Source organism: Pholis gunnellus, assembly GCF_910591455.1.
Source record: "Pholis gunnellus genome assembly, chromosome: 14".
Classification (NCBI taxonomy): Eukaryota; Metazoa; Chordata; class Actinopteri; order Perciformes; family Pholidae; genus Pholis; species Pholis gunnellus.
Window position 1 is genome coordinate 13,677,314 of NC_136541.1, and position 71,478 is coordinate 13,748,791.

Consider the following 71,478-nt stretch of genomic DNA (forward strand, 5'->3'; position numbering starts at 1 on the left):
CTTCTGCTGTTGCCTGGTTGCTTGTTTTCTCTGCAATCATTATTTATTCTGTTTTAATTTATCAACAACATTGAAAATGGGGGCACGCCATCAATGATTCCTGGAGATTTAATTAAACGTTGAAAGACATATCAGCAGTAAGTCTTGATTCATCTATAAATATAAATACACAAAAACAAACACAAGCTGTGTGATTGGAGCCAGTGCCCAAAGTGTTAATACTTTTTAAAAACATACCAACCAACAGAACTTTAAATGTTGATATGTATTCTGGAACTCAATCATCCTTTCACATCCCAAAATCTATTAAAGACTGTGAGGACATCAGTGGTTTTGAATGGATTGTGCTACAGGTCTTGGCAATGTTGTATTGCCTCCAGCTTGTGAAAACACTTCAAAAACATCATGATTGATATAATTCATATGCAATAATGTCAAGAATATCTGCTTCATGGGGTAACTAATCAATACAGATATATATATATATATATATATATCAAATTAACTGCAACAAACATTATTTCAAATTAGTACTGTTGCACTCTTTGCAAAAGAAAGTATAAGCCCATTCCACACTTACAGCACAAAGCAGCAACACAATAGAAAAAACGTGGCCACCACCGCCCTGTTAATCGACCCATTTTAGCAAATCTAAAGAGAGGAGTTGACAATTTGCTGTCTATAATAGCACTAGCCAAAAGAGACAAGTTACTGAGGCGGTGAAAACCCACTCTGTCTGGAATGATCGTGCTGGATCAGCTGTGGCATTGCGCGTCTCCCAACCGTGAAGAGCTGCAGGCCGAGCGCCGCTATAATTAAAGCGTTTATTGATTAGACTTTACGTGCTCCTGCGTCCTCTGGACCGTGAGCCGGAGGCGCCGGGCGGGTCAGTCAGTCTTACTATGCTAATGTCTATGGTAATATAGCCACCGGTTTGAGTCGATTATTGACGGGTTCCCTAAATGGACGGTTGATCCACAATTGAAGCTTGGGGTCAATGGCAACGAGATTGATACCAGGCAGGAGGTCAACTTCATTTCAACTCCACCGGTTTCAGGAAATGGATTGGGAATGACTTTTGTTAATTGAAATATTAATTGGAAAGTAAATGACACTTCTAAACTCCGAGAGGGATTTCTTTTCATCCCCTGGTATTGAGCAGAAATATACAAGGTCCATCTATGGAGACCCTGGGGAATGGGTCAGAGACCCTCAATCATTGAGGATCAATGTCTCACTGGTTTCATTGACACATTCATATTTCTTAGTGTGTGTGTGTGTGTGTGTGTGTGTGTGTTAAGAGAAGACAGAGACCGATATAAAAATGGAAAGAGCATAACACTATGAAAGTCCTGAGGTAAAATAAAAGAGCAAAGCACCAGATGAGAAGTGGCCATACCTCGCCTGCTGAAACAGAGAATAACAATGCTTGATGGTTGATGGACCTCTGGTGGGCGCTGGTGCTAGGGGCAAAGCAGACCATCATGCAATCAGTCGGAGAAAGGTCGGTGTATTGATCGGCGTGTATATCTCCACTGTTACATATCAAAAACATCTCTGCTCTTCTCAACACTTCTCTCTAAAGATGACCTGAAGTACACTGCTCTTTACAGCAGTCCATCCCCAGACAGCCGTTCGGCCTGTCACGCTGAGGCACCAGACTCAAACCCAGACACATAGTTCTTTGTTACAGCGTACCTGGCCTTTATAGAAGTTTTCGGGCGTTTTTCTTTTTCTTTTCTCAAGATGAACTTATCAGTGTGTGTACACAGACAGGAAGGAGAGGGCGGGAGGGATTTAATCTGATCGTTTGATTATTACAATACTGCCAAAAAATCACATATCTTAATCTTCGAAATGAATGAATCAATAAGACTCGTCAGTGTTAGATAAAAGATATTATGAAACCTTGATCTGTCTGAAGCTGATTCTTTATTAAACAGAGAAAGCAGACAGCCAAATATATGCCACTCTCGTGTCTTTGCTTTCATGTGCGAATGTGTTTGCTTTCTGTCAAGCACTTCGTGTGTTTCATACCAGGAAACAACAAAAAGAGAACACAGAGGAAACAACCATGGTTTAGGGTGTGTGAATCATGCATGAGTGGATGTGAATGCACACAGGGTGATCAGAGATCCAAAAGTTGTGGTTTGAGGCAGAGGAGTTTGGTTTCCTCATCCCTTTTCTCACATTTGCTCTCTGTATGGTTAAAAGATGCAATAACCACAGTGAATGCAGCCTTTAAATGTGTGTGTGTGTGTGTGTGTGTGTGTGTGTGTAGGTGTGTGTGTCTGTGTGTGTGTGTGTGTTAACATGCATGCAAAGCCTATGCAAATGTGTTTTTAAGCGTGCCCTTGTGTCCATGCTTAGGGGGTCGACAATGTGCTTCTCATTCCCATTTGCGGTCGATATCGGATGAGGATATGAGAGTCAGTATTGATTGTAATTTCCTGTGACGCCACCTTCCGCTCTCCTGCTTTATCAGGAGACTAATACCTATCAGCTACGCTGTTGGCCAACCAACAGCCCTGGCTGCTGCCCAGGACAACAGTTAATGAATAAGAGAGGAACGAATAATCCAGCGAGGCATTTCTCCTCTGACAAACAGGTTGCCACAGGGATGATAATGATGAGGCTGGGATATTGGGTGCAGAGAAATATGTGTGTGTGTGTGTGTGTGTGTGTGTGTGTGTGTGTGTGTGTGTGTGTGTGTGTGTGTGTGTGTGTGTGTGTAGTGGCAAGTACATCAGTTCATGCAGGTCGTTATGTGTGTGCTTGCTTGCATGTGCGTTTGTGTGTGTACTAGTATGTTCTCAAGTGTATTTGTGTGTATTCTGCATCGCACCAGCCAATTTTTCATTGATTATAATGACAGGACATTTGGGACAACAGCCGTTGGTGTGCCTTGGGATTTGTGTTGTTGACTGAATAAGTCAAGGGGCGTGAAGCTACCTTTAGCTTTCCATCCTGACTGCAGGTGGTCGGCCAACCAGGTGTCATTGTTGAAACGGTTTTATGATTCAATGGCTGAGATGTGCCAGATACATCCTGCAGTATGTACTCGGTTCTTCTCCATTTCATTTCGTTCTCAGTTTTCCTCTAATTCACACCTGTTGTGTCTCAGCTTCCCTTCAACTCTTTCTTTAATGGATTTCAAAGGATACCCTTTGTGTATCTTTTTACATCTTTGTTGTCACCTCACCGTCTCTATATTTCTCTTTCACTTTCATCCTTTTCAGTCTCTCGCTCGATCCATCCTCTCTTTCGTTCTCATTTTAAGCTTTAAATTGAGTCCATTATATTGTCAGTTTGCCTGGCTTTACGGTTGGTTAAATGCTGTGTTAGAAGTTGAAGATTGACGCATGCCTCCTTCTGTATACACAATTCATGCCCCCGCTTTCTTCTATGTGTGCCCTTGAACTATATAAATGTGCTTTTCAATACTATTCCCTCCCTACTCCTCCATATAGGCTGTTTTCTATTAAATTCCTCCTGGTAGTTCAAATGGGCTGTAAAAATAAAACTGACTTGTCGCCATTCAAAACTACCATCTCTTTCATCAAAGGCTGCCAAGGTTAACGTTAGACGGAGCTATGCTGATAATTATGTTATTTCATGTCCGATACCAATATTGACATTTCAAAAGAAAAGCTGATGTGACAGATGTAAAGCCCAACAGTCAGGGTCAAAAATAATTCCAACCAACTGTGTGGGCGTACCATACGTGGGCAGGTCCGTTAAGCAAAGCTGTTTGTTTGTGGCGTTGACAACCAGTTTGTAAATGAGTTAAACGTGGTACAAGCATTTCTGGTGACAATATATAATGTGGCACAATAAGTCATGTGTAGTTCAGTAAGTAGAATCATTTCTTGGGTGTAATGTAAATTAAGAGAGTTTGTTATGTTTCCTTATATGTTTATGAGGAGGAAGTGTTCATTGTGGTAAAGATTTGCGGTACAGCGTTATTTATCACCAGCTACATTTTCAGGCAGTAGATCCAGTGGATCGCCAGTAAGTGTCGGTGTTGCTACATGAGCAATGTCTGTTACGTGGAGCCACAGCGAAGTCTTGCGTGAATACGTGACAGTATGACAATCTCTGTGTACAAGATGGAAGCAGAAAACACTGTCTTGCGACTGTATACCTAAAGCAGTGGTCGCCAAACAACGGCCCGCGGGCCGGATGCGGCCCGCCTCCACATTTGGTCCGGCCCCCTGAACAATACCAGAGACGCATTAAGATTTTTTTTCAGTCTGCACAATTAATCGAATTTTAATTGCGATCACGATTTTGGCTGCCACGATTAAATGAGCATGATCGTCTGCGATATTAACGTTTAAAATACGTGCTCTGCTACATATCAAATCAAACGCTTCCTGAATCAGCCAACCACCAGGGGGCGAACGAGATGAGAGCTGTCATGCGCGCACCCTGTAGAAGTAGAAGAGTAGAAGAAGCAGAAGAGGCGAGAGACGGGAGACGGGAGCTTGAAGGACGAGTACTTGTGCTTAATTTATTTACACGCCGGCATGTCATGTCTGTCACTACATGGTCGCGCGTTTTCAATTCCCCTGCTCTCTGTATCGCGCACGGCGGTGTTCCGCCCCGATCCGCGCGCACGATGCAACAGTCGCTCACCTGCGCGTAGCACCCCCCCCCCCCATAATCGGGCCCTAGGTCAAACGATATGTTCAGTGATGTGGCCCTCACAGGAAAAAGTTTGGGGACCCCTGACCTAAAGGCATATTTTTGTATTTTGCAGGTAAGCTGGTGATGTTAGTCAGGTACCCCGGGCTAGTACAATGTTATACTGTATGTTGGTGGCACCGTGTTAGGTCTTGTAAATGTTTATTTGTGACAGTATTAACTGTGTAAGTTTAGCTAGCTAGCAGCTAATGCAAGATTCCCGACAGCCGTGGTAATGAGCCCTCGTGTGAGGGAGCCTCCGAAGCTCATATTATCGTTTCGTTACGACTGTTAGTATTAAATATGGTGTTATGCTGAGCAACATTTAGGTGTATGGAAATGTATAAGACAAATATAACGGCATATTACCCTCAAAGGAGTTTTCGAGGAGGTGTAACTGTTAATTGTGTGTATTTGTGGTATTTTGAAACCGTTAATGGTGAACAAGAAAGGAAATGAGAATCTGTGTGTACAAAATGAAAGCAGAAAAAACTGTGTAGCGACTGTATACCTAAAGGCATATTTTTGTATTTTGCAGAACATTTTCATTAAATGTGTAGCACCAGATTGAGCCTGTGTGACATCATTCTGTGCACCGCTATATAACATAGCATTTGACTGTGGTGTTGTACAGGACAAGGCCCTTTGTGTGTGATTCACAACAGGTATGCCTTCTGAGCCAACGGTCTTGCAATATCTGCCTCTCTTCTCGGGAGGGAAAAGGTAAAGCAGACGTACGCCGAACTGAAAGCTCCCGAGTCAACCAAGAATGGAACATTTCTACCTTTTTAATAGTTAATTTGACTTGTTAACTTTTTAAAACCTAAATTTTCATTTGAATACATCTGGTATGTGGGTGTGAGGGATGTTTGTCTGGTTTCTAATGTGTGTATTGAATGTATAAGTTCGTCACAGTCGGAATCTAAATTGAACTCACCCTCTGTGTTGTGATGTGAGTGTGTTGGTCAGTCCCTCTCTGGCCTCCGCCCCTCCATGGAGATTGTGGACATTCTCATCACCAATGTTCGGGTTGGCACACAAAGCCTTCGGGTGGGGTGCGTGCCGAAGTCTCTTTCTCTATGTCTGTCTTTTCCTCCACGCCCTCTGCCTCGGTCTCCTGCTCTGCCTGTCATGGCCTCGTTGAACCTGGACGAGTGGAACGTCGTCAGGTTCATTGACTCCTTCAAGCTGAGGAACAGAAGAACTGCTCTTGTCTTTGAGTTGCTGGATATGACTCTATTGGACTACCTGATTAAGATGAAAACTGTGAATTTACATGATATCAGGAGTGTAATCCAACAGGTATGGATACAGTAGCATCGGACACAACACTAAAGTCAAAAAGCTTCCGGGCCGATTTCTTTACTTAGAGACAGCATAGCGGAGAAATCCGACTGGATAAAAGCTCTGCTTAAAACAAGCTGCAATTGAGGAAGACAGTAGCTATGCAATGAGATAATAAGCTAATGGGAAAGATATTTAGAATACATGTAGTGTATTTATGAAAAATTTGGAAATTATAAAATAGCTATAACTTTGGGATTCTGTCAGTGTCTAGGCCAGCAGAGAAGGCCTTGCTGGTCCTGAGGGCCCACCACTTAGCATATAACTTAACATTTATTAATAATAATAATTCAATGCTCCTTTTAGACACCAACCGTTTTATCGTCAGTGACTTTTAAAGTAGAAGGAGTTTGTGGCTTTCAGAGTGAGTGTAAAGGAAAGTGATGAGGCTCTGTGTGTGTGTGTGTGTGTGTACACATATATATTAATACTTGTACTTTTGACTGACGCTACAGTTGTGTACGTGTTGCATTGTGGGCAGGGCTGTGGTGAATGGTCGGTTTCTCATCTTTGGCTTGTGAAAGGTGAACTCATCTTTTCCTCCCCCCACTCTGCGGCCACACCGAGTATAGTGACGGGTTGGGGGTGTGATGATGGGGGAGAGGCGGAAAGGGCTTGTGTTTTATAAGAGCCAGAAACTTGAATGATCAGAAGGACAAATAGATGTTTGCTTATTGCAACAGCAAGACTGTCTTATTGCTTTGATAACAACTCAAGCAAGCAGCAAGATTATTTTCTGTGGGTGATTCAGATTGTCTTAAGTTTGTGCTGAGAGATACTATACTCAACAGTCGAAGGACAAAGCCAGAAGATGACATTCAGCCTGGCGTTAACCGCTCTTCTTTGCTTCACCACATGGATGAGCGTTGTCCATGCAAGTGAGTACCGCAAAAACGTTCAAGATTTTTGGTTGAGTGTTTCTTGGGTAAAATGAAGGGTACTTAATCTTTGTTTCTTGATGTCTGTCTTGTTTAGCCCATGCACCGGAGTCCAGCTGTTGTGACGCGCTGTCAACCACAAAAGTCCGCCGTGAACGTATTCGGGATTACACCATTCAGACTGATGGCGACTGTCCGGTCAAAGCCGTACGGTAAGTAGTCCTGCCAACTCACAATGCAATTAAGCCATAACTCAATTTAGGGTTCACCCAAATCCCACCCAAAAATAACACACAATTGAGGAACATATTTCCTCACTTACCTCCAGTGGTATACGTAGCCATGTGTTTTATTTGCCCAGGTTTCAGATACAGTATCTGTCTGTGAGATTTCTGCCTCATCAACAATACAATAGGAGTGCATGGAATTTCATTTTGAGAGCATTGGAAAATTAGATTAAAAAAAAACAGCAAACATCTCTTTTCAGAAAGTGTCCCTGCCATTCTGGATAATCTAACTGTCAACAGTTTTCATCGGAACAACTTACTACAAGAAAACAGTCCCTTTAAAAACAGTTCACAGTGAGAAATGAATTTGGAGTAACAGGGATCCTTTCTGCAAAGAGATGCTGCTGTTATTTCTTTAGTACCAATTTTCAATGCATTTGTGCTTGAATATTTCAAAACCTAAACAAACTATCCACTAAAGCTAATTGAGAAAACCAGATTTTGTACTGACATGAAAATGATTTGATAGAAGTGCATTCATAACAATATTAAAACGATTCCATTAATAAATCACAATCAATTACAGGTTTCACGGAGAGAATGGAAGGACGATCTGCTCCGACCCTGACAGTGACTGGGCGAAAAGAGTCATTCGGATGGTGGACGAGGAGAAAAAAAAACAAAAGGCATTGCAAGAGAAGGGACATAATGAAGAAGAATCAACAAGCAGCATCACACCAGCGGTGTCCCTTCCATTAGAAACCACTCCACAGAAGAAAGGCAGACATGGAAGCACACTCCAGAAGAAGAAGTCCAAGGGACGGAGAAGGGGAGGGAGAAGGGGCCAGAAAAAATGTGTGTGAGGAATCACTAGACAATTTGAAATTACCACAGTCAGCAAACATGACTCCTTCCAATTGTACATGTCCTGCCATATTCTGTGAATAGTAAACAACCATGAAACAAAAAAAATACCTTTATATATTATTGTATCTATGACTACATATGTATTGTATATTTAAATATATTTTGATAAATAAATGTGTATGTCAAAAGAGCATAAAGTTTGACCTTTTCCAGGCATCTGCCAATAAATTCTTCTTGAGCAAATTTGGTGTTTTTGTTTCACACGGGGCACTGACATCGGTCTCCTGGGTCAAAGGTCGGTTTAAGTTTGAACCGTGTGGATTTTTGTGGTCTTTATACCTCCTGGTTCATGATTAGGTGGATAAATATAAATTGATTTTGTGGATTATCTACAAATGTCAGTGCTTTAATTTTCTTAGGTATAGCTATGAATTCATGTGAAAAGCCTGAACATAATATGTGGCAAACACTATGTTGTTTTGACATTGGTCAATGCAGTGTTTTTTAAATGCCATTGCAGTCTCACTGTGACTGCAATGGCATCAAAAACTGTTCTGGAGTCAGGGGTCTGCAATCATTTCCCTGGCTGTTTCCTTACTTTGGACGTGTCATATGATCGTTTAAGTCCTGACTGTCTCTGTCTGGTTCGGTGGCCAGACTCTGACGGAGCAGTATAGGCCAGAGAGCAGATTGCTGTGATAATGCTGGTCATTTATCCTTCATGTATAGAGGTAAATGCTGCATACTCTTATAGTTACATATTTGTATTGAGCATTATCATATTGAGCATCTCTATGTTATACTCACATATCAAAATATCTTTTTAACCCACTGTGACGCACACAAAATACCACAGAAACTCCACAGATCTGTCTGTCACCGTCAAGAACATTAAAAAAAACGGTGGTTGGTTGGAACAAGTTGTCCACATAGAGATATAGTACTGCAATAATTATTAATACGCAGTAAGTAATTATGCATACATGTTTGAGTTTTTTTTTGCTTTATAATAAATGTATTACTTTCTACCCTTACTCGAATGGAATCTAAACCTAAAAATAATCGACAATCACTTTCGTCATCATTCATCTAACTGTTAAAGCAGAATCTCTGTCTGTCTGTGTTCTTCGCATATCTCAAAAACAGCTCATCTGGTCTACTTTACACATGTTAGGTGTATTGCTGGGGACCAAAGGGAGCGCTGTGTCGAATTTGTTGCAATTTGGACACCAGACACGTTCATTATTTGTATTAAAAGAAAGTCCAGCATGTCCTTCTCAGCGGGCAGACGCTCATTGACCACAGTCCACTTTGGCTGCTGGATAACTTTACAACCAAACTTTTCTTCACACAACGAGCTCAACCGAAAAGCCTACACAGGAACAGCACCACTCTGCCTGTGCAACTCAAATTGTGTACGTTTTTGCCTTTTATACAGTCTATGGTTTTTGCCATACGTACACATAACACTAATAAGGTTGCCGCCACCCACACAACTCCTAAGCCGGCCCGGACGCCTTTGTGTGTCCCACTGGCTCGCTAATGGCCGCTGCTCTGCACTGTGCTCATATACTGCGGTGGAGATAGCGCTGATAACGCAGTGCTGACCCATTTTTTAAGTGCTTTGGGGACTTTTTGTAAGTTATTTTGGGCTACAGTTAGTTAGAATAGTATTCCATGGTTTTCATATCTAAAGATCAAAATGCATCTATAGCCGTTTGGGGCCCTTTTATTTTGGCCCCCAGGCCTAGGTTGCCTACCTTGCCTAATACTAAAGTCTGCCCCTGTTGTTTGTTCCTGTGAACCAGAGTGTATTTCACTGGTGTTTGTTACTGTGAGTAGCCGCAACATGGGTGTGTGACGCAACTGTCATGGAAGCTGTAATGCTGAGGGCCCATGAAGCGCAGCGTTGAGTGTGAAATTGCGTTCACATTGTTTTGTTTGTTTTTTCTCTCTTTTCAACCAAAAGAAAAACTATTTAAATGGGAAAGTGGTAAACAATTTGTTAGTAGCAAAGGCTTGTATATTTGTGTCTACTAGTGATGTAGTAGTATGTGTGTGATATTTGTGATATTCTTTTGCTGTCTTTGTCAGGGATGTGTTTGGCTTTATTTGAAACTATGGGGTTGGCATACCACCACAACCGCCACATCCTGAATGCTCAGTAGAGCATGCGTCTTTGCGAGTGCATGTTTCTGTTTATCAGATTTAGCAGAAGAGTTTCCTCTATTCTAAGAACATTAAATACAAAGTGACAAAACCTTAAAGAGGTCATGCAGCACTGAACATGTATGACAGAACTGTCAACCAAATACATAAATATCTACAAATGTTGGTGTAAAAACATACAAGGAAATGCTGACTTATTAGAATCTCATCGTCATTTTTATATTTACAATGAAGTTACCGTAAGTAATGCCAAAGGTGTCAGTTACAGTGACTCATCTCATTTTTCAGTGCATTGTTTTGGTTTTACAGCACACAACTGTTTTGGTTCACTCTCATTACTCTCATTTACCCTGCAGCAAAAATGCCCCAATAAAAACCACCACGCTGTATGCAGACAGACAAAGCTGGCGACCAGCTGGTGAACATGTAGCAGTGCATTAAAAAACATTAAGAGCCTGCATGCATGCATTTTCCTCAGGAGTTGGTAGAGACCCAAACAGAGCTAAAACAAGAATGAATGTTGGACTTATTCATCAGGAGTCCAGAAACACAACTCCAAATGCATGTTGCTCTGCATCTGCTAATGATACTGTTACTACCCTGTTTGGCATGTTAACTTAACAAGGTGATAACAACTAAATGTGCTGTTTACAGCTTGTTCTGACGCCCCCCATGTTAAAAAAATCAACAACAAAGTCATAATAGAAATATGACTAATTATAATTAATAGTCATGTTTCCATTTTTATTACTGCTCTCATTATATGTATAATTTCTATCATATGCATTGATGTTGTAATTTCATTACGTTGTTTATTCTGTACACATGACACATTTTTTCTCCTTGTTTAAAGGTTTTCTTTGGGGGAAGTTATTCCTTTTTGCGAGGGTCCAAGGACAGAGGATGTCGTTTATTCTAAAGCCCTCTGGGGCAAATTTGGGATTTGGGATATTGGGCTAAATGAATAAATTTGAATTGAATTGAATATATAAACCCAAGCCAAGCCCCCTGCTTATACAACATAAAGAGCCATGTGTTGAGTATGGACCAATAGTTTACTGACAACAAAATGATTCCTCTGACTGGAGAATGTGTTCATACAATGTTTAACTTTCATTTTGTGACATGACTTGTGTGTGTGTGTGTGTGTGTGTGCTATACGTTTGTGTGCACTGGAGAGGTGTTTTGTGGATAACCCATCAGGAGGAAAGTGCAATCTCACACTGCTTTTTTTGGCTCCATGCAACGTGAGACTGGATCTAACTCACTGTGGCATAGGAAGATATTCATTGTCATCTTCCTACACACACACACACACACACACACACACACACACACACACTGAAAGCATATATGGATATTCCAGCCCTCATGATGGACAATAATGTCACTTACAAGCCTCAACACCAATAATGTGATAGCCATAGGTATATATCAAACTGACAAAACATTCACACGAATATTTACGCTTGTATTTCGTCACAGTGGAAGTAACTGCTCATGCATTCAACAGCTCAGTCACACACGTGGCAACAATGGTGGGCCACTAATTAAGGCGAGGGGTGGGGAAAACCCATTGCACAGTGGTTCGAGCGAACGTTGCATTAACCTCAAACGCTCTCCACTTTAAGCCCCTCAAACCTCCAGTTGTAGCACACTGAGACCGAGCTGTACTTTCTCTTTCCTCCCACGCAAAGTAAATTACAGTTTGCTTGATACCTTTTTTTTTCATTGTGTTAACGCCGCCAGATGATGGAAACATGTTAACTGAAAGCCCCTAAATCTTCCACCTGGTCAACCCGAAGCCCACCATGTCACACAGTGAGTGAAGGTGGAGCATGGCGGCCACCAGAATGGGAGAACATGATTAAACCGAGTTGTGAACTGTGAATGACTCACCCACGGTCCATAGACCACACTTAAAGTACACTTTTGAGTAAAGAAAGTTGGGCTTTGCAGAAGACAGGAAAATCCTTATATGTATCACACATATATATATATATATTTTTTTTTTTGTGTGTACAAATGAAGTACAAGAGATGAGAAGAAGAGATGAGAAGAAGGCGCCTCTAGATGCTAAGATACTGATTTTAGCTTCGACAGTAATCTGTCTATAACACACAATCACCAAAGCCGTGACATTGTGACCATTTTTATTAGGTAATTCACTCAGAATCATTGCATAATGAAAGTATTATTTACAGATTTACAGTCATCAAATAAACAATCTCTCTCTCTCTCTCTCTTTCTCTGCATAAAAATATATATTTATACAGAGAGACAGAGAGAGAGAGAGAGAGAAAGAGAGAGAGAGAGAGGGAGAGAGAGGGAGAGAGAGAGAGAGAGAGAGACCAAAGAAAGACCCCCCTAACTGCCTTTGTCACTTGTTAATGTGTAACTAAGAATACTAATAACTTAACTAAGTGAACTCAACTTCACTATATTTCGGAGGAAAACATTGTACACATTGTACGTTACGGTTTTACAAACAAAACATACGATGGACTTAACAGTAACATGCTAACTACACATGTACTAATAATGTAAGTTTTAATAGTGTAACAGTCACAGGGGACATTATTCTGCACTTGGTGCTTTTAATTATGATACTTTAGGTATAGGCTACATATTGCTGATAATACTTTTATTGAAGTAATATTATGAAGTAATATAAGCAGGAATGTTTGGGGTATTAACAGTCCGGTTCTCCTGTTTTTACTTTACAGTAGTAAAAGCTCTGAATATGTTTTACTCCTCTTTGGACCTTCTGCGACTCAAGAATCTCTACCATCTTTTATTGCACCAAGAGTGGCACTGCCCAGAGACTCAACTATGTTTACATAGCAAGTCGTTGTTTTGTGGCCTTTTTTTGGAAATGAAGCGCACAAAGAGATGAGATACGGAGACGAGAAGAAGGCGCCTCTAGATGCTAAGATACCGATTTTAGCTTCGACAGTAATCTGTCTATAACACACAATCACCGAAACTTAGTCGTGACATTGTGACCATTTTTATTAGGTAATTCACTCAGAATCATTGCATAATGAAAGTATTATTTACAGATTGACATACAATTGAAAATTATACACAAAAAGGTATCATTTCACCGAACTAAAATGATGTAAGGACTTTGCAGTAAATATGAAAACATTCAAAAGTCTGTGGAACTCAAATGGTTAAAGAGAGTTTTGGAGCTATGGCCTTTTCATTTTATTTTCTATTGTGTGAGCGACGGTGTTTGGTAAAGGTAGCATGTTGGATGTTCCAGTCTTTTCCGTCTAGGTAGGCCATGCTGGTCTTTGTCCACACGTTCTCTGGGTCAGAGCAGATCCTCTTGTCTTTCACCGATGTAAATCTATTGAAAATCACAACAAAGAAAATACACATTCAGTAACATGTTGCAACAGTATTGAAGAAAAAATCCTGAATTATTGTGGTTTATTCTGAAAAACAATGCACCACAGCATACATGTACTAAACTTTGAGAAACACTGCACATGAATCCAACGTTGAACAGACTGGATGACTTACACTACTGCGTGTATGGGGCATGACGGTCTGTACTGTTTGTAGTAACTCTTCAGATTTTCTCGGTGGATTTGAACATTTGAAACTTGAAGACAACAACTGGCTATCCCACCTTTGAATAGAGACACAAGACTCCATTGTTATCATCATCATGTTTTCCATAATCATGAAATAATATATCACATCATATTAAATAAATATAAAATACACATAAATCTTCACATTGTTCTTACCTTGAGCTGAGGCTGTGGACACCATGATAGTTACAAGAAGAAGTGAGAGAAAAGAAAGGCTTGCCATTGCTTGTCTCTGGCTAAAATAGATATGATGCTTGTGTCTGCTCTGCAAGCCCTTTTTAAGCTCACCAACACATTCATTTATGCAACTTGAAAGTAGAACATGCTGCACCCACAGATATGCACATGGCTGGAAAGTAGAGTACATATTTCCTTCCGCAGCAGCTCACCAGTGTGGCCCTCGCCCCCCGCCTCATTACTGGTGGTCTGAGGGTGTCAAAACATGTTCCACTGGAGGAGGTTGTGGTCTTTGCACGTATCACAATAGCATTTCGTTTTTACAGAATGCTTTTACACTTGTACACAGTTTATACTGTAAAGACTGCCTCTTTACAGTATAAACTGTTCAAATTCTTTGTTTGTTAGGTTTGGAACAAATAAGAATAGATGCAGTGATAAACTGTTTGGAGTCAATACAACCTGGAAAACAAGACTCACACGAAAAGAAAACCTTGTATGTTACTGCAAAGGTCAGGGTTCATTTGGTGACTTTCTACTGTAACACTGAAGCTGTCTAATGTTAGTTTTCTGCTGGTTTTTGAGGTGAGTGTCTCTTTTTGCTACTGAAGCTGGCGTACTCATTTCTGCAACCACAGTGCATGCAGGGGGGAGAAAGCAAATTCCTCTACGCTGCTCTACCTTTCCAGGTTATGCAAACAGACACATATGCACTTACATGAACCAATACATCAAACCGCGGTTCCACTGAAAACCACATGAGTCTGCAAGGACACTTCCGTCGAAGGTTTTGAGTCGGAGTGTCCACATGTCGCTTAGTCATGGCTGGTCAGCTTCTTGAGAGATAAAGTGCCCGTTGTAAATACATCCTTAAACACAGCTAAGTCACAAAATCCCTGCAACAACATCAGGTAGAAGTGAAAGGATCCTCATTCCTCAAAAACATCAGGCAAAATGACATAATACTTAATTAACTCAATACATCATTAACATGTCTGTAAGGAAGACCTTCAGGGTTGACCAAGTGTAAAGTTAGTCATAATGAGTTACACCTATGCAACCCCCATAAAGTTGATAAAGCAATAGTTTGAACATTGAAATCTTACTCTATTTCTATGAGTTTATTTATTGCTGTACATGGGATGCAGGTTTCCTAAATGTCCAACAGGGGGCGCTAACACATTCACTGGCACCTGTCAGTAGAAGTGAAGAAAACCAAGAAGAAGTGCAAGATAAACGATAATTAGCTAAAAGATAATAAGTGAAAGTTAATCAGGACAAAGTGCATTGAGTTTTTAGGACACAGTGGTTCATTAAAAAGATTTTAGGAAGACCCAAATTCATCATGTTATCAATGAAAACAGTATCTGGTGAGTATCTGTTCTGTGCTAATGTTAGCATATTGTTAGCTAGCCAGGTAGTGTTAGGTCTATTTCCATGACTGTGATGGGGAAGAGTTGTGATATATGTGACAGTTAAATGAATGCAATGTGCTATTTGCCAGCAGAAATGCTCGCTGCATTTCATTTCAGAGTTAAAAAGGAACGTCATAGGGTTATAATATAAATGCAAGATGTTGTCATTTAATATTCATACAGTAAACATGAACAGTGGCTGTATACTTGCTGGATATGTTGCCTGATGTTAAGGTGTTTTTTCACAGTCAAACTGTGTGAGAGCCCAAGAGATGCTGACCGACACATGAGGAAGGAAAGAAGGACCATCCCAGGATTTGGGCCACGATACACTTGGATTCCAGGTGAGCTTTAAAAACGGTATAAAATGATATTTGTTTTCTTTTTAAGGCCTGTGTTTATTTTATCAAGCAAATTGAAAGCAAGCCATTGAAGGGTGATTTCAATTAAGGTACTTTCTTGAGACTGTCCCAAGAAAAATGACAACTTTTGTCATTTATTCATTGTTTTCTTCTAGCCATGAATTTTAGGATTTTCTACTTGTGTAAAATGGCAACGTGAAAACAAGTGACAACATGAAAGGGGACGCGTGATGTGATAAACCTAGAGATTTATCACCTGAATGTGCAGATTGACTCGGCTTTAAGTAGCTTTATAGTGAGTTTCAGCTCTTTACTTTCTCTGGACCGCAACTCTACTGTTTTTCTTCATTCTCACCACTCTCATTGTGTTTTTTTCGGGTGCAACAGGCAGCTGTTTTCAGCAACAACAACAACAACAAAAAACCCTGTTACCTGCTCACCAAACAGCAGACAGACACAGTTAGCGACGAGCTGGTGAACAAAGCTGAACCTTTAGCAGCTAAAGAGCCAGATATTTACCTCAGGAGACCAACAACAGAGCACAAAGACAACCATCATGTGGACAAAAACACGACTCCCAACGAATGCTACTGTTGTTCTGCAACTGCTGAATGTGTAAAAAGGCAACTGATTTCTAGTTTGCCACATCAACTTAAAAGGTGAAACGTCCATGTTCTGCTGCACCTAAATCAAACTAAACCTTAACCATAGTAGCAGATCCAAAAACAGGTATATAAATCATGTTTTGTCATTTAATTCTTTGGCTTGTATGACCTTTTTTTGAGCATGCATTGTGTTGTTATTTTCATAAAGCAGTAGTTTGTGTTGATAGAGATGTATTCAGAGTTTCACTGGCTTCCTTCACAAGTAAAACATCACCGGTTTGTAGAAAGACAGCACAGAGTTAGTCACTTTTGCTTTGAGTCTCTATCTCTTATTCAGATGAGACAAAGGGACATGACAAATAAGACTATTTAATCTCATAATGCAGAACACAAAGTGGATTATCACTCGTGTTGTAGCAAACTGAGACCATACATAAGAAGACAGAGAAGTGAACGCAGAACTTAAAGATAGAGATCAGAAATGCAACTCCCCGGCAGCCACTAAGTCATCTTGTAATCAATAAGCTCCGATGAAGCTGTCGCCCCAACACTTTATCGAATGACTATGTAAGTGGAATTTTTTTAGATCGGTCTATTATGTTTAATTGACTCTGTCCAGTCCCTCTTCACTGATAGTCAGATATTATGATTGACGAATAATCAATGATGTATCCCTTAGTTGTACCGTCGAGTGCTGAGGTCTGCAGGGCACTGATTCACTTTACGATTGTTCACCTGAGGATTGAACTACATTGTTCTCTCATTTGGAGCTAATAAAGATAATGATATGAGAGAAGAAAAAGTCCGACACAATCACAGTTACAGTCTTGATTTAATCTTTTCGATCAATTGCCATGATGTAAAATATAAACTTGTGAATGAGGCTCATAAAAAAAGGAGAACTTTCTTTTTCACTTCAGAAAGTGCATATGTTTCACAATGTCTTTATTTTAGTGCAGCCGATCACACTGCTGATGCTTCCTTCCTCATTTTGAGGAAACATTTCTGCTTTTCATTTAAAAAGAATTCTAGCGTTTCATTCACCAAATCCAGTAAATACATGCCTGTACATGCCTTCAATATCAGCTGACTCGGCTGCTTGGTGGCTTAACCATCTAAAATGCTTAAGATGTGTTGCTACAAACCATTACTACATGCAGTTATCCATCTTCATTTACTGTTGTATTATCATCAAGCACATGCATTACAAACACACTAACTAATAAAAAAGAGTCCTTCTGTGATACATGCAACATTTGAAATGATAGTTTTGAGAGTGAAACAAGACTACAAAGGTGAGGAAGTGCAGATTAGGGGTCAGTGCGAACTTCCTGACTCTTTATGTCCAAAGATCATAATACTGTATATTTAAAGGGTTAATAAGGATTGTTGATTCATATTTCAATGACAATGATTTCCTCACCAGGTGCTGAGATTCATAGATGTTAAAACAGAGAACTGATATATATTTGACCTTAACTCGACTTTTTTTGTTATAATGACTATTATAATGAATATTTGCCCGACATAACTAGCTCGCTGCTGTGTTACCAGATCATCTGAAACACTGTGTCTGAGAAACCTTAATCCCACACATAAACACACATGTGTGGAGATTTTCTTTCTATTTTTTCTTAGTTATCAAGAGATCCTACATGTTGCACAGCAGACACCCCTGCAAGCTCAAAGGTACTGTCATCATAAGGGAACAATAGGACACAGACATGGATTTTTACGAGGAACTAAGCTTTGGGCATCATGAAGGCTTGTTTTTTAATTAATTTCTAAAGGTCTTGATATTGGAGCAGTAACACAATTAATCCCCAGGATCTTTGCATTTTGCTGCCATTGTTTACTGTAAATTCATTAGTTTTTGGAGTCACTCAAAACACTGAACACTGGTGGTTCTATAATCAAATACTGTTTGTCTGGTAAAGTAGGCTACATACTATTATAGATGACTTACTGCCTCTTTACATTAAGTGATTTAAAAATATGTGTTGTTGTAATATATATATATATATAGCAAGTATTAATGTAAAACATTCAGTAAGTATGATAATACAAAGCAAATAAAGGCCAGTCAGAACAAATCTATTTCCACTTGTGTTTTGTGGGAAAACTGGCAACCTAGTTTTACTGGCAGCGAGGAACCTGATTCTTAGTCTTTTTGGTTATTTGGCAGCTTTTTATTGAGCTACAAGTAAGTGAAAAAAACTCCCTTCTTAGTTTGTAGTAAAGCAGATATTCAATTTAGAAAGGAATGCATTTGTACTTGCAGAGTAGTTTTATCTTTTATACTGTCTGAATTGTGTAAATACAAGTTGAGACTTGTAACTGAAAGAACGGAACGGCAAAGCACAAATGACCAAATTTGGGTGAAGGATGATCGGAAATATGCGGTGGAAAGCCTTAGGATCTTCTTCCTTCCCCTTTTCTCATCCTGTACTGACCATGACTGTCAGCACCAGAAAAAAGAAGGGATAGAAAGAAAGAAAGAAAGAAAGAAAGAAAGAAAGAAAGAAAGAAAGAAAGAGGACACTTTGGTTGGAGTGAAGAGCACGTGATGCTGCCTTTACATTATTGCTGACATCAGCATGATTTGTGAAAAGAATCATTTAAAACACCATAAGGAAGAGGCATCAGAGTAAACTCGATCGTTAACTGTCCAAACAGAATCATATCAATCCATCCATTCAGTGTATTTATCTGTTCTCTAGTCTACCTTCTTCAGAGCCCTGGATTGTGTCAGAGGGTCGGAACAACCTGGACAGGATCCCGATTCATTTATAAAGACGCTGACGCTCAAACATGTACAGGCAAATACATTTCCCAATTGACCTTAACTTGCATGTCTTGGGCCTGCGGGAAGAAACACCCAGAGAAAATGAACATAGTACAAGTATGCAAACTCCACAAAGAATAAATACAAGACTATCCAATGTAGGCTAAACCTGTTGAATATCTATAATATTAGTCTATTTGTACATTAATGCATTTCATTTAACTGTTAGTTACGAATAGTGATAAAGTACTTCAAAATGGCTACAACTGTAGCCTTAATCTGAGTACATTTCTTAGTCAGCTCAGTCAATGTCATGATGAAATCACAAAAACGGAAACGGGACGACTACAGCATCACCCAAGTGCGTCCAACACCCTCATACTCACACAATATGTAGAAAGCCCTGAGATACGATTCATCCGGTTAGGTTTCCCTGGTTCCTCTTTTCACAGTATAAATCAGAGGTCTGCTCAGAGGAGATCAGTTGCCTCCATCAGCCAGATCAAACAATCAGCTCCTGCAAAAGAACCTCTGGAACATCTCACGCAGCAACCATGCAGTTGTGCATCAGAAGACTGGCATGCCTGGCTCTCCTCGCCGGGGTTCTGGCGATGACGGCGTCGGCATCCGGTAAGTCTCCTGTCAGAGATCCTGCACCACTTTACACAACTAGCCCGCTCCAGGATCGCTAAAGTACACATAAGAACTTGTACCCTTGCCATGCACAATTGACTTCTGATGGAAGTGTAGGCCAACACCGCCGATATTTATTCATGTTTCATGCTGCAAATGTAAGAGATGGATGCTCATCCTAACAACCAATCCTTTTGTTTGTTTTCTGAAAAACAGCAATTAAGATAACCGAGTGCTGCAAGGTGGTCAGTGCTGTGAATATCACGGCTCCCATCTTGGGCTACAGGGTCCAGAGGAAGAACCTCCCATGTGTCCGCGCAGTCATGTAAGAATCTCCTCCTTATTTTAATAAACAGAGAAGAGGGATGATCAAAAATGTTAACACGTTCTTGGTGAAAATTGATTTGTAGATTGATCTTGTCTCTCTTTTTTTTTTTTTCCTCCAAGATTCAAGACCACAGAGGGAGACGTCTGCAGCCACTGGAGAGAAGAGTGGGTTTTTGAGAAGATCAAAGAGCTTGAGTGAGTCATCTTAGAAAGTCTCCAGTAAAGACCATTTCTGCTAGTTGGGTACTTCAGACGTGATGTATAACGTATGATTATCGGCAGCACACACTGTTAATTTAACTGTTGTCTCCTGTTTGTGTGTCTTGCAGGCAGATCCGCAAAGCAAAGAAGAACACTACTCGTGCTCCCACAACCTCCAGCCCCTAGAAATAACATATCTATATATAATATCTATCGCAAATTGTATCTAATTAATTTAAAAAATATTTAAAATGATTATTCTGTAATATTTAATATTTATTAGCAGCGCTATTTATGTCTTTCCCTTTTCTTTATAATTTGCTGTCTGTGTTATTTCAGCTAACATAAAGCTTACCTGATAAAAGAAACATAAATGAATCTAACTAAGAGGTCTGCTGTATAAAATAAACGTGCTTGTCCTCTATCCACACGTGTCGTTGTTATTTGGTGATAATTGGAAATCAACGGTAGCTGTAGCTCATCAAACGATCATCAAGACCTCATGATGGAGCTGACGCAGGCTCAGTTTTTTTACAGATCAATTCCGCCATCTAGTGGGGACGTGAAATGACTTCAGGACCGTTTAGATAAGAAGAGCGTGTCATTGAGGGAGTCACCTTGTCTGACTGGAGCACCAAACCCCTTGGGGGGGTGCTGATCTGAAATAGCACAAGAGACCGCCTCCCTGTCAGTCAAGTCATGCATTTGTACGAGCTTGGGGGTCAGGACGACTCATCAAAAAGTTTTCAGACACCTTCCAGCAGATGTGCTGGCAGCAGCCTGAAGTACACCAGGCACATGTGTCACGCCACTAGAACATACGCCACGCAGAGCAGCAGGCTACTCAGTCTAGAAAATATACCTTTTAATGATGTTAAAGGACGTCTGTCATCCAGAGTCAGCTTATTAAATGCTACTTGATGGTTTAAAGCACTTTAGCTAAAAAAACTGTTACCATTTTTAAACATTTTTGAATTAAATTTGAACAGTATATTAGCCATAAAGTTATGTGTGCGTGTTGTAGTTTAATGAAATAAATGTGGGCAACAATGATGGAGTATTACGAAAGAAATTTATTGGTTTGTGAGAATAGAATGTTTTAGTACATTTACTTGATTAAGCGGCAGATTCATAGCAGGCAATGAAACAGCAAAGTCACAAAAGCATCTTTTAAAAACAGGAATGTTTGTGTTGTTAACATTTGTTAAGAGGCTAAACACATAATCTACCTCCATCGTCTCAAAGCTGTTCTTCTCAGGTTCCCCTTGGTTCATGATTACATTGATTACATTACACACTGCATATGTTTAGGCAAATAAAAAGTCATTAGCATTTTCTTTTTTCTCAGAAATAATATTCCCAACATGACTGGATTATAGAAGGTTACATTTCTCTAAAACTTTCTCTCAAATTAGCATTTATATCTCAAATTATTTAATTCCAAAGACCAAAAGCTGATTTTTGCTAATAGAAACTTCCGTTGCTGTTCGGGAAGGTTTCTATGCTACTGAAGACAGATCCACTTCCGTCATTAAAGGACGGCTTTACTCATTCTCTCATCGGAGTTTCACCTGCAGCAGGGCCGGTCCTGGACATCCTCTTCAGTTTTGAACTGTATAGAAATAAGAGCTTTTTACTCACAATGCTGCCAAAACAAAAGGAAAGCCCTGGTTCACACACAAAGCTTGTCCTGAATTCAAGGTCCATATCACACTGAAACTAGTTGGTATTTAAAAGTGAGTAGGAGTCTCATACCTGAGTAATTCCAGAATCTTCCTCACCCACTCGTCTTGGCGTGTCGCACATATCTCATTCTTGTTAACAGTGTAGAAACTACAACAGTGAGAAACATCGTCAGACACAGAGAGCGGTACAGTATGCTGTAATTCAGTGTATAGTAGAGATATTATTGTTCATAATGGTGCCCATTTGATAACTCAGTTCTGATACATACTATATTTCTGACAACTTGTTTTGAGAAAAGTTTTCTACAAAATATTGTTTGGGTTTGTTAAATCCATTAGTATTAGATTTAGTCGTGCAGTGACACCGTGCAGCTTTCCAGGAACTTTAAATTTAAATTCAGTCATTGCTTTTTCTTTTTTTTTTTTACAATTCTATCAGTATACAAAATTATTGAGGTTTGATACCGAGCTCTGTTGTGTAATTGGATTTTTTCAATCTTAAAGCCGAGACAGCTTGCATACAAATCATTTATGAACATGATTTATGGAGATATGGAGCAGATCAAACAGCTGCCTTTTTTAGAGTCATGAAATCCACAGTAATTAGTTTTGACTGTAAAATATTGTGGTCGACTAGATCAATGGCTTATTTTCATGGCAATGAATTTTGCAGAAACAACATTAGTAATGCTTTCCAGAAAACTATTACCAGTGTCTTTTGAACATTTTGGAATTAATCCAATCAATCCAATCAGTTGGTCTTCACCAACCCTCTCTTAAAGGTTTGACAATGATATTCAAATGTCATTGTCGAACCCATTCAGATTGAGCCAGGCTTGGCGTTTTCATGGTTTAACACGAGACAGTCTTACATGATCGCCTCGATGTGGCAGTTTTCCTTGGTGGTCTGTTCTCTGTAGCCCATTATACGCTTGAAGGGTATCGGCTTCCTATTGTATCTTGTACAACAGGCTTTGCCCGTACGGGACCCCACTGCGCACACACACATAAACACACGTCACATTATAAACAGATCAGTTAAAGCATAGAGTCTCAATGTAATACCTGCTGTATTTCAATCGGATTGACAAACAGTGAAATGTGGTGAGATAAACTTACAGGCAGCTGGAGCCGGACCGAGCAAGGCCAGTACGAAGCAGAGGAGAACGGCTGTCACGACCATGCCTCTGGGAGCCATGCTAACGGTGCAAAGAACCAGTAGAGAGAACCTACTAAATGCACCACCTCCGTACATATATATATACTTTAAGTAATACTCGTGTTTTTTTTAGCAGCCACAGGTGACAAAAATTGAGGACAGGAAGCCCACTATTGCATCATCACCAAACAAAAGTGGCACACGGTGCACTTTGATCATACAAATTAAACCTCCGCTATGCCATTGTGCAACACCCAGATTTGTTTATGTGGGCGCTATTGCACTGATGCATTAGATTCATACAATTTCCTTGGGCTTCTATCTATATTCATGCGGGTTTTCTTATCATCACACTTTCTTCCCTTCATTTAGTTTTCTCCCAAAGCTACAGCACATCGCTGCATATTTAGCTCTCAGTGCATACGCCTGCCATAATTGCGCTTAAACGGAATTTGTTACACGAAATATTGCCCGCGTCTTGCTTCGTATATTTTCCAGCGTTGACAAAAATGACTGTAATATCCATTGTCATAATTTGACATTGTGGCTTAAAGCTGGAGTCAGAGTGTTTTACATAATCAGCAATCTTAAGATTGTTTTGTGGTGAGAACTGATGGAGAATGAGAGGCTTGTCAAACACCCCCCCCCCCCCCCCCCCCCCCCCCCCCCCTCCTTCGTTAGCATGACCTATTTAGTGTGTAGAAAGCTGACAACTCCAAATCTAGCTCAGCTGACCTAGATAGGCACAACATCTTCAAGTTAGTAAACACTATAGAGTACTGTACACCACAAAAACAACATCTACAAGCTTTAAATGACTAGTTGTAAAAAAAATCAACACCTCCTGCACAGCAAAATACTGTGAACGCTTCATCAGTGCTGCACAGTCACCATGAGTTTTCTGTTACCACATTCAGACGACGTACAGTATGGGATTGGGTCTGGGTATTTTGCCAGCCAATACGTAAACACTCAAATTAAACTGTGACAAGAATATTTTCTTTGTACGCTATTCAGACGACGGAAGGAAAACATTTTTTTTGTTTTGTTGCCCTTTTCACAAGGAATTCAAGAGTGTGAAGGCCGGCAACAGATTAGGGCCACTACAGCTGTCGGGGATTCAGTGTGTCTTGCTCAAGGGCACTTCAGAAAAGCGGATGCTGGAAACCATGCTGCCAGTTGAGTACAAGTATATCACCACATGTAGCTATGATTAACACGTGTGTATATTTGTTTATTTTCTCCTGTGCCCACAGGCATCAAGTAGAATGACTCAACAGCGGAGTAACTTTTCTCCCTTAGAATTAGTCTAATGAGAATCCACGAGAATCATTTAGACCAGGGGTGTCAAAGTCATTGTTGCTCTGGGGCCGCATCGGCATCATGGTTGCCCCCAAAGGGCCGGTTGTCGGCGGGGGGGGGGGGGGGGGGGGGGGTGCTGCTGCTCCTTCGTCGTCGTCGTCGTCGGGGGGGGGGGGGGGGGGGCTGCTGCTGCCACATACGCTGGTGGAGGTGTGCGCGCGCGGATCGGGGAGGAGCTCCGCCGTGCGCGATTTCCATTTTCGGAAAATGGAAATTTTTTGCCCGCGGGCCGTATGTTTGACACCCCTGATTTAGACAGTAACACAATGAGCTGTGTTGACAATTTACTTTGTGACAATAACAATAACAATGTGTATAATGCATGTCCTTCAATGGAACTAACCGGGATAAGGGAACACGCCCTTGTATCTGTATTATTTTCTCTGTGCCGATAGAGGTGTCAGATTAGATTTATTAATTCTATACAGTCGCACTTCAGTATTGCTTTTGTCTGTTACAGGCATCTTCGTCTGCTCTCGTATGGCCTATTTAAGTGCTCTGAGCTGTGTCATTTCGTGACAGTTTCAGAGATCATGACTCATTATGTTCTCGTGATAACTTGTGCCCTCCTTGAAACCTCCTCTGTCCTCCCACTTGCCAGTCAGGCCCACACATCTCAATTTAGCACATCACACACACACACACTCACGCCACATTCGATGGTGTCCAGCAGCAGTTTGTGCCACCGTCGTCCATTGGGGGGCAGTGTTGTTTAGGTCAAGCGTGACATGACAAATGGATGTGAAGTGAATGTCACACACAACCTGAATATCTGTCATAACAGCAGCAGCGGACTGCTAGTTATATGTGAAATGCAAATCAAGCTTATTCTTTCTAAAACCGTAGAATACGTTTCAGCGCTGCTGCACACTGATGTCATTCAGCAGCAGAGAAACAAACATTCTCCCCCACAGCCAATGCTATTCTGTCACAGTGCAGGACAATGGTTTCACAAGTTCAGTTGCAGTTTTTACATCGTGGCTTCTAATCCATGCTCCTTCCGTGTGTTTGCGATCCGTTGCGACTGCTGATAAAGGAAAAGGTAACATGATAAACTGGACAATCGTCTGGTTTGGCAGCATAATCCTTGCTAATCCTCCGTAAAACACGGCCTCTTATCGTCATCTTGACTTTCCTCACTGAAAGATGGTTATTTTCATTATTGAGTCATTGAGTGGGTTTTTGATCATACTATTAATCATTTTAAATAAGAAAATCACAGAGCAGTAATTGGGAATCATGTTATGATAATCTGTTAGTGGTTCAAGTGTTTGTATTAAACATAATGCCAATAATTCAGTTTTAGCTTCTTTAATGTGAAGATTTCACTGCTTTCCTCTGTTTCAGTCTCAGACTTCTGTGTAAACAATCAAAACAAACTATTTGCAAATGTCTCCTTGGGGAAATAACTGGCTGACCAATGATGAAAACAATGATTAGTTGCAGCCTTAAATCCTCAGTCTAAAAATAATTCATGCCTAAAAAAGGCATAGCACATGTTACTAAAGTTGAAGTTACTAAATTGATTTATTTTCTGCAGACTTTCAAACAACAACGATTTTAAAAAGAAGCAGTGAACCCTCACATCTGAGAAGCCATATCCAGAGAATGTTTTATTATCTTAACTTCGTAAATGACTGTAACACGCTGTAAACACACAACATTGATCATTATTACCTTGATTGGCTAACATGTTAGCAAACTGTTGCCTATTACACATCCTCATTAGCATTCATTCAAAGAACAGTTACTGTCTTATCAAAATGGTCATTGGTTTATGTTCTGTTTACTTGTTTCCTCACTGCTTCACAAGAAACACTTTGCAACCACTTTTCATGCTTTGTCTCATCAAGCTGCCACTTCATGATCAAAGGCCAAAGAGCATTCTAAGAGCCTTTTCTTATTACGCTGTGATTTTGGTTGATTTTAATTGCAAAGTTTTGACCAGTGCCTTTGCTTGAGGGTGGGTGCGAGACGGACCTTTTCTCCTCCTGGGCGCCTCTCCCTCTCCCTCTCCCTCTCCCTCTCCCTCTCCCTCTCCTTTTGGACTCATACTGGTGGACGGTGGGCAAGAAAGGAGGGAAGGGGAGGGAGGAGGAGGGAGGGTGAGGGTGAAGAGAGGGGGTCACCATTGAGTTGTCCACCCACACAAGGCCCCCTCTGGTCACCTGCGTGGGTTTGGGCCAAAAGAAAGGCAAGGATGCGTGCACACACACACACACACACACACACACACACACACACACAGGCACACACAAAAAGAGCAAAAACAACAGCTTTCTAACCCCAAATGTCAAATGTGGCAAAGGAGGTTGGAATAAAAGTGTTTTAAATTAGCGAGAAACTTCCTCAGAACAACAGAGAGGGGCATTGTCAGTATCCTTAAAAGCCCTTCACAACAGAGGAGAGTTTCAGCAGCGGGAAGATGAAAACACTCTTTAAGCACTTGGCTGTTACATGATCTTCAAAAACATGCCGAGTTTATCATAATTAGCATTGTTCCAGACCGCCAAACCCGTGAGGCACGGAAAACAATGCACACTTCAATATTTTATTGAGGAGCTATGTTGAATTACTTGATGTATAATTATGTGAGCCCGGCAGATTCTGTCCTTGCCGTCTCCTCCTACATCCCATCTGCCCTGTGTGTCCAGAGTGTGGGTGACTGAAGTAGCTGCGGGGGGGGGGGGGGGGAAGATGAGGAATTATTGTGGAAAATTATAAGAAAACTTGTGATGTAACAGTCTGAATTGCACTTCTACTGTTCAAGCCGACACTGTAACATCCACGGCCTCCAAAGGAATGAGTAGTAGAAGACGAAAAGAGGGGGAAATATAGACTTACAGGACCTCTGTGACATTAGGAAGCGCTCAGAGGTATTTTAGTCTGGCAGAGCCAACTCTTGGCCAGGCAGACTCCGGAGAATACTGTGAGCCAGAAGAGATGAGAAGAACAGAGGGGAAGAGTGTATAGTGGTAGGAAGAGGAGTATTTTTAGGGTGGTCTGTTATCTTCGGAGGCAAGGGGCGTGCGGTATCACAGCCGGGTCACATCGCCGAGGGGGGAAATAGAGCGGGCTTTCCGCCGAGACGGCAGATAAGGAGGAACAGAACAATGAGATCTCTCTCTGGCTCTCGAGCGCGCGCTCACACGTCCACGAAGGCACACACTCAGAATCTGGTAACCACATCCACAGGAAGGACTCGCTGCAGCTTCGCTCTCACACGTCTTCTCACAAATGCTGCTCACAAAGGGGCGACCTGAGAGTGTGTTATTGCTCCGGTGACTGGCAGACTAAACCGACATTATCATAGAATCTCTTCACTCTGTTTAACTGTCTTTCTCGTGCTCTCTTTCACTCTCTTTCAATCTCTCCCGTAAAGGAGCCCTCTGAAGATGAATATGCCAGCAGAACAGATGGATGGAGGGAACATCTCATCACTCTGACACCATGTTTATGCAATCACACACAAACACAAACGAACTCCATGTGCACACACACACACACACACACACACACACACACACACACACACGTATACAAGCAGAAACAAGATGCTGATGGAGATTTCTTCAATCATCAAAGTGAGCGAATGATGCACGACCACACACACGTTTGGTGTTTTGGTGTTTTTGATGAAACCTTCTGTTCGCTTCTTCCTTTGTTTATACCGAACACACGCCTGCATAAACACAGACGCACGTCCGCTCGCACACACACATGAATTGAGTAATTCGACCAGACTAGCAGCTGTTATGGAGCGAACCGAGTACCAACGGAACGCCTCTGACATGCTAATGACCCGACGAGTTCAACCGCACACACTCACACCTCACAGATTTAGAAAATCGGACTATTATCTGTCATACAACCCAGAGAATAACCGCCAAGTGGAATGAATATTAAATGCTTTTCGCTCCCAGTACGATTTAAGCACTCTGTGTAGGACTGCAAGCCAAATGAAAACCTAACTCACTCCAGGAATATCTTAGTGAGGCTTTGAGGGAAGATCCTTTTTCAACACCCAACCGCCTCCCCCCCTCCGTCCTCTACACCACCACCCACCCGCCCAATCAAATCCTCACTGGCGATGCGCTGCTCCTCATCTCTCTTCTCTGCTTCTTTTGTTCATCTCTCTCATCCACCCACACACCTACAGTCCCTCTGGCTTTTCTCTTTACACTCTCGCACACATGCACGCATCTACATTTGTCTTCTTCGTATGTACTTCACTTTATTTATTTCTGCCCTTTCCGTTCTCTCCATCACTATTAGACACTTTTTGTGTATAAATGCAGGTTCACGTGTGCAAATATTTAGACTATATTTAGTGCTTTACAATACAGATGTGTGGGCAGCAGCCATCTGGGGCCCCAAATGGAACAAAAAGCGTGCGTGTGTGTGGATGTGTGTTTGTGTGGTTTAGGGCTAAGGGCCAAACTTAAAGTAGGGGTTTGAGGCTGGGGCCCATTGTGGAAACCCCCTCCAGAGAGCTGGGAATCTCAGGGGAGAGTGGGAAAAACATCCCGACGGTCATCAATCAAAACTTTGGTGACACAAATGACCAGAAACAAGAGACCGTTCTCCATCCATGTCACTGTGTCACCTCCGCCCCACCGTCATGTCCCACCCACCCACGCCGCTGCCCCATAGGCCCTTGCCGTGCACCGCGCGATGTGATTCGTCCGTCGGCCCCCGGGCGAAATCGTGATCCCCCTCTTGGCTAATTGGGTCTTTGTGATTGCGCAGTCTGTCGTGGCGCTGGGGGAGAATGAAACGTGAAAACGGCATTATGGTGGATGGGGGTAAGAGTGGCAGGTCGAAGCGGGGAGATCGTTTTTGGCGTCTCAAAGCACCAGATGCTCTTCCTGGGCCCATTATTATGCTTTACAGGAGATCGAGATGCTTTCGGCGTAGCAACTGTGAAGACACAAAGCGAGATGGAGACCGGCCTAGACGGAGACTCACACAAGCACATACATGCAAATGCATGGCACACACACCCTGACACATGCACTCACATATAGTTCTCTGTTTAAAGCACTCTACTTGAAACACTTGCTATTCAGTGCTCTGTGTTGGTCGATTTCAACAAAGGTTATCAGAACTTAACTTTGCACATGCTGAACAAGGACAAAACAAAGAGAAGCACATCTCTGTTCCTCCTTTTGTGGTAGAATACACACACAACAGTAGAGATGAAGGATTGTACTTCTTCAAGCTGTGCCTCTCTCGATGGTTATTGTTCACCAGAGTCTTTGAGAGAGGGAGAGTGTAGGAGGACGGGTCATGAGCTGGCTCTTTGTTTGCGCCACCACGCTTCTACACGAGGCCATAGTCCTGTGCCTTTTTGTTTATAACTGTCTTATTATTAAAGAATGATTCTGCGCTTTTTCTTCTTCATTGCATCCCGTTGGTGGGGGAATGATTGAAGCTCCTTCTCCTCATCGTATTTGCCCTAACATATCCAAAAGCCCTACTAGGACAGATCCCTGATCATCCATTGGGTTTCTCCTCTTTCCCCTAAGAAATCACCAACAGGTGGCGCTGCAGTCACACTCTTCATGCTCCTCTGGACAAAGAGCTTCCAACAAACCCCAGTTGTTATCAAGGCAACCAAATCCAAGCAGTTGAGTTCTTTATCAGGAAATTGTGACACATTCATGTTTTGGTATTCATATGACTTTTTTTTTTGTGATGATGTGACCTTCATGACCCCGTGCCCGCTGGCACCTTTCAGGGTTATCACTGCGACACCGACCGTGCAAAGGAGTTTACTGTATCCTCTGTTTACCTTAGATTAGTGTATTCAAAGTGGGGTCCTGACCGGCCCTTATACCTGCTGTTGTTCAGGAGATCACGAAGTGTCTTCCTGGAAAATTACGCAAAAATGTCAGCGTTATTTTATTCAAAGTCAGCTAAGCAAAAATATGTGCTGTTACTTACCAGGCTGCCCTGTTTTACACCATAGAGCTACAGATAAGTCCACCAAATCATTTCAACAATTTCTAAAAATCTATTTCAGTGTGTCCTTGTCTTTTTATATGTTTTATTTACGTAGACATGGACCACATTACTGTATGCCAGTTGGCTCATGTCACTTGAATTACCATTATGGGAAGCATCCGAGTGTAAGAGACCGCCCCAGTATCCGCTGCTGCATCCAACTCGCTTTCACACTTGGATTCATTCACACACACTTTTCCCACCGGGATGGAGCCGCTTCAGCTCGCGCGCAGAGCCAACGGGCAGCACACACGCTGTCACTCGGCACACATGGCTGCAAATGTATGGCGAACATTTTCCACGTTCATCTGGATATTACCACTAGTTTCAAGTTCGAGGACGAGGATTTATCCACCCAACGAAGGTGAGTGAGGAGGGAATTCGTCTGAGCGCGTGTGGGACACATTCGGGTTGTCAGCTCCCGCACGCGGGGAGACACCGCTGCGTGCGCTCCGTCCGTGTCCTGGAATGGATAGGAGCAGGGGGAATATATGCATGAAACTCGGAACGGACAAAAAGTTGGATTAGGGGACATTTTATTATTTCCTCCTGGTTTCTCGCGGAGTTTTGCTTCCAAGTAGTTCAGCTGCATGTCACGTCTTCCCAGTATGGTCACGAATATCTTTCGTTTCTTGGATATTTTCGCATGATGTGGTCACTGTAGCGCACAGTATAGTGTACAGATAAGTGTGAAACATTTAGGCCTTTATTCATTTATTCAACAGTTGAACCTTGAAACTCACTCCTGGTCTGTATGCATAAATAAGATTTGAAGCCATTACATCAATATTAGAATTTGAAATGATATTGATTTATCTGATATAATGTAATAAACACGGCTGTTGAAGTAGACTCATATTTGCCCCAAGCTTCCTCCGTAGTACTTTATTTAGTGATGATCTTGTGGTGTAAGTCTCCCAATTGAAAAACAAATTGAACTTATTTCTCACTGCTGAAGAATTGTATTTTACTGCAGTGATGTCGGCTGTTTGCCCTGAAACCACTTGCATGTGCATTTTAGTGACCCTGCTGGATACCAGGACAGTGCCAGGAGAGCTGAAATGGGCCGCCAGTCCTTCCGAGGGAGGGGTGAGTGGGAGCTTTTTTACAGATACACTGTTTTCAACCACACTCGCTCTATCTCACTCGCACACACTTGTACACACTTGGTCTGGAAACTGTAAATAATCATCCCACAGATTTTGAAATGTGCTGTTGTTCACCAAGACTAAGTGCTAATATGAGACTGCTGGCGTCGTGTTTGGCACACGAAAAGGCATAAACCAGCTTGGTGGTGGGTGTCATTTTTTAGGGATTTTTACTACCATGCAGTTGCCAGGATGAATCCTGCAGATATCTATTTTGTATTGCATCCTCTCATCTTTTTGTACTTTTTGTTATTGGTACATTGTGATCTGCCATCTATGTCCTTCCTCTTCCTCTCTCACTCCCTCTTGCTCAGTGTCTCTCTCACTTCTTTGTTGGTTTAAGAGTTATTGGTGAACTTGACACTTATTTCTTCGGTCACCATGCTCTCATTCTCTCACATGCCGCTTGATTGACGGGGTCCTGGTCTGCACGCACTGAGCTTTTGATTACAGAACCCCCCCACCACCACCTTCCGCATCCCTCAGCTACACACACACGCACACACAAAACACCATCTCTGTATGGTTGGGGCAAAGCTTTTTTTTTCCCCTCTGACAGCTGTGATTTTTGTCTGCTGACAAAAGAACCTAGACAAGGAGGCATCATACCCCACGATAGTTTTTTTTTCCACAGCTCTCATCCTAATACACACATTCATTGCAAAGACACACACATATCAACATTCAACAGCACACAAAGATATGACCATGTCTACACACTCTTGTATTCATATACTGTAGGAGTGCACAGTTCCAGACCAAAGAGCCGGACCGATGCTAGAATTGTGAGGCTGATAACGATGCCGATAATATGAGAATAATACAAATCTGGTGTTGATATCATAAACCAATGTTTAAACATTAACTCAACTGTCCAAAAGGACAACATTCTCAACAGTAAACTCACTGGAAATGAAAAAGTCTAAAGAAACAAATGCAACAAAAAAAAGCTTCAATAATGAACTTGATTTAAGCAAAGTTTAGGACAAATGTACATACATTTTTTTTTTTTTACTGCACTGCAGTTTCTGCCAACATATACACCAATATTAGTTCATTAGTATATTTGTAATAAGCCAATATCGGCCAATAAGATCAGTCCTGATGACATATTGATCAGGCTCAATTAGTCACACTCAAACACAGACACCCCCTCTTCCCAACACACACACACACACAAGCACATTCTGTCTTTCTCTGACTCGCCCTCTCTTTTTCTCTCTTTCGACACGGCGCGTTTAGTGTGTATACAGCTCTCACCAGAGCAGATTATTATTCAGTGGCAATAAAAAGCCAATTTGGAGTTGGGAGGCTAAGCGGTCATTTGAAGGGTCACAGTACAAGGCAAATAGTCGGCTGTATTGAGATGGATGGTGCAGTGAAGGTTGAGCATGCTTCTCTTGTATGGAAATGGGCCTTTAAAATCCTTGGAGTCGCAACAAATCTGAACCACTCTCCACTCCAAAATATTGATGCAAGAAGGAATGTTTTCAAATGTGCCCCAGCCTCTGAAATTTATTTGAACCTTTTTTTCTGTATCTGTGATGCCAAATATATCTTCACATAGTTAGAAAAACAAGATAAGTTCTCCACAGGGAGCATGTTGTTATGGTCACCGCTTCTGTAACAGTATTTCTGTCTACCAAGGCTCAAGATTACAGTTCCAACATACATTATGCCATAGGTTTCAGTTCATGCAGTATGAAAATCCCCCTTTAGAGACTTGCTGTAATAATCATTGTTAACATTTAGCCTTGTTGACTTTTTGTCAAAATTGCATCATCATTTGCAGCAGCCACCAGGGACTGTTTCATTTAGCCTGCTTAGTTTTTAAAACCCTTACCTGTGTGAGCATTCAAGTACTTGTCAGAACCTCAACCTTTTATATACAAGCTGCCTCCACATTCACGTCCTCTTCACAACATCTGTATACAGTATCATGTATTGTTTGTATCCCGGGTTTCATTTTCTGACGACATCACTTAGCATTACAACTTGTCAGCTAATCATTAAATGTGTTTATTGAATAAGAAACAGTTTTGACCCTGCTCTTAACTGCCTTTCTACACAACAATTTCACAACTTTGCCAATTCATTTCCACTTTTTAATGATCACTTTGATATAGCATCTGTTTTGATGATATTAATGGCACACGTTTTAAAGTGGTGGCCTTTAAAGTTAAGTAGGAACAGTTTATCGTTAAGGAGCTTGCATGTGATCAAGACGTCCTCACACGTGTAATAATACATTTGCATGTGTGTCTGTTTGCAGTGGGAAGAGGTGAGTATAATGGATGAGAAGAACATCCCCATCAGAACATACCAGGTGTGCAATGTCTTGGAGCCCAACCAAAACAACTGGTTGAGGACTGACTGGATCCCCCGGTCCGGTGCTCAGCGGGTCTACGTTGAAGTCAAGTTCACCCTGAGAGACTGTAATAGCCTGCCGGGGGTCACCGGCACCTGCAAGGTACCACACAACACACGCATGATGAGCATTGTATGGTTCGTGCGCAGTAGAAAATTAGATGACATGAAGGATTTCCGTTAAATACTTTGACTCTTTAACTTGTTAACTTTTATGCTAATTAGTTAATGGACAGGCGGCTGCTAATGGGGCTTTATTATATATTACAGCTGCTGGTCATTCAAGCACAAACCCCCCTCTGACTCATTATCATATTAAGAGAAAAGATGAGCGCTGATGATGATAAATAGATGCCTCAGTCTCACTTTTTTTCTGTCCCTTTTGTCTTGTAGGAGACATTCAATCTCTACTACCACGAGTCTAACGAAGACAGAGAGAGCTACATCAAAGAGAGCAGCTTCATTAAGGTGGACACTGTGGCAGCAGACGAGAGCTTCACCCAGGTAACACTGAACAACTGAGTCAGGCTTTGAGTTCTTTATCTTCCCGCCTCCACTCACTTTAATTTGCTCTTATCTGGAAAATAAAAAACTCGGTGGCACTTAGCAGTAATTTTTTATTTGTTTTACAAGCACTTTTATCTTGGATGTCCATTCTGCCGTCCTAGAAATGCTGGCTGGGTGCTTTTGCCTAGTCCTCGCAAGAATTACTTCTGATTTTGGCATTGTTGGCTTTGCAGCTTCTTTTACCTTTGCAGTCAATAGAAGTCAATCTGGATGAGCGCCAAATGCTGAAAATGTGAAGATCAGCCGTGGTTCAATAGCAACAAGCGAATTGAATTAATGAGGGCTGACACAGTTTACTGCATTTCATTAACTGGGCTCCATTCTCTTTACGTCCAGGTGGACGTCGGCGACCGCATCATGAAACTGAATACTGAGGTGCGAGACGTGAAGGTCGCGACCCGGAAGGGTTTCTACCTGGCCTTTCAGGATGTCGGCGCCTGCATCGCTTTGGTTTCCGTCAGAGTTTTCTACAAAACATGTCCGCTCACCATTCGCAACCTGGCAACGTTCCCCGACACTGTTACCGGGGCCGATACGTCTTCATTAGTGGAGGTCAGGGGGTCTTGTGTCAACCAATCGGAAGAGAGAGAGGAGCCTAAAATGTACTGCGGTGCTGATGGAGAGTGGTTGGTTCCTATTGGTGGATGTCTCTGCCACCGGGGATATCAAGAGAAGGGTGGCACATGTAAAGGTAAGTGAAGCTGCGTGCACCAGAGCTGCTTGTTTGTTTTTATGATGGTCCCATTGATCCATTTTGGATCTATAAGCTCTCCACTCCTCTTGTGTTGCTACTTCTAAGACCCACAATGATTAGTGCTCTAGTTAACAAGCTATTTGCTAACAATAGAAAACAATGAGAGAGAGATTTGGTTTGTGTTGTAATTAAAACCTTCTTGATTATTCGATGGATTGTTTTTCCAAAGATTATTTTTAGAATAGTTGTCCTCTTAAAGGGGCTATTACATGTTTGGAACACCACAACAAATGAATCAGTGTTTTTTTCACCTTTTACAAAATGATAGTGAGTCCAATCAGACATTTCTTCAGGGCCAAAGTCATTTGGAGATGGGTTGGCAAAAGACCATGTTACAGTTGGCAATCCACTTTGTTGCATTAAGAATTACACGTGTTTATTGCTAAAATGATCTACGTACTTTTTGAATGGTGAAACATTTTTCAACGGAATTGGCATTCATATTTTTGGCAGGTGCAAACTCGCGCCTTAAAGGAATAATTGTTTGGGAAATCCACTTATTTGGGTTCTTGCCGACTTAGGTGAGATGAGTAATAATGCGAATCATCTCTTTCACTTTAAATATACATTTGCTACTTTAATAACAGACTCAATTTAACATGCTCTTAATTTGTTAGTATTGTTTATTCTACTATTGCACTATGCTTCGTGTTGTGCACCAATCACCAAACCAAATTCCTTGTATGTGCAAACGTACTTGGCAATCTATCTATCTTGGATATCTTTCCATTTAATATGAAGTTGGAGCGAGGAGATGGGTAACTTAGCTCGGCACAAAGACTGGAAACGGGGAAACAGCTAGTCTGGCTCTGTCCCAAAATCTACCACCTACCAACACCTCTAAAGCCCACAAAGAAACCAGTTATATCTTATGGACGCTCCACTGGTTGCCTGACAACGCCACATTGAAAACAAGACTCTAGAAAGTTACTGCACCCATAAAACCACAATCATTGTTACACATTGCTGTTGTATGGATTAAACATAAAAATGTGTAATGTGGTAATTAGTGAGCGTTAGGTTAAGGGTAGGCTAGCCGTTTCCAGTCGTTGTGCTAAGCTAACTGTCTTCTGACTGCAGCCTCTTTTCTCACAGTCTTATATTAGTATTATTAATAGTTTTTATCATTCTAGCAAGAAAGCAAATAAGCGCATTTCTCAAAATGTTTTCTCAAAAAACTGGTACGAGTCTGTACTTTCAGCTTCTTTTGAAAAGTAACTCCTATTTAGCGGTTTAAACATAGCGTTATGTCATACAAATACAATATCCTCAATATAATGAGTTAACCCCATATCTTTGAATAAATCCAAGATATAAAGAGTTTTAAAAAAAAATGTTCCCTGCAAAGACAAGTGGAAGCTCTCAGGTCTCACTGTGCGGTGTGCTGACATAACAGCAGCCATCTGGACTAAAATGTCATTCTATCACTTACAAATCTGGCCTGAACTTTACGGTAACTAATATGCAAGCTGTTCACACACCTCTCACCAACATACATGTGGCGTCGGTGACGTGTAATGTTTGAAAGTGACTTGTTGCGATAGTGAAGACAACTGAATGTGTGAGAAAGCTGGGTGAGCGGGGGACAACAGACTTTGTGGAGACACTTTTACAACATTGCTTCACTCCCCTTATTCAGTCTCATACACAACAGACACACAAGATGTTCTCTCTCACACACACACACACACACACACGCAGATGCACAGAGACCAATAGAGAGAAGGGAGAGGGACTCACTGATCTGCTGCCTCCTTTATATTTATTAAGCCTATCCCAGCAGGCTAATTGTATAACAAACAGACCCATAATTCAAAGAGAAAAGAAGAGATGCTGAGAGAGAGAAAGGCAAAAAGATGGACATAAAGAGAGCAATGCAGTCAGTGCCAGTTGGCGTTAAAGAGAGGGGGAAACAACGTGACATTTTCTCTTTGCAATAAGAAGAGCAGTAGCCAAAATTGTGTGTGACAAATGTTCTCTAAAACCTTTAGTCCCCTAGCCCCGTTTGTTCTATCTGAAAAGAAGAGGAGGTTTGCGGGGTGGTCCCTGAAGGCTGAAAGATGTTCCTCCTCAACTAGATTTAGGAGAGACCCTTGACTGTTGAACCTCCAGCAGATGTGAAGAGCCATCTATCTATCTGCTGCCCTCTTCTCCGTCTCCCCACTCTCGCTGCCTGTCAGGTTGTTGGCCGGGCTCAGCTGCCTCAGTGGAAATCCATCAAAGTCTGGATGAATACCGAATGCTGCTCGGCGAAAACTCTGACCCTGCAGTATTGGATAGGCGACTGAACACCTCTTCCATTTTAAGTTTGAAATTCGCAGAGAGAAAGAGAGGAGAGAGGGGGGGGGGGGGCAGAGCGGGAAGGAGGGAAGAAAAAGGCATTGAGTTTTGAGAGGAGATTTGGATGATCTGCCTCTCCTCTCGTCTCTGATGACGAAAGGTTTCTGGATCCTCTCACGTGCCTTCACTCAGTCAGTAGAACAGACACAGACAGACAGAAGCTGAGTGTATATAACCACTCACAGCTGGACAGAGACGCTTGTGATTATGGGGAGGTTCATACTGAACGATGCAGAGAAAAAGAAATCATGTACATCCTCACTTTATGCACAAAATAGCTTAAAGCAAACATTTGGAACTAGTCATTTACTTTCATGAAAAGATTGAAGAAATCACAGCTCCATGGGTCGAGAAACAGTCCTGTCTATAGCCCCCCTTATAACAACAACTTTGTCTGAAACAAATTAGATATGATATGTTTATTAGTGAGCTGTTGAGGTTCTTTTGACCTTTGAGCAAAGCCCGGCTAGCTGTCTCCCCCTGTTTCCAGTCTTTATGCTAAGCTAAGCTAACCTTCTCCTGGTTTCACATTTAACAGACAGATATGCCAGTGGCATCATTCTTCTCATCTAATTCTGAGCAAAAAAGCGTAAATGTATTTCCCAAAACATCAAACTATTCCTTTAATTTCATCCATGATATACCTCAAAGCATATGAATACTAAAATACTCAAAAACAAGCCCAATTCAACCTTGTGTGTTTTGTAAGTTATCATACATCTTAGATTGTTATTTACAGCAAAAGTTGGCATTATTTATTTAACTTTTTCTTTTCATGCTAAGAGCCCTGGATGGTTCTGTGTAGATAGTGGTGCTCTCTGTCCTGTCCTTTTGCCTTTCTGATGCATTTTAGCATTCCCAAAAAGTCCCGTGGAATTGAACTGAAACAAGAGTCGACTTAGCTAACGCTGCGAAATGTGAAAAGTTCATTTTCACTGTTGACACGGAGTAATGAGGATGGAGAAGATGAGAGGAGAAGCTCTGGAGAGGAAGAAGGGATTAGAAGTTGAATGGGGCAAGAGGGGGATTGAAAGAAGGCCACTGACAGCAGAAGGCATCAATACAGGGCTGCCCCTCCCCCGCTGGGGGTTCGTCAGTAGGGGCAAAGGGGACCAGTAGAGAAACACAAGAGAAAGGGAACTCCCCCTCTATTCTAAACCCGTGGTTAAGACCGAGGTCATGACTGAGCCTGATGAAGACGTCAAAAACTCTGACTGACAGCCACACACACACACACACACACACACACATACTCATACAGAGAGAGTTTAGCTACAGAGTGCAGGGTCATGACCGAGGTAGATGAAGACGTCAAAGGTTTGACAGCTGCGATCCGTCTGGGAGGATCGGAAACGAGGGAGGAGAGACAAGAGGAGAGAAACAACAGAGAGAATTTGAAATGTGAACGGCCGGAGAGGCGGAATGAAAGGGGAGCCTTCTGCTTTTTGTTTCACTGTCTCTGCACTGGCCTCCTTTTTCTGTCGTCTGACTCCGCTCACTGCCTGGGAGGGTTGGACTGTTGCTCTGTGTGTGTGTGTGTGTGTGTGTGTTCCCTGCATCCAGAGAGATTTCACGGTTGTGCTTCTTTCCAACGCACCTGCAGTGTCTCATCAACAGCAGAAAGCATTTGCAATGAGAGGGATGAAAAGAGGGAGAAGAGAGCGACAGAGAGAAAGAAAGCCACACTCAGAGAGAGAGATGACAGAAAGAAAGAGTGAGCAGATGAGAGAAAGAGTGCGTAATCGCTGTATTCAGTCCCTCTAATTATTGCACCGCATTTCTGGACTCTGGTCGTGTTGGATTGCTGATTTACTCTGTGTGTGTGTGTTTGTGCACCCGTGGATGTGTGTGGGTACTGTATCTCTGATTTTCTGCCTAACAAAGCCCTCCCTCCCATATACTCACAGTTTGGAGGGCTGCCCAGAAATGCCTAGAGTGTGGTGGGGCAAACAGAGAGGGAGTACGTGTGTGAGTGTGTGTGTGTGTGTGTGTGTGTGTGTGTGTGTGTGTGTGTATGCAGGTGAAAAAGCAGGCAAAGGAATGGCACAAGTGAATGTCTGAAGCAAACCAAACCCAGGTGGGGGGAATGGTTTGCATTCCACCATCACAATCAGAGTGTGTGTGTGTGTGTGTGTGTGTGTGTGTGTGTGTGTGTGTGTGTGTGTGTGTGTGTGTGTGTGTGTGTGTGTGTGTGTGTGTCTGTGTGTGTTCTATTGTCTCCTTCTCCCAGGTTCTTCTTAATGAAGAGGAGGTTTGCCAGCTCCACCAGTCCGTCTGTAGCGCTCTGGCACCGGAACAAGCCCCGCTCTCCCTCGCTGTCTCTCTGTCTTGCTCTCATTATCCCTCCTTTCTCTTCTCCAACTCCTCTCCCCTGATCCACGGTCAGGGAGGAGGGGGGTGGGGGGGGGGGGGGGTGCTACTGCTGGTGGCGGGCAGTGTTCTGTGTTTGATGGGGGTGGGGGGGTGGGGGTATTGTTGTAGAGTCCTTTTCACATGCTAATGCTCGCACTGTTGGCTTTGGGCAGGCACACACACACAAATCCATACAGATTTCTCCTCAAAACCACCAGTTTTTGTGAGCATTTAAATTTAGGCAAACTTAAAGCTGCGGCTTCCCCTGAACATTCCTGAGGTTTCAGAGTGATTTGAGTAGCTGGTGCCCACGTTAAGATATGAGATGGATTTGATACCAAGCTGTGTCGGAATGTGAGTTTCTGGGGCTGTCCTCTCGATGAAGACATACAGTAGGGTAAAAGATAAGAATCACATCTTATCTCCGGCATTTTCTGTGGGTTTTAATTAACAGGGCATGACCCCTGTGATTAATAGTGTCCCTCCTTCTTGCCTGACAGTCTATCAATCCGTCCATCCATCCGTCAATCCGTCCCTCCCTCCATCCATCACAGAGACAGGTGTCACACTGGAGCGGTCGGGGGTACTTCCTCCATCTACACCCCTCTGCTGGGAAAGAACAAGGGATGATGACAGATAACACGGGGTCAAGGAGAATACACATACACACCCACCACATACAGTGTGCCGACAAGGCTCTTAGTTGGATTTCATGTGAGCCGCATTTGCATTTTAGGTAGCAGATGAATGCATATGCAAATGCCGACAATGCTGATAGTAATCAAAGGGCACCTTCCCCTCCGCTTCCCTCCCTCCTCTTCGCTCACTCTCTTTTTCTATCTTCACCTCTTTATATCTCACTCCTTGTCAGTCTATTTCTCTCGCTGCCTGTCCCAGTCAACCTTCCCTCCATCCTTTACACTCCCGTCACTTTCTCGCCCCTCGCCGCAAGCCGACAAAGAGCTGATTGCGGTACATTTGCTCTGCTGCTAACAGGCACAATGTGCTCATAGACATGCAGCCGTATCTATCCCTATCGCCTTATCTCATCGGTATGTGCGTTAGTCCAAATCCCTCCCAGTTTATTGGGCGAGCTCGGTCCTCGGTAGCGTAGGGTTAATGTCGGGTTAATGGCACTCTCATGAGCTCTTATTCCAGGTCAGCAGCGCTCACCCCCCTCCTGCCGAAACCAGCGCTAAAAGAGACACAAAAGGCTCCACACAACAGAGAGAATAGAGACATATGAGGGTGCTGAAGGAAGTTTATGGCTTCAAATACTTCCTCCTTTCTTTCTCTTCCTCCTTCTGTTGGAGACAAGGATAGAGCATTGGGTGGGACAGAGACAAAGGCGGTGTGCTACCCTCCCTGGCAGAGTCTTGTTTAGGTCTATAATCAACCCCGAAGTCCTTAGCAGGTCAAATACTTTTCTATGTCTTTCTCCCTTTAATTCCCTGCCTTTCCCATCCATGGCTTACTTACCCACGTTGATGATTAAACACAAAGGAATGTGCACAACAGCCGAAGAGTGATAATTCTTTGTCTTATCTCACATTTGATTACACCAGCAGACACATTATGATAAGTCGTTCACCGGATCAAAGCCAGCTTCATCAGCTGTAGATGTGTTTATGAATGTACAGGTTGCAACTTTGTAGTTTCCAGCCGTGCGTGTTTTCGTGTGCGGTCTCATTTGAATTGGTTTTTTCGAAATCGAGCCATAAACGCTGCTGGTGGACTTCAAAGCTTTCTGGAGGTTTGGCACTTGGAGAGGAGAGGGGTATGCTGAGATGCAGCAGGAGCGAGAGAGTTATCAGAGATACAAAGACAAGATAAGTAGAGGTCGAGGAGGAAGTGCGCAGGGAGCGAATGAGGGAGGTTGTGAAAAAATTTGAAAGGGAGGGCAACTGAGTGTGTGTGAAAGAGCAAATCTATGGCGGCTCACGCAGATGGGGCAGGATTGTCGGTGTGAGTAGATTACAGAGGAGACTTCCTCCCTCTCATCTGCTGATGAGAGTGTCATAAAGCACTCTGAGACACTCAAACACACACACACACACACACAATCACATACACGCACACACATCATTCCCGCATTCCTATCCACTCCCACTGGGATGTCTTCATCTCCCTTGGAAATGTGAAAGGGTTGGGGGGAGAACTGGGAAAGATGGTGGGATTGAGGAAGTAGAGTGAATAGGCTGTGATGATGAAAAAGGAAGGTGTTGAAAAAATGATTGCAGTGGAAACAAATGAAGGATTTCCTACCGAATTTAAAGAGAGAGAAATGTCTTCCAAGCAGCCACGCTTTGCCATCTCTTTGGCTTCACCAGTGGATGTCAAGCGGTATAATTAGGCACTCATTTATTGTATTGTTGCTCTGTCAATGCATGAATTCCTTGGGATACAGAGAGAAGATTTGGCTGCCTCCTCCCCCCTCAGTCTCTCTCTCTCTCTCTCTCTCTCTCTTCCTCTGTTTCTCCTCCATATATTTAAATGTCAGTAATATTTGTGTTGGCGTTTCGGTTTTGATGTATTCAGTTCTGTGTTCAGTGTTTCTGGTTTCTGTGAGTGGGAGCTGATCAGTGAGTGTTCTTTAGGTGTTTTTTTCTTTGCTTCTCAAAGATAAAAGACATCACAGGGCCCATCCCGTTTCATGCCATATCTATCGCTCACTCTAGATTTTTGTTTTTAAAGTTGTTTTTCTACGGATCGAAATGAAGTCCATGTGTTGATTAACTTGTTGTGTGAGCTGTTGAAGCTGTCAATGCGGAAGACAACAGGGACTGTATGAAGGGTCAGGGGTCAGCTGACCTGTAGTCAGTGTTGACTGCTCTGCTTGCAGCACACATCAGGGCGGACTTTAATTGCTATGAACTGACTACTGACATGAACGTTTTAAAAGTATCCCGTTGAGTGTTTCTCACCGAAACATATAAGACTATTGTTGTTTATTTTGAAACCATCATAGCTTGATATTTTATCTTTGGGATGACTGTTGGGTTGTGCACAATAGGGCTCCAACTCATGATTTATTTTTATTTTAATTAGTTTGTTGATTAATGGATTAACCGTTTGTTCTATAAAAAGTAGGCACAGCAAATGCCCCATGTTGAGTTGTTTAAAATTGCTTATTTTGTCCAAAACTCAAAGACATTCAGTTCATTTTCACAGACGACAAAGAAAAACATAAAATATCTACATTTTATGAGCTGTAACAACAAAAAGTGTTTGGCAATTTTTACTTGAACAATGAATAAATCATCCAAATATATTTACTGCCGATAAACATTTCAGCTCAGCCTATGTGCATATGATAGCTTAGAATAAAATACATGTAAAGTACAAGTAAAACTGGGAACTTTTCATCAAAACATTGCACCAAAGCACCACCTTTAAACAAGTACCGTGTTCTGTTCAAGGTAACATGTGAGCTCATTTACCAAGTACTTGTTTCGTGTCTTGCATAAAGTTTGCATCAATGTGACCTGTTGTTATTGACTTTTTCCCGATGCTGGTGTGCTTGGCTATAAGCATTGTTATTAATACAGAGTCTTAAATCTGTCTTTGTCTGTCCCTCTGCAGCCTGTTCTGTTGGTTTTTACAAGACCAAGTCTTCAGATGCAGGATGCTCTAAGTGTCCTCCACATAGCCACTCGCTCCGAGACGGGGCGACTGCCTGTGACTGCCACTCTGTATTCTACCGCGCTGACAGCGACCCTCCCTCCATGGCCTGCACCCGTAAGAACACACACACACACACACACACACAAAAACAAATATTAGTACGACTATACATAAGTGAAAACAAAGACAATATGTGTGAGCATTGCTTGCAAATAAAAGCAAGAAGGCAGAGTCATTGTCTCCCACAGCTCTATCTCTACCAAACAGAGGGAGACACAAACTTGTCTGAATGCCACCCCTGTTTCATGATCCCATTACTTATGACTAAGCCACCATCTACATCCTGTCTGGAAGTAAAGACATTGAGAAGTGAATACATGTCCTCTCACTCTGTCTTTCTCTCTCTGTCACTCTCTCCACGTCTCTGAGTAGGTCCTGTGTTACAGACTTGGAGACCTTGGTCTGTGTGTCATAAACTTAATTATGCCTATATACGGCACATGGTTTCCTTGGCCTGGGAAAAATGAAAACATACACACACACACACACACACGCGCGCACACACGCGCACACACACACACACACACACTCTGTCCCTCAGACATAAGACACACAAAAAAGCAATACCGCAGAAGAAAACACCAACCCATCAAAAACATCTCTGAACAGTATGGTTTTCAGTCTGATGCCAGATGTCTACTTTCCAACTCGTGCCAAGAGTTTGCAGCACACACACACACACACACACACACACACACACACACACACACACCCCCCCGATACACCCCGTATATATCTCTCCCCAGTTATGTGCAGATAGAACGTAAAGTTGGTTGGTTTTGTTCATCCTCAAGCTTGTGTCCTCCTCAGAGCCACCGTCAGCCCCACAGCAGCTCATCTCTGTGGTGAACGAGACCTCGGTGGTCTTGGAGTGGGCCCCCCCTCGCCGGCTGGGAGGACGAAGTGACACCAGCTACAGTCTCGAGTGTCTCATTTGTCAAACAGCGAGCCACGGTCACAGTAGCGGTAAAGCTCTCCCCAGGAATCACAGCGTCTCTCAGCTGGAGGCTCAGCACAGTGGCCAGGGGATGCAGTCAGACCAGGGGATTGTGGGATCTGAAGTCCAGTCAGGGAGAGGTGTCTACCAGAGCAGACCAGTGCCTGGAGACTACCTGAGACTCGGCTCAGGCTCCATCTCCAGCTCTCAGCGCTGCCTGCCCTGTAGCTCCGACGTGCTCTTCTCTCCCGACCAAACCGGCCTGAAGACCACCAGGGTGGTGGTGAGCGAGCTCAGGGCCCACACACACTACACCTTCATCGTCCATGCACGCAACGGGGTCTCCCAGGCCAGCGGTGCAGGGGCAACCCAGAGTGTGTCCGTCACTGTCACCACCAACCAAGCTGGTGAGTGTGATAAATCTGTTCGTCAGACTGTTGCAGCATCACAAAATGTGCTTATAGATGTTGTCCGTAAGTGGGTCAGCGCAATACAAACTGCTGTTCACTGCATGTTGGCCCACAGGGAAGCAAAGCCCCATGGGTAATGTTTGAAACTGTGGAAGCATGTTATGAACAACCTCTGTATGGAGCTACATACTTGCATGCTACAACTACTATCCACCCTAAACACTGCTGAAAACAGCTGTTGGTGATGTATTCTTTAATTCAAAATGATTGAAGAAATACGTTTTGAAAATGTATTTCTTTAACGCTTTCCAAATATGTTTTCTGTGCATCTTGTGCTTCGGCCGTGTCTTTCTTTCTGACCTAAAATACATTCTGAGATAAGGAATAAATAATAAATTAAACATTTCAAATACATTTAATGAGTAAAAACGGACTAAATTAGTTTTGAAAAGCAGTCCTGTATTTAAATATATTTGCTATAATTTGCACAACATTTTAATAACACATAAAAGGCATGGCCACATTGTAATACTGTATAAAAATACCATATATCGCAAATGGACTACTTCCCCACTAACAACAGCATCAACACTAGTAATGAACCTACAAGACGTTTGTCAACTGACAACTCTTGCTCTTACTATCACTGTCATAGTTGCCATAGTTATTACTCTGTCCTCCTACATCTAACAACAGCTGAATTAATTATAGGGCTGTTCTTAAGAGGATGTCAGAAAGCATTCTGGGAAATGTAAATCACTGACTTGAATACAAATAGGAAGAGCGTGTTGAGGGGAAAGTGGATTTGAGGGAACAGTAAATGACAACACCCCATCGCAAAATAGTAGAGCCATAACAGCATTGGTGTGAGGGCGGGGCTTTCCTGGTCAGCTCTTGACCACAGAAGTGTGTGAAAAATCGCCCAGATTTTATGGCGTGTTTCATTTAAGTCGTGAAGGTGTCAGCCGTTGTGTGGCGCTCCTCGCACATGCTCTCCATTAGTTTTCAGTGTGTGCTTCTTTTTTTTTTGTGTGCATGCTGTTACATCTAAACTGTCATTGCTTTAAGTCTTTACGATGGCATTTCGAGAACAGCACACCTGCTTAGTTTCCGGGTGCCCCGGGGAAATAACTTCGCTGTGTGTGCACAGCATGAGAACTGACTGGGATTTGTCAAGTCCAACCTGCACCACCATATGGCCCGATATCATATGAGCAGCCACAGAGGAGGACAAACGCCATGAAGGAAGGGGGAAATGGAAGGATGTAAGAGGAGGAGAGAAAGTGGAGAATGAGGCTTGTCGCTGCGGAATAGGAAGGAATGAGATTTAGGTCATTTCTCAGGTGCACTGGGTCAATGGGATTGCTGACAAACCGGCACCAAACGCATCTTTTTAACAGTATTCAAGGCTGTGAAACTATTATTAGAGATGTTATCTTATTAGCAGCATCACAGAATATACAGTGTGTCATTCTACAAAGTTTATACTATTTTCACCTCATCTGCCCATCTTCCTCTGCCTCCCAGCTCCCTCTCCGGTGTCGGCCATCTTGGCCACCGATTTCACCAGGCACAGTTTGTCGTTGTCGTGGCAACAGCCGGATCGACCCAACGGGGTTATCCTGGAATACGAGGTCAAGTTCTATGAAAAGGTGAGCCGCCTGCAGGTTAATGCAGCTCAGGCAGCTGTCTGGAATGCCAATATGCTGGCAACGCTGTTTTTATTTCACTGATGTTGACGATAGATTTGCAGTCGAGCATTGAAAAAGAGCCCCCCCCCCCCCCCTCTCTTTGTCCCGTCTAATCAGGATCAGAAAGAGAGGTCCTACCGCATAATGAGGACCTTCTCTCGGAGCGTCGACGTCACAGGTCTCAACCCCCTCACTGTGTACGTGTTTCATGTGCGCGCTCGCACGGCTGCTGGATACGGAGAGTTCAGCCCCCCGTTTGAATTCGCCACCAATTCAGGTATTGTGACAGTGATGTGTCGGAGTTTTTTAGAGGATGCACCAAAAGTTTAGTGTGACGGAGTTTGCAACTTTCTGGTTGATGACCTTTTGTGTCCTTCCCTGTTAGATCCCTTCCCCCTGATTGGAGAAGGAGTTAACTCAGCCTTCCTGCTGTTGTCTGTCAGTGGGGTTGGAATTTTACTGCTGATATCTGCAGCCGTCTTCATCATTAGCCGCAGGTATGCACGCGCGCACACACAGACGCAAGCGCATACAGGCATCCATACGGGCATGCGTGCACACCTATAGGTTGGTTAGAGGTTTCCCATCAGTGCATCACTGACGTCAACCTGAGTGCTGTCTCTACCTTAACCACTGCTTTTGACCAAATTACCACAATGCACACAAACAACACTCACAACTCCCCTGCTATTGTGTGGTTAAATAATGTGTGTGTGTGTGTGTGTGTGTGTGTTACCTGGAGCTTTTAAAGGGGATTAGAGTGGAGACAGTGATAATCCCTTTGTCCCTGACTTGTCATTACTGTCTCTTCAGCAGCACAGCTTGTGTGTCAGCTTCCGCTGACGTGCACACTCACACACACACACACAAGCATGCACAAGTGCCCACAAACACACACACACACACACCTGCTCACCCACAAAGGTGTTTTTGACAGTTTCTTTGTTTAATGGAAAACACCTTTTATCTTGCGCTACCTGAGGCATCGCCCCTCCTCCCTCTCTCCCCTGAATGCTTTCATCTACTCGCTCTGAGTCTTTCCTGCAGCCCGTTGCTCTCTGTTCTCATTGTCATTGCTGTTTCTCTCGCAGCAAATCCGGAAAAACCCAATGAATGCACAACGCTACTGGGGAAAAAAAATAATGTGTGTGTAAAAAAAACAACAACTGGACAAGTTTGCCCTTCTATCAGTTCTCTTAACTGTAAACTATCACAACAAAAACATGTGACAAGTGAAAAGAATTCTTACAGGAATTCTTTGACGGTCGTAAGTGTCTTTTCTATGATTGTGTGTTGAATGTTTATCACTTCTATTGTCTCATCAGGAGGAGCAAGTACAGTAAAACAAAGCAGGACTCAGAGGAGGAGAAACATCTTAACCCAGGTATTTCAAACACACATATGCCGTACTGTTAAAAAAACAAAAAAAACTGAGAGACAGATGGATGCTCTTTTTCACTTAGATCCAACTGCACACATCTCAGACATATTCTGCCAAAGACATTTACATAACATATGCACCAGCAGTTATACAACTCATATTTCATATCCTCCTCTGCATCCCTCCTCCCTCGTCTCCTCTCCTCTCCCGCATCTCCTTTATGGCAGGAGTTAAAATCTACGTGGACCCGTTCACCTATGAAGATCCCGATCAGGCTATCCACGAGTTTGCCAAGGAGATTGATGTTAGCAGCATTCACATTGAGAGGGTTATTGGCATGGGTAAGCCTGGCATTAGAGCTCGCACACAGACACATACACGCACATGCTCCCTTGGTGCTGACACTGCTGTTTGCTCTCTGTGTTTAGGAGAGTTCGGGGAGGTTTGCAGTGGTCGGCTGCGTGTTCAGGGAAAGAGGGAGATCTACGTGGCCATCAAGAGTCTGAAGGCGGGATACTCTGACAAACAGAGGAGGGACTTCCTGTCTGAGGCCTCCATCATGGGCCAGTTTGACCATCCGAACATCATCAGGCTGGAGGGTGTGGTGACAAGATGTGAGTTGTGGACAGAACCTGTGAACTCTTATTATTAGTAGTATTTGGGTTATGTGCCTGTTGTATTTCAATATTTCTAAACTTACCTGTTTAGGCAAACCATTGATGATCATCACAGAATACATGGAAAATGGATCCCTGGATGCTTTTCTTCGGGTACGGGCATTTGATTATACAGTTTCATTTTCATGAATTTAGCTTTTAGTAGCATTTCTTTACCCACTGGACTGAAAATGTAGCAATTTCCCAGATAAAAGGCACTCACTCGTGACTACCCAGCTTGTGGTCGTGGCCCGCGTTAACCTGTTCTCTTGTCTCTATAATTATAATTTTCCAGAAACATGACGGCCAGTTCACGGTGATCCAGCTGGTCGGCATGCTGCGCGGCATCGCCTCAGGCATGAAGTACCTGTCAGACATGAGCTACGTTCACCGAGACCTGGCAGCTCGAAACATCCTGGTCAACAGCAACCTGGTGTGTAAGGTGTCTGACTTTGGCCTGAGTCGAGTTCTGGAGGACGACCCGGAGGCTGCCTACACTGCAAGGGTAAGACACACACACACAGAAGGAACGTATGCACGCAAACTGGATGTGAACATATACATACTATCTGATGACAGCCTATGTGTATGGACTGTTATTGTTATAAGACATATGTATTATAGACGATAGATGCATCAATCAAAGAATAAATCTTGAAACTAAACTTTTCAGATCAAAAAACTTGTCTTTTTTTTAACTGAATTACATTGTGGGGACGTTTTGCCCCCCCAAAAAGGCTCTAGTCAGGGGGTAGCACTTTCTGAAAGTACAATAACTTTTGGCGTGTGGTTTGCAAAGACGACCGTCGCTGATTGGTCAAACACACACACACAGCGCCGCTGCTTCAAAGCGCGTTCCGCTTCTTTCATAAAACAAGTACTCTCGTATCGATTTATTTTATTCCTTTGATGCCATTAAAAGTAAAGTTTGGCTTTGCTCTTGGCTTCCCGACTTATTTTGAAAGAGATGGAAAGAAAAAGAGAGAGAGTTTACGCGAGCAGGATGAGAGGGCGAGAGGTAGAAGAGAGGGACAGAGCAGCAGTGCCATGAATGAGGGAAAAAAATGAATAATCCTGATTGCCTCACGGCGGTTACATTCTAAAGCACAAATAGATGACCATCACTCCACAGATGATTTACACGCACTCTCAGTTTCATCTTATTCATTACATCCAGTGTGCATCAGTAAATACTCTACAGCAGTAAATGTCATTGCATTAAGTCAAAACCCGCTGTTTTAGGAGGCCACTGGGACCTATCTGTCCCCTGGAGGGAAGATCCCCATCAGATGGACGGCTCCAGAGGCCATCGCCTACAGGAAGTTCACCACGGCCAGTGATGTGTGGAGTTACGGTATCGTCATGTGGGAGGTGGTTTCTTACGGGGAGAGACCCTACTGGGACATGAACAACCAGGATGTGAGTCATTTTTATATCTACGAGTTGCCTCAAAGACAAAAGAGTGAGCTAAATCACGAAACACTTTGCATATTTAAAGCTAAATGTCAGATCAAAATACCGTTCACCTCCATTATTATCATGTAATGCATTCGAGGAATGAAGGATTTGCCTCCAGAACAGGGATTACGCTCAAATATTCAAAGAAGATTCGGTTTTTATTTCAACTTGTTTTCATTGTTCTGGCCATAAATCCTGTTGGTAATGAGAACACTCCACTCGCCAGCTTTATTGTTCACTTCTGGGGAATCTTAAACAGTGATTTGGAAATAAAAACAAAAGTCACTTCACCCAAAATGTGTGTGTACACAAGTACGGTAGGCCAGAGTCTGACCACAAAGTAGCCCTTTAAGATCTAATGAATGTTTACGGTTTCAGTAATAACTCAAAGATTCATCTTCATTATAATTTCCAAATATGTGGTTTATATAATATGGTAAAAGTGGGGATTTGCTTAAAAGCTGTCTGTGTGATTGTACTTGAGGTTGGCCCCCCCCCCCCCCCCGCCCCCCCATGCACTCTGTCGTAAAGCTAGATTTTAGCATTATAGTTGGTGAGAACAATGTCATCATAACTCAGAGGGAAGATGACAAAAAAGAGATAAAGTTCCCTGTCTAAAACACTGTCCACCAACATTACAATCAATTACAATTTTCCTTCAACATCATTTGTGAACTCTGATAAATCAAAGTCAAATTAAACTTTCACTTCTGTACAGTCCACAGATTGGATTTAAATGAACTCAATTTAAATAGATGAACACATGAAAAAAGGCACCACTTCTTTAGGATATCTTAGGAGAGGACTTCTGGAGGGAAATGATCCTCTATGTGAGGTACTGAATGCTGACCCAGAGGCTTTGACCTCTGCACCATTTAAAAAATTGAAAATGTTGCCTTCATCCGCAGAAGGAGCAGCAAGCCAGGATTCTGTTCTTCAGTCACAAGATATTTCGTTGAAGATAATATTTAGTCTTAATTAAAATTGACTAGAAAATGCTGCTTAGTGTTATCCTTCAGCAAAGCACACTATATATATATATATATATATATATATATATATATATAAATGTAGTGGTGATTCAGTTTTTATATCTGAGACAAAAATCCTATTTCAGCTCAAATTTGCAATCACTTTGCTATCAAAGCTTGTTAAGTTTGAGTAGGTCAAAGACGCAGTCTGGCATATGGAAATCTTCAGACATGATTGATTTCATCTGCCGCACAGTTGTAGTCTTTGAAAACTTTCCTCATAAGCCGTTCTCTAGACATTCTATCCGTCTTATTTACTTTCTATTTTTTAGTGCTAATTAGTACACGCTGAGATGCTCGTCTTGTCTTTATTTGGCTTATGAAAAAACAACTAGATATAACTTTAAAAATCTTATTTTTGAATATAACTACATAGCTGCCACTCAATTCCTTGTTTCATACTAAGGCATTTTTGAATATGAAGTATTTTCACCGTCAAAATGTTGGCTGAGCAGCACTCAAAGCTGCAGCAGTGACTGGGACACACGGCTCATGGAGGCGATTACACACATGGCAATGGTCCAAAATGAAAACAAAATACAGGCTAAAGAAACGCTAACTCCATCGCAACAATATACTTCCTGTTTACATCCCCCAACGCCCCCAAACTATAGGTCCAAAACATAGAAAAATGTTTTCCCCAAAATAGGAATACACAAAGAAAATGAATAGGAGTTACAAAGTCTGTTAATATGAACTTTTTTCATAGTCGAACTGAGACGTCTGAGTTCTGTCTGAGCCGGGGGGGCCACAGCGTCAGCCTTGGGAAACCCCTCATGAAACGTATTGTCCCACAATATAATGTACAAAGGAAATAGCGGTGCGGCTCACAGCTGGAAAAAATTAAAACAAATTTGATGGTGAGGCAGCTCTGGAAATATTTTGGAAGACAACAGAAGAGCAATAAATCTTCGGCAAAAGGTTCTGCTTTGTTTTTGTCAAATTTGACTGGCAGTGGCTTTTCAAAGTGGCAGTTTGATTGAAGTCTGTTGGCGCATATATTTAATAGTTTCCTGCACAAAACCATAATGATTTATTGTATACAATACACACAAGTGCAAACACAATATACTGTAACAATCAGTATAGTGTGCAGTGTATACTATAAGTGTAAAGTCTGGAATTTGGACAAAAACCGACATCTCAGCCTCTTTTTATGAGCAAAGTCTTTTTCTTGATTTATGCCTGCCCTTCCTATAGGTGATTAAAGCGATAGAAGAGGGCTACCGTCTGCCTGCTCCCATGGACTGTCCTGTGGTGCTGCACCAGCTAATGTTGGATTGCTGGGAGAGAGAGCGAGCAGAGAGACCCACCTTCAGCCAGATACTCAACATGCTGGATAAACTCATCCGTAACCCTGGTACTCTGCGCCGGACCGGAGGGGACAGGTACACACTGTACATGTAAATCACAGAAAAATACAGAAAATACATACATATCCATTTCATATTAATTCAGCGTTCACACTGTCCTCACGCCGACACTCGTTCACCCAGATGATTACTTGCACACGGCACTTCTTCAATTATTTCAGTGTGCTTTGCCACCACCAACCTCTCCCCCTCTGTGTTTTCACAGACACACAGCCACTATGTTGGAGTCAGGTGTGGGTTCAGAGGTGTGTGTGTCAGTCCTGCCAGAGGTGTGCGTGCCAGTGTTGTCGGTATGTGAGTGGCTGCGGTCCATCGGGTTGGAGAGGTACAGAGACACTCTGGCAGCAGCAGGATATACCGGCCTCGAGAGCCTCCTGGCTCTCACACACCAGTAAGTGCACCTTCATGTGAAAATGGACTTCGGCATTCGTTCGTCACTTTTCTTAGCGCAAAAATACGAGCTGACAGAATCATCTTTTGCTCGAAAATCATGCTCAAGTCAAAACAAGAGACAGACATCTCCTCATGTATTTACATTAGACAACAAACTAGTTTGTATGAAATGTGATTTGAACATGTCTAAAGGGAATTAAGTGATATCATTAGCAGTGCATGTTCATGTCAGGAAGATGTGGAGGGACATCAAATTCAGCAATCCAATAAGCACACTGACACTTTTACAATGTGTCAAGATGTCAGTAGCTTTATATATATATGCTGTAATTGCTCCAATTAATGAGCAATCTCAGAACCCATCAACTATCGGTCTGAGTAACTCCCTGGGGGCAATAGACTTTATTTCTGGGGATCCGGCTCCAGCCAGCAGACTTCTTTTACCATGCGCTGCTCAGTGTTTACAGTCCGATTAGCAACTTGAGATGCAAGACTGCAGTTGAGAGACGTCGAGGTCGATCTGTTTGTCTCATATATAGCCATTTCATAAGCTACTTTTAAACCAATAATAATCTAAATCATCGTCAGACGATAGCCAATGGGGTCCTGAGATTAGACTTTTTTGGTCTATGTGTTCCGACGTTTACAACCAAAGACTGCTCCAACTTGATTGGTCAATGCTACTTGGACTACAAAGAGGCACCAGAACCCTTCTGAAACCCAAATCCTGTCCTTTTGCTTCTATAGAGAAATCCTCCTTTGATTAAAGGATAAGTCTAGTGTTTTTTCATCATTTTATTTTATATGTATGTATAAGTGAATTTATCCAACTAAAGGGTATTGTTTGTCTTCGGTTATTCAAAGAAGTCTAATGTCATTTGAAATCTATTAAAAACCTAAAACATACCGACGCGAAGATGACATATTCATTTATTACAAAAATGCGTCTCTTGAATTTTCCATCCCACTGAGGATAGTCACGGTTGTGGTTTCTTGTTGACATTGCTTTGATTTGATGCGTTACTCTTTTATGTATTTTAATAGTTCTGAATAACAAATGAGTTATATGGCACAAAGGCACAAACTATATCAGGCTTTGGCTACACAGACAACCTGATAATAAGGTTATAGCTCAATTGGTAGACAGGGTTGGCTATTGATGGTCAGGTTGGTGGTTTAATGGTTGTACACGTGTTCTTAAGCAGACACTGAACCCCAATAAGCTCTTAATGTATGTGTATGTTGGGAAATTGAAGTATCTGCCAATCGTCATGAAACCGGCCTTATCCTTTGAATACTGCATATTGTGGATTTGTGTGTTTGAACATCTATTTTTGTCCCTGCACCCACAGGGAGATGGACAGACTTGGAATAATCACACCGTCACACCAGGACCTAGTAATTGCTAGTGTGCAGCAAGAAATGTTGTCTCAAATGCAGCATATGCAACACACAATGGTTCCAGTCTGAGCTGGAGATGGATACAAGCCTTTTTTGAGAAGAATTTCATTTACCTCATCCATGCACTTTAGAGAAACTTTTCACCAGTGGAACTACAAGGAGTGGCTTAAAGTACAAGAGAATGAGAAAAGCAGCACTTTTGTGAACTTCCATCCTGTGGAGTTTTCTGAAAACCATGATCTGGACGCGGCCACAGATGGCATTAAGCTACTGAGAGCTTAGACTGAAGCCTCATCCTCTTATCCAGTTCTATTTCTCATTATATTATTATCTGTTTTGTGAAGGCTGACGTGTTAAGGCTGTGCATAAGCAGAATGGCTTCCGACCTTTCTTTTGCTGCTTTGGGCTTGACTTGAATAAAATGTATTTTGTGTTTACTCGTATGTCTGTGTATGTGTGCGTGTGTGTGTGTGTGTGTGTGTGTGTGTGTGTGTGTGTGTGTGTGTGTGTGTGTGTGTGTGTGTGTGTGTGTGTGTGTGGGTGTGAATGTAGGTGTGTGTAGCGTGAATGCACACATGGAATCTCCGTTGTCAAGACGTCAGCTATCTTTGAATATTCTGAATATGCAAAGTTGCCCAATAGAGAGAGCGGGAGGAGCCGGACAGAATGTATCATTGCGAGCTCTTACTGGTTTCATACTGGAAGATCGTACTAACAAACTGTATGATTTGCTTGTGTGTGTTTTTTTTTATTGTTAATTTGAAAGATTTTTACTTGTATGAATTTCTGTTGAATTCAACATTTAGAATAGAATGACATCCCTCTGTGTCAATCGTACATGTCTTTTGTTTAATGCTAAGAATTAGCTACATGGAGCATTTTGTTTATTTATGGTCTTTTTTTATAGTTTGTACATTGTAAAATAGAAACACTGAGGAAATATTGTAATGACTGTCATATTGCATTGCAATAAATCCCCAAATCCATCCATTTGTATACGTTTTGATGTTGTTCAAACAAAGCTTTTGCATTCTAATGTATATAATGTACAGCATGTATTGTAATGTAGACACCATCAAAGGACGCCGTAAGCTCTTTTTGAGTTTGGCAGAAGAAAGTGTGGAAGTTGAGAGTTAGTCAGAGGTTTCTGTAACAAGGAAAGATCCAGAAGAACGCCCAGTTGAAATGCTTCTGGTGTCATCACGCACAGTGTTGGGTTTGTGTGTGTGTGTGTGTGTGTGTGTGAAAGAGAGGAAGGAGAGTAGTAGAGGGAAACTGAAGCTTGAATTAAAAGGACTGAAAATTAAGAGTGGGCTGTCACCACGAGCGTCTGTGTGGCATCATGTTTTTTATAGGCTAAATTGGGCTGAGTTTGCAGTGCAATCTTGTCGAATCATCAACATCTGTTTCCCTCTACACTACCACACACACACACGCACACGCAAATATGTATGTGTGCATATCCACACCAGGGAATTGATTGGAGGAACTCTTTGATAGATAATATAAAGGATGAAAAGATAGGATTTTGATTCTGTGGAAAATGTCAGTGTTTTTCTAGCCTAATGAGAGTTTCCAGCACACACACGCGCACACACACACACACAAGTGAACACATTGACACACACGCAAACATACCACCCCTCCCGCCTTACTCCCAGTACGTCCAAATCACGCACAGCAAACAAAATACTGATGGTGGTTAATGAGGCAGATGCCTCTGAGTAGGAGACAGAAAGAGGAAGAGACAGAGAGAAAGAGTGGGGCTTGGCTCGGGGCAATGAAACAAGCTGCTTCTGTCAAATAATGAGACACTGACAACACATTTAGCAGGTAGCTTTTTGTGGTGATGCATCACATGCTGAGCTCTACTCGAAATTGAGACAATGGCATCTGTTCATGTAGGTAATGACTGCTTGCACACTGTAGATAAACTATATGTCCACCACTTTGGGCCAGACTGAAATATCTGTGCAGCTTTTGCATGGATTAAAAGCACTACAGACATACGTGGTTGGATGAATCAACTTTGGTGAACCTCTGACCTTTCCTCAAAAGTGTAATTAGTCCATTACTTTGGTTTATGCACCAAATACCTGCAAAACTGATTTAATTCCTGTCATACTGAGTTGTTCTTTGTGTTAAATGCTAAGTAGAACATGTTAGCACGCTACCACACAAGATATATACATATCGTGAATATCGTAAACGCTGCAGCTGCTAAACATCCTCATGGAAGCGTTGTCATTGTGTCAGGTCGGCATGCCGACCTAGCTTATTAAAGCGTTGCTGGGCCTAAGTGCAGTCCCACAGAAACGCTCGCATTGGCTGCAGACGCTTGAACTTCTTTCCCATTTGCATTCGCTGCCACAGAGCACGGCCTGTAGCTGCTCCAAATTGTTATGAAAGGGATTGATAATAGGGATAAAAAGGATACCGTTTAGGGCTGAATCCACATTGACCGATGGTAGAGCGAGCCGTAGTCATTTTAACCCTAAAAGACACTCTTGTTATAATGAGGAGGGCAGATCAAATTGAATATTTCTGTCTCCGTATCTCAGTGGGAGGCGGTTGTGGGTTTTTGTCCCCAGATTAGGGCGGGTATAGAGCTGGCTAATCCTGCCCGCTCCCTGCATGTGGGAGTGGCAGTGGGGTGTCTTTGCTGCGCGGCCAGCCGTAATCTAATGGGTGTGAGATTGGGCTTTACACACGGGCACGCTCACTCACACACAGCCGGAGACACACAACACAAAGTCTAGATTTGTTTCAGGATTAAAGGCATCACCTCAATGACTGACATAATGCCACGGGCATTCCCACGGTAACCCCATGAGGCTGTCTGTATTTGAGTGTCTGTGTGTGTTCGGCTTTGTGTGTGTGTGTGTGTGTGTGTGTGTGTTCGGCTGTGTGTGTTCCAGTGTATGTGGGTATAGCTGCGTTTCTGGATGCTGATGATGAGAAATACATTGAGGAAAGAAGCAGAAAGAGCAGATGAGAGAAACACACACACACACACACACACACACACACACACACAAACCTCTCAGACCCACTAGAGAAGCAGCTGCCCAAGTTGGCAGGCCATGTCCCTCTCATTATGCTGGCCAGTCACTCGTGTCCTGGCTCTCTCTCCCCTGCTGCTGCTGCTGCTGCTGGACAGGTAGCATCTGACACACATTAGTCTGCTATTAATGATTTCTGCTGCAGCCATTATCTCACATTTAGGGAGAAACATCCCCAGGGTGCCATTTTTGCAGTGGCATGGATTGTGTGTCCAAAATCATCCAATTTTCCAAAAGTTTTGCAAGCAAAGCAATGTTGTGTCTTCAGGGTTGCGCTCCCCTGTACGCTTCGATCATTCCCTTCTTTCTTCTCTTGTTTGCCTTTCGCCTGTGACGGTACCTCAAGTTAAGTCCAGGATGTCTGTGAGTTGCACTCAGAAGCAATTGTTAAGCAATGTGGAGTGTTGCTGATGGACATCCCACATCGGATTCATTATTTACCCGTGATCCCAAAGGGAATACCGCTGTGATTAACAATAATCCTACAAGTCTCTGCACAAACAACACAAATACCATCTCCAAATACCCACTCTAACAACAACAGCAGGTGTTCCAGAGCTTTCCTCTCTTCCTCGCAATCTATTTCAGTGTCTGTCCAGGTTTCGGGTTAAGTAAGTCCATAGAACACATAGAACAATAATGCTTACGGCCATTGTCAATCAGCTGATTTTCCTCGCATTCTTCTCTTTCTTTAAGATCTTGCTGTGATCACAGCGTCAGAAGGACAGAGGATCACAAAGGGTCAAGCATTTGTTCTTCAAGTCATGGACATTTGGGATCGCATAATAATCTGTTAAAGATGAGTTGGAGGGGAACTTAACATTTAAGTCAAAATGTCATATCTAGTCTACTGTAGTGGTCTGAAAGATTAGTTTTTGCTAAATACAATGATAACAAAAAAAATGTCTCTCAGCAGGAATGAAGTGGAGCATACTTGGACAAAGGTAAAAGAAAAGAAACAGAGTAGGTTTATCTGAGCTTTTACGCTGGAAATAGCTGCCTGCTGAGACTGGAAACAACATTGATGAGAGCTACGGACGGTAAAACCAAAACAATGAACTGGAAGACGCTAAAACACTTCATAGCTGAGGGAAATTGCAGTCGGGTAATTCTCTGTAGATTCATACAATATTAACGATGAATGCAGCTTAAAAACACGACAAGACAAACCAACTTAACATGTAAAATCTTCTGTGACAATTAAACGACATAGAATAGCAGAAAAATCAATAACAGGCACTGATAAATCAGTGAAAGTTAGTAGCGAGGAAGATAATTAACTAAAATGGACAACATGAGCATCAAGCCAACTCCACTGAATCAGACGGGGACATATACCAGAGAGAGCAGACGTAATCCTGTGCAAGTACCAGCAAGAGGGAATTATCTTCTCAACAGCTTCAGTGGTATTTGTTTTAAGATCAGGTGGATGAGGGAATGAATCTTAGATTCAGTACAAGCAGAGCCCAGGGGAAACACGTCCTTATGCATGTGCTTCTGTGTGTTTAGTGCTTTCGTCCATGTCATCCAATTTCAATATTTCGGTGAAACCTCCACAGCTCTGCAAGCCTCGAGGTTTGATGAACCTCCACACAAGCACCAAGGCTGCGTTTATTTTCTGCTCCATCATAAAGAACGTCGGGTCAGTGAAAGCCCCCACGAGCAACAGAGACCGATTGAAAAGAGATCGGTGGAGAGGAAAAAAAAGGACGGCACACCGGCAGGGAAAGTTTTGCCCTTCATCAGCCCTCCATTCCTCTATCCCGCCATCTCATTAAGGACGGATAGATGATCAATAAGAGAGAAGCAGTAGAAGGGGATTAGGATTAGAAATCGATGGCTTTGTTTTCTTCAGCCTGCCAAAGATAAACACTGCCGTAAGACACTGACAACGCAACGCAGAGACTTTTATGGCTTTTCATGTGTGTGTGTGAGGGCACGACAGGTCCCTCTGTGTGGACAGATAGACATCTGTTTGTAGCTTCTCATGCTGAGTTAAAAAGCGACACGTCGATTCCCTGGGCTCTGATCCAATTTCGTGGTAGTATGTTTAGTATATGTAAGAGTAATGAGACTGAGACTGTTGATATGTTGTAGATGTTTGGCTTCATTTACAGGTTTGACGTGTGAGGGAGACAGAGCTTCACCATCGCAGATCACAGGTTCGACTGCTTGTTCACATCAAGTCACAGTTTTCTCGGAGAACAGCTGGAGAGGGTTGTGCAGAGCTAGTATCATAATAAACCAGCTGAAAAGAAAAGTGAATCTCCTGAAAAACCTGAGCGGAATGTACGAAGTGAGGCAGGGCATTCTGGGTAGGTGAGGCTACACCTCCCACGCAGAGATTCAAAAACATACCCCCTGCTTTGATCTCTCGCTGCTCTCGCTGCTCTCTCTAACACCATCTCCTCTTCCCTGGCTCTTCTTCACACGCACACACACACACACAGAGACAGACACACACACTTGCCTGTTTGTTGTGGCTTTCGCCCCTCTGTCCTTTGAAAGAACAAAGGCATTTGTTTATGTGTCCTGCAGATGAAAGCTCAGCTTTGCAACGGGCCATGGCGGATGTACAGATGCTGCCGCTCCATGATTTAACTTACCATAAAGTAAGGAAGCAAAAAATAGAAATGACCATAAAGTCATAGTTCTGAAGTTCTCATTTTAAAAGATTTCATGAACTGAATGATTTTTGGTTTGTGTTCCCTGATAACCGTGATGGTACTTTTCAAAGTCACAGGTTTCTGATGCCTCTCCCAGCATGTACTTAGCAGAAAGCTGGGGGAGGAGCAGAAGCATAACAAGACATTCATGTCTCATATCGTCTTCAATCCGTCTGACATGCATGATTTTGGAGTGTGGGAGGGAACCAGAGCAGCCTCAGGTGGACGCTAGGAGGACATGCAACCACCTAGAAAGGACCATGTCGACCGGATGCCAACGTGAAACCTTGACTTTGCTACTTCAAGCCCGCAATGGTTTAACGGCACACTGGCAATAAGTGATGCAAGGGAGTTTTTTGGTATTGTTTAAATGCACACTTATCCAAATATAAAATCCCATCCTTCACAGAGATTGGCAGTCGTGCAACTTTTTATTATATTTGGATTATATTTTATATGTTTATATTTTTATGATATTTGTATGATATGTTTAAATTTGTATTATATTTTTATGATATTTTTTTATTTTTTTATTTTTATATTTGTATGATATTTGTATGATATTTTTATATTTTCGACTATTTTTATGACTTGTTTTGACATTCTCTACAGTGACATCTTTGTGACTTGTTTATATATGACTCATGGAATACTGTACTATGACATTTTTTAATTACAGATTGTAATCCATTACAGACTTGTTGTAGATTTTAATTCTGTGGTGTCATAACTTAACTTATTGCTGACCTTAATCTTTACTTAGTAAATCAATTAACAAAAAAAGGAATTTCTAAAACTTTGCTGACCTCTGGCTCAGAGAAAAAGATTAATATTTCATACTTTTGTTATTGTAAACTGAATTCATGAAAAGACAACAATGTGTCAGTCCACCTCTCATACTTTTTTTACCTTTCCCAGCCTGAAGCCCTTGAGGTAAAAAAAAATAGCAAAGGCCAAATAATTACCGTGAACATCTGGCCACTGTGGTTTTTGCAAATGTTACTCAAAAGTTGAGTTGATAGTGCATTTTTAGGGACTATTTCCAGCTGCGGATTTAACCGTATTTAGTGAAGTGAGTATCCACTACACTAAACTACACTGCCCGTTCATCGTAATAAAGTACATCAATTGTACAACAGTTTGGCTCATTGATGTGTTTTCAGTAGTTTTTGGACAACTATGTGATGAATAAGATACCGTATTTCAAGCTTGAATGAAATTTGCTAATAAGAAACATATTAGAATATATCTGGCCGTATTCTATAACAATTCTTTACCTTAGTCGATCACTGGCACTATTGGACTGGGGAAGGAATAACCACCTGGCTGAATATCAGGGAGGATATTGAGTAGGCAAGAAAAGGACCAAAAAGTGTTTTCACCGGTAGAAGGACAAAAAAAGGGTCGGGGAAACAATTTCATTCCAGGACAATTGGTCATGTGGGTGCTGATCCTTGTCCATCGCACATTCCATCATGGCCCGACATGGCTGACTTGTCACCCTGAGTGACATTCGCAACACTGGCTTACACATAAAGCACACACATACACAGAGCAATGCATGTGTACCCACACACAATTGCAATATATATATATATATATATATATATATATATATATATATATATATATATGTATATATATGTGTGTGTGTGTGTGTGTGTGAGTGTGTGGGCTGTTTTGGTTCAAGCCATATTGATCTTTGTCTGTTTTATTCTAGTGTATTTTTAGCGAGTGTTTAAATGTCACTGTGATGTGGGGGTTTGAAGTATGAAGCTTTAAAATATAAGCTTTCATTTTAGGTCTAGTACAAAGATGTATGGCATAAGGCAGCTCAAATACTGGCATATGCCTTTGTGTATTTTCATTTTACAGTGCAACTAATTACTACATTTTCAAGTAGCTCAAGACTCTGCATGACTATGAGATTCCACACAAGATGTGGCAGCATTAAGAACTACACTTTCTTTCTGAGACGTTGTAGGGCCATCTAGTGGACTAGTTATGCACATAACATTAGAGAGTCAAAATAGATGTATATATTTTTTTTACACGATATAATTTTTATTTTATTTTACACAGTGATCAGCTACAAACACTGTTGCCTACAAACAGGCAGGTTAACTTCAGCAGACTCAAATAACACAGTCATATGTTACAGCAGTGCTTATCGACACAGTCAGGAAGTCAAATGATGTCAATCTTGTTGATCCCCATGTATGGAAGAAGGGAGGTACTGTCCGTGGCAACAGTAGATTTATTTTCTTACCAAACTGTATAAAATCGGAGGTTATTTCAGTTCAGCTCAGTTTGTTTAATTTGGCCATTAATGGTTAATCCAGTCATAGAAGACTATTTGCATATTTTCACACAGCCAACATGCTTGTAGCTGGTTCAGACTTTCATGGCCTATTACAACAAATGGAAGTACAGCTTTTGATAATTTGACAAATAGGCAGGACAGAATGTCTCCCAACCACACATCAATATGCATGCAAACACATGCACGCACTGAGACATAAGGGCACGTACAAACTGACATGCATGTGCTGAAGCACACACAGTTTATCTATCATTTACAAAAGATTCGATTTTTTGTCCTTTATTTGCGGATGATCTTTTGGCTCTAAATCCTAAAAAGGTGTGAATACATGGTCTATATATGTTGTAACTGTTCTTCAAATATTTGGTATTCACCCACAATAAAATACTCTGTATGTTTATATTTTGTTGTTATTTTGAAATAATTAGAAGTGACCAAAATATTAAAAACAGCTATGAAAATGAGTTTGTCAATAAGGCATTTTGAACACAACCATTCATTGTCAGATCGAAGATTCTGAAGTGGACCAGCACACACCCCTGGAAAAAAAAAACCCACTGTGCATACACAGCACATAACACATTAACTGCATTTGAGTGTTTCAAACAATAATTACTGACAAAATAACCAGACAAATACGATTCCATGTACATTGATAAAGTGCTAAAATAAAATGATATACAGCTTTGACATGCCCCTAGTGAAAAATAAATGCATGACTAAACTCTGAAGTAGTTAGTCAAAAAGACAAATCAATAATACATTATATCCAAATTGCATAGCCAAAGCTGGCACAGTGCAGCGTGACTCGTGAACACTACAAACCTCCACAGCAGAACGATACCTGACTGAACAGCCCCCATTCACAGTGTCACGCAGCACATTGTACCATGTGATTCAACTTTATTTCTCTGCTTGATATCAGTCAGATTGTCCAGGAGTTGATTTTTTTTTTTGTCCATAACATCTTATGTATGTATGTTTGTTTGAATGTATTGTTGTTTACTTAAATGCTTTTAAGTTAATTCCTTTAGTCTCTGTTGGCAAAGCAAGCTCCCACATGCAGCCTGGGCAACTAGCATTGCTTCTCATAGTGTCCCGGTGGCTTTGTTATTAGAACCTCACAGCTTCTGTATATGGGGACAGCCTCTGGCTCCACCCATCACTGCTGCCTCCACTGTGAGTTACTGAGAGAGCAGAGAGACAAATAAAGAGGGAGAGAAAAAGAGAATGAGTAGGAGGAATGCCGAGCGGAGAACAGCAGAAAAATACAGTTAATTCACTTCATTTCTGTTCTGTGAGTTGACGATGAATAATGAATGAACTGTACACCTACTGTCTCACTCTCCCCGTCTGAGCCCCTTCTGGACTCTGAGCTGTAGTGCAGAGGAGAGTACACCCAGCCCCGATCCTCCTGAGTCTGCTGGTATCGAATACAGGCAGCAGAGGGCAGCAGAAGAAGAGAGGAGACAAGAGGAGAGAGATGAGAGGAGAGCAGGGGGACGGAATAATCGATAAAGATATTCCCCACTCACTGAATGGTTTAGAGCAGCCCGGTACAATTTAGCATTTTGGGGGCACCAAGATGCACACAGATGAGTAATCAGGTCAGCTTATGATTACTGTTTAAAAAGACAATTTGCTAAGGAAAATCTACAGGGTCTCAGTTAGAAGGGATGATATAATCTGGATATTCTGGTTTACTTCAAAGACCCCAAAATCACATTTTCCCAATCAGCGTCTTATCATGACAGATGGGGTCCTCGATAGACACACAACTTTCTGTCAAAGTCAGAGCGGTTTTGGTTATTACACATAAGAAATGAATTTAAATTTTTGGTTTGCCTTTTTCTAAATTGAAAATAGGTGATGTCACACACCTCTGTGCACTCATTAGAGTTTACAAACATTTGAAGGCTCATCGGATCAAACCACATCTACACAGTCACAAAGATGCAGATACGTTGTTGACGGTAAAAGTTAAGAAATAACTTGTAGGTAATGGATATTCAATATTGTATAAAAATACTCAATAATAATTTCAGGGGCTTTAAAATGTAAAAAAAGAATTCAGCTTAATAAACAGGTCAGAAAGGAAGATTTCATCCTAGCAAAGCACTGACAACATTAATCTCTGTCCCCGAGTGCTACAGGGCGAAAGCTTGATGGATCTCTTAAAGCACAAAGCCAATACAAGCTACAGCTACAGGTAAGTAATGCAGGTCAAAGTTCCTCAAATAATTAATTTGCTGTTGAAAAAAGATGCATGCTCCATTTAAATGCATGTAACGGCCCTTCAGAAGCTGGAGTTATTAATATGCAATGTCTTTTTTGCAGTCTTAGACACTAAATAAAGTTGTGCTTGTGACAGTCCCAAGGGAACAGTGACCAGCGATGCCATGGTACGTGGAACAAATGACTCAAACTACTTTGGTGGTGACTTACATTGTAACTCAAGCTAGAGTTTAGCTTACGACGGCCAAGAACAGGGGAGTACACCCAATATCTGCCATCTGCATACTGATGGATGGATGGACACACACACGGAAATGAACACACAAATGCATATAGTGTGTGCACAGGAAAAATTAAGAAAAACGAATGAATTATTAGACAGCGGAGGAGAACTATGAGCAAAGATGTGAGAAGGGAGAAGCGGTTATGATCGAGGAGAGAGAGAGAGAAAGGAAAGTGGAAAACAGAGAATGAATGCTATAATGTAAAAAACATTTAAACAGAGAGAGAGGATTATGGAGGGCTGTGCATGACACTGACATGATGCATGAATGCAGAATATAGATCTAAAAACATCATGCTGTGCAGGAAAGACAAACCTAGAGTTGGATTCAAAAGCATGAACTATGACCAGTGGCAGCCTCGTGCTTTGGATAAAAGCGTTTTTGACAGCGAGAGCAGCCCCATAGTACGTGCACGCTGCAACACACACACACACACACCCTCCCTTCCTCCCCCCTCACCATCATAACTCTATCACGCTGTCCTGACTGAGCCTCTGCGAGAGACCCAGTAGATCAAAGAGAAACAGGAGAAGGGAAATTATCTTTACTCTCCGGAAGAGGACTGTCAACAAAACCAAACCAAAGAGAGCTTTCTCCAATTTACTGACCAGTTTCATAAGAATGTGTACTGATACATCAGATCCAGACACTTTTTTAACATCATCTGCAAAAGTAAAAAAAAAAACACAAAGCACTGACATTAGCTAATGGGGACTTACAAAGTAGATGTCAGACACCTGCACCTCTCCATCCAAAGAGTTGTGGCTGCTGGACACAGACAGCTGATTGCACGGCATTTGCAGCGCCTGCCGAGGCACCTGGGGGCTCGGAGGGTGGGAGGAGGGAGGGGTCGAGGGGAGATGGTGGGAAGGGCTCTGGGTGGGGGAGTGAGAAGATGCAGGGCAGATGGGAGAAAATGCTGAGCCCGGTGGGAGGGTGGAGGTGTTTGGAGCTGAAGTGAGGAGTTTGGACTGAGCAGCTGAAAGGGAGATTGGAGAGGAAAGAGTGGAAGACTGAGCAGCGGTGGGAGAGGTGAGTGGTTTGGTGGATGGACAGATGGATGAAGCAAGTGTGGAGGATGACTGGCTACCTAACTGAGCAGCGGAGGAGGAAGACACAAAGGAAGATGGAAGGGTGGAGGAGGAATATGCTGAGGATGGACTAAGAGAGGGAGGGGTGGATGGAGCAGTGGCATGGAGCTGGTGATCAGGTGACTGATGGCTGGGAGAGGTCATCTCTGTCATCTGTGTGAGCTCAGTGCTCTTTGGGATTTTACTGTACGAAACAGAAAGAACAATGTTAAAATACTGTTACACCGGCTGCTATGAACGTTGTGCTATGGTATTGTTTTATGCACGTGTACCTGAGCTCCACCTCCACTGTAATTGTGTCCTGCTTCTCCCCATGAATCTCAACTACCTCTCTCTGTACCCTGAAAGTACACAAGACAACAAAGGGTGTGAAATCAGCAGGGACAGCACCCACACAATATCTCCATTATAGATGCATCATTGCATATTCATACGATTGTTCTCACCTGGCCCCACTTGGGGAAAGCATTGGTCTCCTGTAGCGTGGGTGCTCTGGTGTATCGAAGGGGGTTGTGGGTAAGGAGTTGTTAGAGGAGAGAGTGGTGGCTATAGAAGCTGTGGTAGCATCTTCAAAGGAAGGAGGAGTGCAGGGTGGCTCTCTCCCTGATTGGCATAATCAACCAAGATGATCATTGAATATAAGAAATGAAAGTACACCATGAAATGAATAAACTGAATTGATTGTGTGTGTGCTTGTACCACAAAGTCCTTTAAACCTTCATTGAAGTTCACTGCCATCTAATTGTGCAACACCTCAGCCAATTAGACAAGTACTGCACTCAAAGCTGTACATGTGACCAGGACCTTTATATTCAGTAGGATATTTACAAGGCTGTGGATTGCTTGCATAAGTTGTATTCACATGGTCACATTCTGTTCATTTCTTACCTCCTTTATGAGTGGTGTGGGCAGTAAATAATGCATGCTCCGACACCTAACATTACACTTTTCTATAGAATCTATCCATACATATCTAGTCTTGATTTGTTAAGGGTTTTATCTTTACTTTGATTCTGTTGTACTGCTGCTGCACCTGCATTTCTCCACAGGGAACATTAAAGGCTCGCTTGATTTAATTTAAAGAGAAAATGGAGCTCAGTGGCAGACAACTGAAACCTTTTTTGTGCCAAGTACAGAAAGACACAACGTAACAAGGGGAAACCGGCACTCACACGTCTGTTTATCATCCTAGACAAGTACAAGTTTACTAGAAGTTAACTACCATTGTCCTCCAGCATGGGGAAGCTGCGATCTCCTCGTAGGTTCTCCAAGTTGTCCAGGTTTTCCTGCCTCTCATCACTCAGAGAGGGACGCTTCTCACTTGAACCCGTTCCTGCACTGGACTTGGACATGGACAGAGCCCCTCGTCCTCTCTTAGATGGAGACGACCGCAATGCTGTAAAAGCAAGGGACAGTTTACATTCGCTCTCGTTCCAAAAAGTAAAGCATTCCTGTAATTAATACGGAGGAAAACTAAATATGTATGCCTTATTGGCATTGTTGTCATCAAACATAACCCACTACAGGAGTATATGGCTCCTGCACATTTGTAAACTCACAGCTGCTCTTCTTGAAGACGATGGTGTTACAGAATTTGAAGAACCTCTCCGCATAGAAACTAGGTCTGTGAACTGACACTGTGTCCTGTGGGACAATAAAAAAAGACTTAGTTTTAATTATTCATACATAATGCCATCAATGTGCTAAACGCATTACATAAAAGACATAGAGACAAAATAAGGTTTGTCTTGCTAGGATACAGACTATTACATTGAATAGGAGTTATGTGAAAGCTACACACCCCGTCATGGATGAGGGACTTCCAAGAGTGCTCCAGTTTCTTGATCATTCTGTCAGACAAGACAATTGAATTATTTAGTTAAACTCATTCCGTGACTTACTGTGGTTACCTGGCAGCTCTGAATCAGAGGCTACAGCCCCGCTCACAATGTGTGCAATAAAAAGATCGGTTTTAAAAGACTGGGTTTTATGCTATAGGCACCGCACACATTTCTTATGTCAACTCTTAAAGTAAGTCATTGTATTTTGCTGCACGAGGTAACACAATGGTGATTGAGCCTATGTCCCACTGATGAAAGTATTGCAATATTTATATATTTGTAGTATTACGAACTAGGTGTCTGTGGCGACATTCCCTCCTTTGCACAATATTTGTTGGTATGGAATTCCATATGCAGCCAAAGACTCTAGACTGCTAAACTCAAAGCACAATTCTTTGTTTTCAATCAAATCAAATCTTATTTTAGGGATTACCACTTTAATAGCTGTTATGTGTCTCCTCCATTAGTATTTCATTAAAAACAGTCTGACAAGTCTGGGATTGGTTTTTCCCTTATGATCTCACTCCATCTTTTAATAGTCCTTGCAGACACATAATGCCTGGATTACTGTCTGCCTAAAACTAATCATTTCCTGACTTTGAAGCCAGAGAACAATCGTCATTTAAGGTGTCCTGAAAAACCCGATGAAGGGCAGACTGATTACGACAGCAACCTTACACAGTACATCAGACTGAGGAGGCAGTAGAGGTTCAGGGTGAAGACATCTGACACTGTGGGAAACTCTGAAAGCTTTCTTTATGCTGGGAAAAAAGCATCACTGCTCAGTTTTGAGTTTTTCAACAACCTTGTAAATACCACGCATGTTATCTAAATGGTGCAAGTGCCGCAGAATAATTAGTAACAAAATGTTCACACAACTTTCAAAATCATAATAATCTCTTTTGTGTTAAATTGCAACTAAATTCAACAGCTGATCAACAGGCATCAACGCTTATGCAAGCAGAAGCCGCCAGATTTTGTCATAATACGTGGTAATGTGGTAACAACATAGACACTACAAAGAACAACACGTCAGCTGTTTTTTGAGTTGTTGTTCCGACATGCAGGGGCGTTCACAGGAATTTTTCCCAGCTGGAAACTATCTTGCAATACTAATGAAAGTAAAGCGTAATGCGTGTACAAACAAACCAACTACTCCCACCCCTGCATGTATTTACATGGCACCCTTAACTTCTGATGGTTTTTGTTTTCATGCCTACCTGTAGGACTGCAGGATGTCAATGATTCCAATGAAGAGCAGGAGGCGCTCTCCTTTACTACCCACCGCTGGAATGCCACCCATACTACAGACAGATAGGAGAACATTAACACCGCTTGTAAATGTAATGTGAAGATAAGGGCAAACGGGTCAAAGATTATAAATGGTGACTAACGTGTCATCATGGTCCAGTGTGTCCCTGCATGTGGAGCCTCCCTGTATAGACTCCATGGCAGTGGAATACAAGGCTTTCTGCGCTGCACGCCTCTTTTCGTCCCCACCTCCTGTAGGTGAACCCTGAGACTGGTGCTCTCGCTTGGCTTGTGTTTTGTTGTGGACCCCCAGCAGCAAACTGTAGTCCATAATCTTAAAACTTTCCAGAACCTGACATGAAACATACACATGATATTCCAAAATTACACATTATATTTTTCAAGCTTCAAATGTTGCTTTTAACACATGCATAAAAATACAAAATGTACTCTCTCTCCCCTCTCTCGCAAACAGTTAAATAGTGAATGTGTGGTTGGCTGTGCTGCTTTGTTAAAATAAAATACCTAGTGTTAATCTACTTTTACAAAATACTATTCATCAATCTCTTCTTTTCTCACCAGACAGTCTCTCTGCAGAGTTTTGACTAGAGCGCTGTGTGTGTCCTGGTCCAGAGTGAGGCCTTCAGGAACGTCATTCAGAAAGTCCAGGTCTTTAAAAGTGGGTTTGGACTTTTCTCTTTCCTTCTTGGATGCTCGCCTCTTGTACGTGGAGCCCTTTAGGTCAAACTTGAGGTGCATGCGTACAGAGCATGGTAAAATATTGTTCATCACAACAACTCTGATGTTCTTGCCCCCGCACTGGACGCAGTAGAGGCCAAAAAACTTTGGCAGCAAAGTACGGGGGTTCTGGTTCAAGTTCTGGAGACGGGGTTCATGCAGCGGACATAGGGGAAGAGACAGGGAGAATTAAATGAATACGGCATTTAGTTTCTTGTGTTTCAGCCTCAGTACCATGACACCTGGAGTGACAGTGTGATCCTTCCACAAGCCTCAGCCAACTCTTGTGTGTCTCCACTGGTTGCATGCTTAACCTATTAAGGAGTACTTAGCTCAGGTCTCGGTCAGGTACAACCTATGCCCTTATATCTATTACAAAGTCATCTGCTGGCGTCACTGCTGACGGGGACAACAACAGGGGGTAGGATAAAGAGGATTAAGATAAGACTAGATGTTTCAGGTGCTGCAAAATCTCAGAATAGACACACTATTACACACTCTGTTTAGTAAACAAATGTGGTTATACTACATGTTGAATTGTACATACAGTGTCATTATAACATGCGTGTTAAAAATGGAAAAACAATTTGGAAACGGCTATTGAATTGATTCCGATGAGGGAGGGGCTCGGCTTGACTTACCATATAGTATCCCGGAAGGAGTTTCTGAAGAAACTCTGCCTCTTTGTGCTGAACAGTTTTGATGATGAACTCGTCATCGCGGGTCACATAGAATATGGAGCCACTAGCTCCTGGGTTGGTCAACTCGATCAGTGGCTCATTACATATAGAATACTAAGAAGAGCACAGACACAGAGGAACAAAGATTGAAATCACTAACCCTGGAGACACTGACACTACCCCACTACATACAACTGCCATGAAAGCAGACTTTATCAATTTCTAAGCTTACTCTGCCTGTTTTAAAGGAACCGTTGTCCTTTGAAAATGTAATTTTATGTCAGATGTTTGTTTAATGAGAGATTGTAATTTCATCCCAGCTTTAACACTTTAACACAGGGCTGCATAGCACTGCTAATGTTGGATCCAATAGAGCTTCCAAATAATCAAACCAAAAGACTAATACAACCACCCACTCACATGGCATTGCTCAACAGCAGCAGAAAACTTTGTTTCAAAGGGCAAGTGCGTAAAGTTTAAAAAGGCGTAATGGGTGTGAGTGCAAACAATTACACATCTAGGAGTGTAAACTGTACATTATGACTTTACACCTTACTGCAGTATAAGTATCTGTGAACTTTCACCCACTTCTTGCTCATGCTGAACACCATTGCACTAGCAAGAATGGTGTTAAACTGAAGCAGTAATAATCGACCCAGTTCTAAAGAAGTTGGTTAGAATCTGGAGACTTGAGTTGAGAAGTAAGAGAAAGTGTCCGTTGCTTATAGTTAATTTAACAAAGCAATTTCATTGTCTGAGACTTAGTCAAAACCATGCAGTTATACTGGTACTCCACCCTTCCACCAGCAACACATGCAAACACAAACTCCTCTGTCTGCTGCTACTACTTTTTAAAAAAAGAAAGCTTTAG

At 42.2% G+C, this 71,478-nt stretch overlaps 5 protein-coding genes and 1 long non-coding RNA gene across 6 annotated transcripts in view; 3 read left to right on the plus strand and 3 right to left on the minus strand.

Annotated features, from left to right (window-relative positions):
- The first annotated feature begins 6,693 nt into the window (after nt 1-6,693).
- On the plus strand, nt 6,694-8,236 carry LOC306706161. The gene is made up of 3 exons (XR_013767358.1): nt 6,694-6,908; nt 7,006-7,120; nt 7,722-8,236. It is a non-coding gene; the product is annotated as an uncharacterized lncRNA (long non-coding RNA).
- A 4,947-nt stretch (nt 8,237-13,183) lies between these two features.
- LOC306706075 (C-C motif chemokine 2-like) lies at nt 13,184-14,192 on the minus strand (the record flags this gene model as incomplete). Its single annotated transcript, XM_079172985.1, has 4 exons — nt 13,184-13,526; nt 13,703-13,811; nt 13,933-14,101; nt 14,166-14,192. The coding sequence occupies 4 exons, from the start codon at nt 14,190-14,192 to the stop codon at nt 13,382-13,384; spliced, it is 450 nt and encodes a 149-aa protein (XP_079029111.1). The 3' UTR covers nt 13,184-13,381.
- Nucleotides 14,193-19,622: 5,430 nt separating this feature from the next.
- Nucleotides 19,623-20,664, plus strand: LOC306706164 (uncharacterized protein). Its single transcript, XM_079173096.1, has 4 exons — nt 19,623-19,750; nt 19,970-20,078; nt 20,201-20,275; nt 20,410-20,664. Exons 1-4 carry the CDS (start codon nt 19,675-19,677, stop codon nt 20,465-20,467), a joined length of 318 nt encoding a protein of 105 aa, XP_079029222.1. The 5' UTR covers nt 19,623-19,674; the 3' UTR covers nt 20,468-20,664.
- Nucleotides 20,665-21,336: 672 nt separating this feature from the next.
- Nucleotides 21,337-23,211, minus strand: LOC306706662 (C-C motif chemokine 20-like). Its single transcript, XM_079173812.1, has 4 exons — nt 23,086-23,211; nt 22,839-22,959; nt 22,037-22,114; nt 21,337-21,893 (listed from the first exon to the last, which is right to left on the minus strand). The coding sequence occupies exons 1-4, from the start codon at nt 23,162-23,164 to the stop codon at nt 21,830-21,832; spliced, it is 342 nt and encodes a 113-aa protein (XP_079029938.1). The 5' UTR covers nt 23,165-23,211; the 3' UTR covers nt 21,337-21,829.
- A 7,489-nt stretch (nt 23,212-30,700) lies between these two features.
- On the plus strand, nt 30,701-55,178 carry LOC306706176 (ephrin type-A receptor 4-A-like; the record flags this gene model as incomplete). Its single annotated transcript, XM_079173123.1, has 19 exons — nt 30,701-30,857; nt 31,515-31,582; nt 33,914-34,111; nt 34,402-34,512; nt 34,912-35,266; nt 43,604-43,759; nt 44,516-45,049; nt 46,580-46,704; nt 46,861-47,020; nt 47,129-47,240; nt 48,069-48,127; nt 48,352-48,465; nt 48,553-48,738; nt 48,833-48,894; nt 49,076-49,285; nt 50,023-50,199; nt 52,470-52,657; nt 52,848-53,033; nt 54,388-55,178. The coding sequence occupies 19 exons, from the start codon at nt 30,701-30,703 to the stop codon at nt 54,503-54,505; spliced, it is 3,276 nt and encodes a 1,091-aa protein (XP_079029249.1). The 3' UTR covers nt 54,506-55,178.
- Nucleotides 55,179-62,333: 7,155 nt separating this feature from the next.
- Nucleotides 62,334-71,478, minus strand: part of LOC306705620 (phosphatidylinositol 4-phosphate 5-kinase type-1 gamma-like) — a 14,267-nt gene continuing 5,122 nt past the window's right edge. Inside the window, exons 6-18 of the mRNA XM_079172423.1 lie at nt 70,569-70,721; nt 69,769-70,068; nt 69,333-69,541; nt 69,159-69,242; nt 67,899-67,947; nt 67,657-67,741; nt 67,320-67,493; nt 66,544-66,700; nt 66,370-66,438; nt 65,726-66,281; nt 64,933-65,007; nt 63,824-63,910; nt 62,334-63,674 (exon numbers count right to left, since the gene is read on the minus strand). Coding sequence (XP_079028549.1) covers nt 63,672-63,674; nt 63,824-63,910; nt 64,933-65,007; nt 65,726-66,281; nt 66,370-66,438; nt 66,544-66,700; nt 67,320-67,493; nt 67,657-67,741; nt 67,899-67,947; nt 69,159-69,242; nt 69,333-69,541; nt 69,769-70,068; nt 70,569-70,721 — 2,001 coding nt within the window. The 3' untranslated portion in view covers nt 62,334-63,671. The remainder of the gene's footprint in view (nt 63,675-63,823; nt 63,911-64,932; nt 65,008-65,725; nt 66,282-66,369; nt 66,439-66,543; nt 66,701-67,319; nt 67,494-67,656; nt 67,742-67,898; nt 67,948-69,158; nt 69,243-69,332; nt 69,542-69,768; nt 70,069-70,568; nt 70,722-71,478) is intronic.

Excerpts from the sequence above, each read along its gene's own strand:
- LOC306706164 (XM_079173096.1), top strand. The coding sequence starts at position 19,675 with ATGCAGTTGTGCATCAGAAGACTGGCATGCCTGGCTCTCCTCGCCGGG. Across the intron at positions 20,079-20,200 it reads CCATGTGTCCGCGCAGTCAT|ATTCAAGACCACAGAGGGAG; the intron begins GTAAGAATCTCC and ends TTTTCCTCCAAG. Across the intron at positions 20,276-20,409 it reads GAGAAGATCAAAGAGCTTGA|GCAGATCCGCAAAGCAAAGA; the intron begins GTGAGTCATCTT and ends TGTGTCTTGCAG.
- LOC306706662 (XM_079173812.1), bottom strand. The coding sequence starts at position 23,164 with ATGGCTCCCAGAGGCATGGTCGTGACAGCCGTTCTCCTCTGCTTCGTA. Across the intron at positions 22,115-22,838 it reads TGCCACATCGAGGCGATCAT|TTTCTACACTGTTAACAAGA; the intron begins GTAAGACTGTCT and ends TCACTGTTGTAG. Across the intron at positions 21,894-22,036 it reads AAGATTCTGGAATTACTCAG|TTCAAAACTGAAGAGGATGT; the intron begins GTATGAGACTCC and ends ATTTCTATACAG.